Source organism: Aedes albopictus, chromosome 1 (assembly GCF_035046485.1).
Source record: "Aedes albopictus strain Foshan chromosome 1, AalbF5, whole genome shotgun sequence".
NCBI lineage: Eukaryota > Metazoa > Arthropoda > Insecta > Diptera > Culicidae > Aedes > Aedes albopictus.
This window is the reverse complement of record NC_085136.1, coordinates 311,624,719-311,687,489: the sequence shown is the minus strand read 5'-3', so window position 1 is coordinate 311,687,489 and position 62,771 is coordinate 311,624,719. Positions and strand designations below refer to the sequence as shown.

Below are 62,771 nucleotides of genomic sequence, written 5' to 3'. Positions count from 1 at the left end.
CAAGCTATGAACACAGTAACAACTACTGTGAACTAAAAGGCATGCTCTGCCGTTCTACGCCCTCCAACTAGAATACGATTCCAGGATGACTGATGGACCCAAACCAATAAATGAAACCTCGTCATTCTGTGATCGGAAGGAGTTATCCATCTGTATAACTGGGCTCTGTCATGTTATGTGTTGTGCTGCGTCAATTTGTGATGTTCCTAATTTGTGCATTTGTAAGGTTCTATGTGTATCGTGAAGTGTTAATACCGTTTACCCCCGTTGGTTTGAACGAGGTGGCTCATTTTTACTTTGAACTTCTAGTAAGCAACGAAAAACACACTAATGGTAACCCTTTTTGATGTTTTGTTTTGTCAAAAACATAAAATTGTAAAAAAAAAACTCCATTATGCCTGTTGGCGCATGAGCCTCAAATAAATGATTAAGTAAATGATTAAGTAAAAAAGTACCTGTTCTCAACAGACAGATTCGGTAGCTTATCCGCTTCCACCCCATAACCCGCATCATCTGCTTTCCGATCACTACGAAGCCAACTCCACGATCTGCCTCATCGCCGCCGCTGTAGTAGCGTCTGTTCACCAAGGAGATGCGGCTCAAACAGCGTCTGTTCCGGCATCCAGCGGTTGAGTATGAAATGCTCCTGCACCGGAAGCTATACCTACGAAGCTGGCAGCCCCACCACGGTGGATAGGGGACCTTAGGCCAACAACCTACTGTTTCCGAAACCCAAAAAAAAAACCGTTACTGAAACCGAAAATGAAAGATTACGAACTGATTCAACGGCAACGACCAGGGATGGCATTCACCATTTGCAAAGAGTTACATTCACTTGCTACTATCTCAGTTCATAAGCATGCTATCGAAAAACAATGTATTGATGACTTTTACCTTGCAGTTTTATCTGAGAGTTTGCCGAATATCATAAGAGTCGCATACGCATGCTTTACTCGTGAGCGAGCTGTGAAAGCAACTCTCCACGCCGTGAATGTAATTTACATACATTGTTTTTTGATAGCATGCTTATGAACTGAGATAGTAGCAAGTGAATGTAACGCTTTGCAAATGGTGAATGCCATCCCTGGCAACGACTTTTAGCGCGAAACAATGGACAAGAATTGGGTTCTTTAGGGGTATCCAGATTATTGCATAATCGGAATCTCCGCTCAAAAATTAGTCGAAATCCAAAATTTCATCATTTTAGCTGCCCGGGAACTATTTTTAAAATGCATTTAAAGTTTGTATGGGGAAATTTTTTTGTTCGGGGTGAACTGTCACTTTATCGATTGAACTGTCATTCTATCCACGAAAATTAAAACTAGTTTGTTTATTTCACCATCAAAACAAAGGAATCGGAACGCAATAAAATCACGTTATACTCAGAAAAATGAGCTCTTTCGATTAGGCTAAAGAAAAAGGCAATATTTAATTCACTAAACAACCCAATTGGAACTTGGAATGTATTAACCCTAGCCCAGCAGGGTAAACTGGCACAACTAGCCAATGAGGTATGCCGTACGAAGCTTGAGATCCTAGGACTGGGCGAAGTCCGAAGGTTCATTAACTTTGGAGAACACAGATTGACGTCGGGTCTAATTCTGCTATACTCTGGCCTACGAGGTGAACGCGCTTGTCGTCACCGTGGAGTTGGTTTCCTGCTCAGCGCTCACGCCAAGATTCAGAACACGGGTACGAAACCTTACCATGATCCAATGTTACGCGCCAACCGATGCTGCCGAATTGCAAGATAAAGATAACTTTTACAGTCAACTGTATGCTGTCGTTGACAAGATTCCGAAAGGTGATATCAAGATCTTCATGGGCGACTTCAACGCGAAGGTTTGTCCGATAACTCGGACTATGAGCACGTCATGGGACGCCATTGCACTATGGGGCGGCTCCATACAAACAGGTGGCCAACATATTTTCGCGTCAATTTCATAATGTCTGGCTCCTATTTGTAGGGTTTATGCCTGAAAATATGAAAAACATGTTGAACAGGTTGTTTCAACACGACAGTTTCAAACAGCATGAAATTACAAGGGCATTGCATACGTTTAGGCGATTAAGGATTTCTGTTCCTACTTACAAAATGGTATTCCAATTCGTAAAAACACGCTTCGCTAAGAGATCCAAGACCAAATTTAGACTGCACTATGATTCATCTACCGAGAAAAGCAGCCATGACGACCAAATGATTCTTCAGAGGTATTCAATGGCCAATAGGGTGATTTTATATAGCAATATCTCAATCATCGCCGACAACTTGAATGGAATTGCAGAATAGCAGCTAGTAGCAGCCAAATTTGATTTCAATGTCTCTCAGAGGTCCTAAACAAAGACATAATAGTAGTCCCGAAACGAAACTTTGCGAAACTTTTTTTGTATAGAACGGTTTGTATGGAGAAAATTTGATTTTTTTAATGTGGTATCATTTAATAGTTTTACAATCCACATTTCTACGTCTGATATATCATTCGAAAGGTTTATAAGCAAGCTTTTAGAAACTACTTTAAAAGTATGACATTTTTTATTTTAGCCAACGATATGTAAAGTTGAACATTTCATTCGTTTTATCAAAAATCGGCAATGGTCTCCTTCTGCTACCAATATCTCGATAAGTATGAGGAGTAGCAAACTAATATTCTAGGGTTTACTGGTCCAAGTGGTCTACTTTCAACTACCGAAGGTAAATCTCCAATTGAATAAAGTCAATTTTCGATTTTTGGCCACCTGAATCCCCTTAGAGCATTGGTCTCGAAGAAATGAGCGAAAATGGAGAGCTATATGCCGAGTTTTGTGGCAACAATGACATGGTGATTGGGGAATCGCTCTTTCCTCATCGACCAGTGCACCAAGTCACATAGGTTTTCCGTGATGGCGTCACGGAAAATCAAACCGACCACATCTGCATCAGCCGAAAATGGAGACGGAGCTTTCTTGATGTGCGGAATAAACGTAGCGTAGACATTGCGACCGACCATCATCTCCTAATCGGCGAGATCCGACTGCGCATTGCCAGCATCAAGCGACAGGAGGAGAAAATCGGGCGCCGGTTCAACACACGCCGACTGTAAGACGCTGCGGTGAAAAGATTCTTCATTCCTCGTCAAGAAGCTAGATAACCATGCTGCGAATATCCCAGAAGGTGGAAGCGTAGAAGATCAATGGAGCGCCATCAAGAACGCCTTCATCGCCACCGGCGAGAATAGTTTGGGTGAGCTACGCACCCGAAGAAAGCAGTGGATCACAGATGATACCTGGAGCACAGACAAACAGACGTAACACTTCGAACATTTTTCGATTCAAATCATAGTCACGAAAACATATTCGCCCAATGCTAAAAGGCCTATGTTTGGCCGACCACCAACTAGGTGGCGGTAGTGAGCAAACGTCAAACTCGAACAAAAACGATGCGAGCGCCACGGTTGGGCAGTTGGCCAACTATCAAATTTTGAAAAAGACCGTTAAATCGGTGTACGATGTGAATTATCAGAGTGTTACGTCTGTTTGTCTGTGCCTGGAGGAAGATAGAGGAGCGAAGGAACGCCAAAGCCGAGATAGAGCGAGCGAAAACACGAGGAGCCAAGGCTGTAGCCGGTTCACGAGAAGGAATTGAAACGCTCATGTAGACGGGACAAAAGAGCGTGGGCGGACCAGTTGAAACGCTGGTTCGAGCAGTTTGAAAACCTTTTTCAAGTGTCGGCCACGCCTACAAAACCTCAGCATGATCCGCCATGGGTTCGACGTATTACCCGTATCAACATCGAAGCTGCATCAGTGCAGGAGATAGAAACAGCCATCCGTAGCATGAAATCGAACAGAGCCCCAGGCATCGGTCGCATATCAGCTGAGATGCTCAAAGCTGACCCTGTAGTATCCGCACAACTACTGCATCAATTATTCTGCAACATATGGGAAACCGCGACTTCTTCGTCTTAGTGAAGGTATACAAGAAGGGTGACCTGACTGTATGCGATAATTGGCGAGGCATCATATTACTGTGTATCGTTCTCAAAGTCCTCTGCAAAGTGATCCTAAACCGGATATAGGAGAAGATTGACGCAACTCTCCAACGGCAGCAAGTAGGATTCCGTGCCACGCTCCGTATCATTCTGGAGCAAATCAATGAATTCCAAGAGTCTCTCTTAACCTGGTGTTCATTGATCACGAAAAAGATTTGGATCGTCTCAATCACGGAAACATGTGGGAAGCCCTCAGGCGCAAGGGTCTCCCTGAGAAAATGATCGGCTTCATTGAAGCACAGTACAGGGCATTTTCGTGCAGAGTAGGTACTGCACAATGGTGTTTTGTCCGATCCCATCCGGGTCGTTGCTGGAGTGAGGCAAGCATGTATACTATCACCGCTACTGTTACTCATCGCAATCGACGAGATCCTGGTAGGTGCGATTAACCGTGAACCAAATCGTGGGTTGCTGTGGCAGTCCATTACCACGGAGCACCTAAATGACTTCGAATAGGCTGATAACGTTGCTCTCCTAGCTCAACGGCCCTCTGATATGCAGAACAAGCTCGATGATCTTGCCAATCGCTCTTCAGCGGCAGGTCTTGCGGCAGGTCTTACCATCAAATTCAATAAGATCAAATCGTTAGATGTAAACACGGTCAACCCTTCCAGCTTTACGGTAGCTGGGCAATCAGTGGAGAATGTTGAAAGCTTCCAATATCTTGGTAGCCAAATGGCGGCTGATTGCGGAACCAAGATCGACATAGCTGCACGGATCAAGAAGGCGAGAACTGCTTTTGCGAGTTTAAGAAATGTATGGAAAAACAACCAGATCAGTCGACGCACCAAAATCCTAATTTTCAACTCGAACGTGAAATCTGTACTGCTATACGCCAGTGAAACCTGGTGTGTATCAGTGGAAAACGGCTGCACTGCCTATGATCGCATAATTGTCCCATATGTATAGGAAATCCAGTCCTCATCAATAGATGCCTGCGGTATATAATTCGTGCATGGTGGCCTCACAATTGGATCTCTAACGTGGAGCTCCATCGTCGATGTCATCAAAAGCCGATATCGACAGAAATTCGGGAGCGAAAGTGGAGGTGGGTCGGCCACATTCTACGCAGGGGCGGAAACGAAATCTGCAAGCAAACGATAGACTGGAACCCAGCAGGACATCGCAGCAGAGGCAGACTCAGAGGCTCATGGCGGCGCAGCCTCAACAACGAAATCAAGCAAGTCGACAGAAATTTGACCTGACCACAGGTCAAGGCGATGGCTGGCAATCGCCCAGGATGGGAATTTTTCAATTCGGCCCTCTGCACCACCGTGGGTGCCCAGGACTGAAAGTAGTAAGGTACCTCGGGGCAAGTGAGAATCGGGGGCAAGTGAGACCTATAGCTAGTATTTTTTTATTCTTTATTTTTAAGACTAACATTCTTCCTGGAAAATATAGGTATCACACCTACGGATACTTTGGATACAAAAAATGTTATTGTTTCAACCATAAAGATACCATATACGTTATTGTTGTTCATATGTAATTTTCAATTCACTAGGTAAGATTGACGTGCTCTACTACATTCGTCGTTTAAAAATAGATTTGTTATTCTACAAATACTTTTTTGGTTTCAGGATAGTATTTGGAGTTCATGCAAAAACCTGTATTTTATTTTTATTTATTACCTTTAGTTTACTGCTCTCACTTGCCCCAGTATTTCGCTATCTGGGGCAAGTGGGACCTATGAGAATAAACAAAGACAATTTTATGGGTTCATCTCGCCTTTTCCAACCTAAGATGAAATTAGCACGAAAGTCAATAAAAATTGACGCGTTAAGTAATCTACTGTTGAATTATACTGTATTACCTCTATTTAGATGATGAAATTCTTGTTAAAAATGGTTAAACCTTGGGTAAAACAAAGAAAAAATCAAAAGCTAGTATTTTTTATGTTTTTTTTAATATCTTCCATTTTTTCACTTAATGCTGCATAATGCATTCTTCTGTGAATTCGGGAACCGTCCATAACAAATTAAAATAGGGAAATGGCCTTTTCAAAATTCATGATTAAAAAAAAAACATTATTTAATGATCGTAAGATTATGTAAGGGAGAAGATATTTCTGAAAATCTCGAAACTCCAGATTTATTATTGGTGAGAATCATTAACTATATAATATAGAGACCAAGTTTCAAAATCTTTTGTCTCTTCACTTTACGGCGCTTTTTGTATAAAAAAATCAATTTATTTTGCATGAGCTGCTAGAGTTGATTCAATTTCCCCCAGCGATTTGTTATGTGTTACGTAATTTATGCATGATACCATAAACCTCTTCTTATTTTAATCTCTAAACATAGTCATTCATATAAGAGATTTATGATTTATATTACCTTATTTGTTGCAACTTATATTAAGCCCTTTGAACAAAAACTCTGAATAGGTCCCACTTGCCCCGTGAAACGCAGTAAATGAAGATCTGCTACACTTTTCATTATATGCACAATATATGGAATGTAAAAAATTTGAAACAGTTTTAATGCACGTTAATAAGTACAAATATACCAACACCGTCTTTTGGGTCCATTGGAATTATTAAAGAATTTGTGTTCTGAAACTTTTGGCATGACAAAACCAAATTAGCGTTTTTTTGGGTCCCACTTGCCCCGGGGTACCTTAAGTAGTAGTAACTTATTACTGCTACTTGGGCCAGCGTATTGTGGATTCATTCAAAACTCTCTCGTTCCTAGATTCGACAATCCAATCATTGTCTCTATAGAGATAAGTGACATTTCAACACACGAGCACTAGCGCAAATTTTTCCTCAAGGCTATTCAGATTGCATATGCAAATATTACCCAATCGAATTGGGTAAAACGGGTAAATAATGATAAAACTAACGTCCGGGATAAGAGTGCAAATATTTTCCTCGCAGTTTCACAACTACATCTACAAAAAAGGCACGCATACATTTGAACCTGATTACCACTATATCGTTTCCGTTGAATCATTCCGTTTGACATTTATCGGAAGTCCGGCCTTTCCAGTAAGCTTATTTTCCTTCAGCTTCTTGATTGTTTCTTCACGTGGCAGCTACACTATAGTTTATTCTGTAAGCAAGTTACTTTTACGTTTATTGCTCATGACGGAAGATGGCGCTGTTTTTCTCCGTACGTCATTGACAGTTTCGTAAAATTTCCGCATACCATTCTGTTCCATATCGCTATGCACTTCAGAAATGACACTATCCATAGGGGTAGGCGGGGCATTATGGACACCCGGGGCAGAATGGACACCCTCAATATTTTGAAATATGCGAACTTTTTTGAACTTTTAATGAATGGAGAATATAGTCCATTTGTCTAAAACGTAGTTTCAGGAAATAAACATTCGAAATTAAAATTATACTTGATTTTACACGAAAAAGTTGCGTCCTCCGTTTTTTGTGCATGGAAATTATAATTTTTACACCATCTAAAATAGGATTTAGTGATTAATTTATTGCAGGTCGATTAAAACCTGATATTTCTAGAACACATGCAAGTAGTTTTGCTGTATCTACATGCTAAACATGTTCATATTTTCTTCTTTATTATATCAAAAATCATGTTTGGAAATATCTTCTGCTGCCGGGGCAAAATGGACACTCACCTTTTTCAAAGAAGCGGCAAGGGAAAAATATAACCTAAATCACAAACCAACCAAATTCTCCGATTTCAGTATATTTTAGGTTAAATGTTCACTATAGTAGTCATAGGGTGAAACAAATTGGTCAAAAAACGACAGAAGTGGAAAATAGTTGTGTTGGCGCATCGCATCAACGGCGTCACCCTGGCACCCTAAGCAGCATCATCGGCGCAGCGGTGTGCATTCAATTTGGATAGTTTTGCTTGCCCTTTATTTTACTGCTAGCAGCAAGCAGCCCAGCGGCTATTGTAACACTCGCACTGGGCTGCGTGGTGCTAGCCCGTCAGCGCATCGCACATTGTGGTGATACGCATTCACATATTGTCCGTACTATCGCTGCCGCCTATAAAAGCGGCAGCGTGATCAATGTATGTTAGTTGTAAGCAATAGAACCACCACAGAGCAGGAGCACTGCCTCTCTGTGGTGCGCAATAAAACGTGAGATTGTAGTTCGAAGTCATTCGTCTTCTCCTTATCCTCCGGGAGGAAAATACACAACGTGGGGTCTAGTCAACCGCTGGACGAAACATTGGTGCCGTGACCAGGATGAAGGACACCCCGGAGGATTATCGGACGAACAACGGATTACTCTCGACGCCACCCGACAACTCACTATGGGCCAAACTGTCGCCCACTGGATCCTAGCATCCACTCGTTTGGACCGTAGCGTCCACCCGCCGGACCGTAGCGTCCCCTTGCCGGACCATTGTCGTCCACCCGTCGGACCCCGAGTGTCCACCTGCAGGCCGCGAGCGTATCATCGCCCTGCCAAATCATCGATCGTCGGACCCCTGCGTCCACTGTAGGTCGCGAGCGTATCATCGCCCTACCGAATCCACCGTCGGACCACGCGCGTCCATCCATGGGACCCAGCGTCCAACTGCAGGCCGCGAGCGCACCATCGCCCTGCCGAATTGTCATCCGTCGGACCCCGAGCGTCCACCCTTTGGGACCCCAGCGTCCACTGCAGGCCGCGAGCGTACCATCGCCGCCTGTCGAATCATCCACGTCGGACTTCGAGAGTCCTCCTGCAGGTCGCGAGCGCATCATCGCCCTGCCGAATCGTTCACCGTCGGACCCCCAGCGTCCACCTGAAGGATCACAGCATCCGCCCGTAGGACCCGCAGCGTCCATCACCCGGCCGAAGCGCCATCCACGGACCGCAGCGTCATCAATGAACCAAAGCACCAAACCGTAAGCAATCATCTCGACCAGCGTTGAAGCAAATCATCCATTGCCGAGACAGCCAACCGTCCATCCATCCCGTGATAAAGTGAAAAATTGAAGTCAATCAAATGCAAACCGAACCAACCCAACCGTCGTCGTCACAAACCAAACAGCAGTGCGAAGTGAATCAATCCCATCCCATCATCCCGTTCGAGTGCAAACGTTCCAGCTGATTATCGAACCGACCGAAATAGGCGAACGAATACGAGAAGCAAAAAACTACCTGGCCGACTGCGCACATCGTCATCGAAGAGCGAATCATCTTCGATCACAGCCGGACCTACATCGGACAGCGAGCCAGAGCAGCGAGCGCACCATCGCAACCCGATCGCAACCAGCCGAATCAGCCCGTCCGGATCGTACCTACAGCGCCAGATGAAACGTCGTCGTCAGCCTGCCCGGCGTTAAAGCTAATTTGAAAACGTGCGTTTTCGGGCGGGAGTATGTTGGCGCATCGCATCAACGGCGTCACCCTGGCACCCTAAGCAGCATCATCGGCGCAGCGGTGTGCATTCAATTTGGATAGTTTTGCTTGCCCTTTATTTTACTGCTAGCAGCAAGCAGCCCAGCGGCTATTGTAACACTCGCACTGGGCTGCGTGGTGCTAGCCCGTCAGCGCATCGCACATTGTGGTGATACGCATTCACATATTGTCCGTACTATCGCTGCCGCCTATAAAAGCGGCAGCGTGATCAATGTATGTTAGTTGTAAGCAATAGAACCACCACAGAGCAGGAGCACTGCCTCTCTGTGGTGCGCAATAAAACGTGAGATTGTAGTTCGAAGTCATTCGTCTTCTCCTTATCCTCCGGGAGGAAAATACACAACGTGGGGTCTAGTCAACCGCTGGACGAAACAAGTTGTTCTAGGCACAGCTGTACATGCCGACAAAAACGAAGCTTTATCCAAAACAGCCTGAATTTAAATTAACTGAACAAAAATGAACTACTTCGGCGTATTATTCATCCATAATAGTTGTTTTGTAATGAAATGGCTTTATAGGTGTAAATAATGTACGAAATTCGTAAAAGTCTCATGGTGTCCATATTGCCCCATGGGGGTGCCCATTCTGCCCCGTATGCTTGAAGACGGTCATGAAAAACTAACATTTTTCAAAACATTTTTTGAAGTGGAAAATAATTTTTCTTCGTGAGCATTCTTATGCAATAGATGCTAAATAGACTTTAAAAGGATACACATGTATCAAAAAACTAAACTTTTTTGACATCTTGCCAGGTAAAGTTGGCAAAAACCTTAGGGTGTCCATATTGCCCCGCCTACCCCTACTGCTGCTTCTAAGTGCAATTAATTCTTTCGCATGTTTAATAAATCCCTCGATTTGAATAAACTTGTAAAAGATCTTTTCGATCACATGGTCGGCAGATGGTCGCTTGCATTAGAGTTGGGCACCGCACAACACGCAATCCCAAAGACATTAATGCGGATCACACCCGTAATGCAATCCACATTCAGCCATACGATCAACACGATCTTGTACGAGTTGTTTCTTATCTAATGAGTGATTAAACCAATCAACACTTGCCAGTGACTGAAAGTAGAAAAACACCGAGTATGTGTCAAATGTTATTTATGATGATAAACTTACCTTACCTTACCGGTCAGACTAAGGTCTGAGTGACCTCTGCTGTACATAGGAGTCGTCTCCATTCTACTCGGTCCATGGTTGTGCTTCTGTATCTTCTTGTACCGGACAGATGGCTCGAGAACCATTTTAGTCGTGTTACTATCCGACATCCTAATGGCGTGACCCGCCCACCGTAGCCTCCCGATTTTTGCGGTGTGGACGATGGTTGGTTCTCTCAGTAGCTGAGGCAGTTCGTAGTTCATTCGCCTTCTCCAATTCCCGCCTTCCATTTGCTCTCCGCCGTAGATGGTACGCAGCAACTTCCGTTCCAAAACTCCAAGGGCGCGTTGGTCCTCTGCACGTGGAGGCCATGCTTCATGCCCATAGAGGACTATCGGTCTAATCAGTGTTTTGTAGATAGTTAACTTCGTGTGACGGCGATCTTTGTTCGATCGTAGAGTTCTGCGGAGTACAATGCTCGATTTCCTGCCACAATGCGTCTCTGCTGGTGTCTTTGTCGGCGGTCACCAGTGAGTTCAAGTACACGAATTCTTCAACTGCCTCGATTTCATCACCGTCGATAGAAATTCGGGTTGGCAGGCGCGGTGGTTCTTCCCTGGAGCCCTTTGCCATCATGTACTTTGTCTTCGACACAGTAATGATGCTCAATGATAAACTACTGAAAGAAATGATCAAACCAACCAAAACATGTGATTCGCAAGAGACTGCCACCACCCACAAATTAGAACGCATTTTTTTTTACTTTTTCATGTTTTATTCACTCATTCAAGACATAAAAACCGTCGCTGAGAAGTGTCCTCTTCTAGTTTGTCCTACACGGATTTCTTTTCTCATTACCATCGGCTTGATTGTTACTTTATTTCTCTAACATCGATTTCCATCACACGCTACCCTTAAGGTGTTGTTGTATATGATTGTAACGTCTAGCAAGTTAAAACGAAGGAATGTGAGTGTCCAAATGATGTTTTACATAAAAATAGAAGTATCCGACCTAATCAAAAGATGTTTTTTACTGCTTCCTGAGACATATTCTGGGGGGATCATTTAATATTTTCTACTTTACCTCTTTAAATCAGTCCTACTAAAGAATCATTCAATCCAATCGGCACTATCAACTAATGAACCCTTTTTTCGACAATCAACGAACTTTTAAAACCTAATTGAAATGATATCCTATGTTTTAATGCGCTAACTCGTTCTGTTTCTCTTATCTAGCGGTTGATCAGTTTTTGATGACATGAAGAACAAACGCCCAGTGATTTATCGCGGCATCCTAAAGAAAAATGTTCTATTCGATGTTTTCCTCTATTTCCGCCTCCGGTTTTCTTACAGTTCGTCGTGCTCATGCTCTCGGTTGGCATCGTCGACGGAGCAGGCGGCCGGTGTTTGGACGCGGTACTCGTACTCGCACCGGTTCGGCTCGGTGACGGAGGTAATCCTGGTGTCCAGGCCGCACTCCAGGTGGACTATGGCCGACCGAGCCGGCCCGTTCCAGCAGGTGGCCCCGTTGCCGTACCGCATCACGGTGTGGTCCGGGGTGGCCCACTTGTCCCAGGTGCCCAATCTGTAAGTAGAAGATTCCATTAAGTTTTGATTGCGGATAAGGTCCCGTAAGTTGCATTGCCATACCTTGTTTCTGCGCCGCCGTTCTTCGGCTGTTGAATGGCCTTGTCGAAGAGGCACAGCTTGTAGACATACTCGCGATCCTCGTAGTTGATGCACTCGCCATTCAGCGGAGCAAATTCCTCGTCCTTCCCAAAGTCCTTGTTTAGCAGATCTTCAATCTTGCGCATTTCTTGGTCAATCTCACGAACATGCCGATCGGCTTCGTTATGTTGGTTTCTGGCCTCGTTAGCCTTTCGGATGAGCTCTTGAGTTTCCGGATCGTAGTCCTGCTTCGGTTCCTCGGCCGTGTCGACCTGCCCTTCGCCGACCTCTTGCTCATCCAGACCTTCGTCTTCCTCTTCCTCCTCGTCGTGATCAGCGGCCTCTTCTTCCTCGGGATAAGGTTGAGTCGGTTCGCTTCCGTCCAGGTCGTATCCGTCATGTTCATTCTGCAACTCGGCTTCTTCCGTTTCGTACTGTCCTGTTTCACGTTCTTCCTTGTCCAACTCATCGTCATCGCTCGGTGGTTTGAACAGTCCCGAATCCAGCATCAGGAACGGTTTGATCTTTGGCCAGCACAGTGTGACGAACGTTTCGAAATCGACCTGTTCGTGCTCGTCCAGGAAATAGCGAGCTTCATCCTCGGCGACCGCTCCGTCCCGGTTCCGGTCGAACACGATGCGGGTCTGCAATTCCTTGACTTCCAGCATTCCGTTCTGGTTGGAATCGTACTTGCGGAACGTTTCCTCCGCTTCCTCGCGGTTGCTAATTGCTTCCGCTTCCTGTTTGGATTTGCGGGCTTCCTCCTCGCGGTCGCGATATACCTGGCATAAGATGGGAAAATAAGCGCTTTTAGAATGGATTGAGCATTTCAACCTCTGCTCAATAGTGTTCGAAGCGATCTGAAACCAATTTTGATCCAAAGGCAAGATAGCTGTCGACGAAGAACTCCAGCTTTTAAAGGCAAACACGCGGAACTTTTCGATGAATGGTTGGGTCTCTGCTACAAAAGAAAAGTGGAGCTTTTCCTGAAACCCGACGCTAAATCTGTATTCTGTCCAAAACATTTGGTTCCCTTCAGATGATTTCGAAGGGTTCGACAAGACATGATTGACGACGAATAAATAAACAATGTTTTGCGGTGAGGACAACTACAATACTGTGGTTGAAGACGAAGTCGAGGATGTACGAAGATCTAACCAATCGAAGATTGATGTGCCATTTCAGCAAGACGAACTCTGTACGTATAAGGAAGCTATGCGCAGTCAGGAAAGTCGAGAGTGGAAAGGAAGCGATGGACGAAGTGTTTGCATCCCTCCAAGAGAAATCTACATGGGATATCGTGGAGAATTCCACGAATCGGAAGCCAATCGGTTGCAAACAGATCTTCAAGGAGAGGCTCGACGACAAGCTCGACGAGTCAGGATCAAGTAAACCGTTACAAGGCGCGACTCGTATCACAGGGTTATAGTCAGGCAGAATTCAATCTTCTGGAGAAATAAGCGTCAGCAAGAAGAACGAGATCGTGAAGCGATGGAAGAGCTGTACCGCGTTATGGACACACGGTAGTGCCACAAGCTGACATGTGCCTAGATCAGGCAATCACGGGAATCTTCTCATTACCAGCATTACGATGGGCACCTCAATGGCGACGCTGCGCTGCATGCATCGAACACGGAGAAACAAAAGTACCCAAAAGTGAGTTCAATCCACCCAACTTCGAGGTTGCGTGCGGGAAGCCAATTTTGAGTTGATGGAGTTGATGTTGAGGTAGGTAGTTTGCATTTAGGCGTATTCGGCCAAAGTACCTAAAGTGGAAGTTTTTTTACTCAATCGTCAGTTAAATTTACTCAACTTTCGGTTCTATGTCACTTACTCAATTTTGGCTTCCCGCATGGAACTCTCAAAGTTGGGTTGTTTTGCTATTCACTCTTTGACAACAACAAAGAGAGCGTATGAAAGAGGATGCAAAAAAGAACTCAAAAGTGAGTTTAAAAATACTCAAATTTGGGTTTTCTTGTTTTTCAGTGAAGGTGGCGTGGTAAAAGGTCTAGGAGTACGTGAGCAGGATCAAAGACCCTACCTCCAAGAGATTGAGGAGGAGGTTGGCCTGTTGAAAAACAACAAATCCGCTGGAGTAGATCAACTACCAAGCGAGTTACTAAAACACGGCACAAATTTCCCAAATGGAGGAGAACGTGCCTCTGGAGCCGACCTACTGATACTAAAACACGATGGAGAAGCAGTGGTAAGAGCACTACACTGGGTCATCACCAAGATTTGGGAGGAGGAAGTATTACCGGAGGAATGAATGAAAGGTATCGTGTGTCCCATCTACAAAAAGGGCGTTGGATTTCGGGAACTATCGCGCGATCACACTACTGAGCGCTGCCTACAAGATACTCTCTCAAATTTTATGCAGCCGTCTATCATCGATTGCAAGAGAGTTCGTGGGGCAATATCAGGCTGGATTTATGGCTGACCGCGCTACAACGGACTAGATGTTCGCCATCCGCCAGGTGTTGCAGAAATGCCGCGGAGACAACGTGCCCACACATCACTTGTTCATCGATTTCAAATCGGCGTATGATACAATCGATCGGAAACAGCTATGGCAGATTATGCACGAATACAGATTTCCGGATAAACTGATACGATTGATCAAGGCGACGATGGTTCGAGTGATGTACATGGTTCGAGTACTCAGTGCGGGGACAGTGCTTCAGAGAAAATGTTGGAAATGATGCCGACCTAGGATGCCGACCACCCCAGCTCAATAAAGGAAGAATAAAACAGTGTTTATGGACGACATTCAGTCGAAGAAAACAAATCGATAAATCTATACATAGTTCGCAACAAGGCTCGGCAGCAACATTGACGGCGAGTAAAACAGGGACGATCCGAAAACCCAGCACGGCTACAAAGAGCCTCGCAAGGATCGACAAAACCAACCTACAAACTATATTGGAAGTGGCTCTCCTCGAGCCACTAGACTTCGAGAAGGAGTTTCACGGCCACCCAATCGACGTTGGAAAGATCATAGCACAGGATAGTTTCACCAGGCAAAAGGACGTCATCAAAATAGGTCGATTGCGTTTCAAAATCATTCTAGAGCGGAAGGAGCACTACCCACAACTGGAGAAGATGCGGTTCGAGAAGCATAACCTCCGGTTGTTTGCACCGAAGTCGGTGTCCCAAACCACCTGCTTCGTGCGACGTATCCCCAAGGAGTACGACGAGGAAGAGATTCAGAGGAACCTGGCAACAAGTGTGCCGATCCTCAAAGTGGAAAGGATCATGAAACGGAGTCAACAAGGAACGGAAGAGCTGGTGCCAATAAGGAATGTTAAGGTGGTCGTCAAAGGGTGGAAAGGTTCCCGAATCGTTCCGGATGTACGACTGTCCGGTTAGAACAGAGCTCTACGTGTTCCCGGTGAAGCAGTGTCAGATATGCTGGAGATTCGGGCACAGTCAGAAGCTCTGCCGAAAGAAAAGCAGATATCCGTCTTGCGCCGAAGAATACCCCCTGTACGAAGAACAACAAGTTTGCCAACTGTGGAGGAGTCCATAAAGCAAGCGACAAAGTCTACAAGGAAAGAGTAAGAAGGGAGAAAATACTTAAAACAATGAAGACGGATCAGGTGACCTACGCCGAGGCAGAGTCCCAATCTCCATGGCTGAGCAACAGATTCGACATCCTGGATATCGAGCAAGAAAGAGGAGGTAAAACAACAGGATCGTCAAGTCGAGGCAGTCTACAAGTCAGGACAAAACGGACGACCCCACGTGACAGGAATCAGGAACAATTGAGCGACTGACTCCTCAACGATTGGGATAAGGAAGAGCAGGTACGAGATACGCGAGGATACGTTGTCATCATCGTAGAGACGATTATTGAAAGGTTGTGGCAGGACCTGATCAAGCAGCTGAGGTTGAAGACCTGGCTTAAATCGCTGACCGAACTGAGGGACGAAATAGCAAGGCGGATGCAAGGAGAAGCGACAGGGCTGGAGACAGACCAACTGATAGTGTACATCTTCAGGAGAATCAACGAAATGATCGAATACAACCCAAGGCTTCAACAGGAGGAACAAAGAATAGTCCAAGAGAATCAAAATGGCCAGTAAAATAGCAATCATCCAACACCACATCTAAAACCGAAGACCATCCGAAACAAAAGAAGAACTGTGCACACACATGACACAACTTAAGAATGCCGGAATTCTCCATCCTGGAAACCATAAAAGAGCGAAGCTGGCCGGATCACCGTCATTTCAGCGTATTTGCCAGCCAACATCAGTAATCAAGCGACAGAAGACATCAACAAACTTTTCCATTGGCTAGAGCAGTGATCCTCAGGCCCATTTTTTCAATTGCTCGTATAGTAACACCTGAGTCGATTTGTGAAACATTCAATACGTTATTCTTGATTATTTCCGGAGTAGAACAGCTTCCATAAGAAACATTGCAATGAATTCTACGGCAACATAGAGAACTGCACATCACGTGCGGCCCGCGGGCCGCACTTTGGTGACCGCGGGGCTAGAGCATCTGGAAGGTAAAATCATTGTCGGAGCAGACCTGAACGCCCATCATAACACCTGGAGCCCGGATTTCCCCGAATGTTTCAGAGGAAAACTGGTGAATCAGATCACCATGGATTCCAAATTGATGCTTCTTAACGACGCGTTCTCCACAATGTGCCTAGTCCCAGGAAACCATCCGTCAGCGATCGATCTCATTACCCAAGTGAGACGGAATAGCCAGGAAAGCAAAGTGGGAAGTATTAGACGAGGAGTTTGGGAGATGAAATCCCTAGATTAAAAAAAAAAACTATGAAACGCGTTAATCAACACAAGGTACCTAATAGAAGATCTTAATGGAATGAGACTACAATACATCTACAATCCGGAAAAAATGCAGGAGATCTTCGAAGAAACATTAGTAAAGGAAAGGCATCCTACATAGTGAAGAACAAAAAATGAAATTTCCTAAAAAGATAATGGACTAAAGAACTCTCTTTGATGTACAAATAAAAAAGAGAGGCCATTAGAACGTTCAATCGCAATCGTTCGGAAAACAACTTTACTTGGAGCTACAGAAGAAAAGGGCGATTCACGGTGTGTTGAAACAGGATTATTATCGCACTTTCATGAACCTAAAATATTTTTGCGTTATAAGTTAGCCCTAGCTGTATATATTAAGATTCTGGAGGTTAAAAAATCTTTCATCGGGGAAAATTAAAATAAATTCGATTTTAGTAGTTTATTACTTCTCTCATATGATTATGATATTACGCAAATCTCATGAACCTAAACTCCGCTAGAAAAAAGTCCCCTTTCTAATAATAAATTTGAAACCATTTAGAGAGAAACGAATGCAAAGTCTTTCTACGAGTTTAAATTTATTTGGCGTTCGTTTAATGTGTCCAGCCCACTACAGTCTGCCGAAAGTCACAAATCATAAAAGTCTACATTCCTTCCATATGTCTGGTACATAGATATTTGTAATGGAGGAAAACAAATACTTCCCATTAGTGCGACTCATACATATGAAGAAACACCATACACCTGTGACTCGTACCATTTGCAGCACATACTCTTCATATGCTAATTTGCCTGAAATAGCGGGTATTAGTTGCACATACTTTACATGCCAAACCATGTAACGATACACATAAACGGCGATCACACGGTCACGAAAGATGATTCGATTGCAAAATCATTAAACAAATATGGGAACTTAATCACGCGTATTTTTTAACATTCATGTTAACTGTAAATTAAGTTGTTTTGAGCTAGTTTTGCAGTAATACTTATAGCTCTTCGAATATAATAAAAACTTTTATGTATATTGTGCTCTGATTTTTGCAGGGCTCGATGTTTTACTAACAGGTGAAAATTTATCCTATGAATACTTTTGTTCGCACGTTGGACACATAGGGCCGATTTCTTCACCCTGACTTAAGCGTTAAACCAGGTTTAACTATATAAGCATTTTTTTATGTTTTATGGGTAAGCCTGATTTACCGGTTAATCCGAGGTGAAGAAATCAGCCCTTAGAGAATAGCTTTTAATTATTCTTTTGGCGCACTCCCTTGATACACGTACTTTAAGGTAAGCATATGTATTTTTTTTAATTGTGAAATCAATCAATGTTCGTTTGAAACAGTTTTAGATATGATGATGATGAACCTGGACATGTTAGCGAAATACATGTACGTAAAAAGAATATCGGATTGAGTACGAGACTCTGAAGATTACCTAACCATTGAGGTCGAAATACGTATCTGTCAAAGAATGCAAAATAGTAGTGCAATTAAAAGGAACAGTCCTTAACTCTATTTTTGTTTACTTAGTTTTAGATATTTTCATTGTTGTTTATGCTGAGAACAAATTTAACTAAATTTACAGATAAAATAAAAATTGAAAATGTAGAACAAGATTAAGTAGACATCAATGCTCTGGAAATGTCATAAAATATATAAAAAACAACAACAAACAGTAATGTGCAAAGTGAGGTAAGATTGACGGAATTTGAGGTTTCAATAAAACTTTTTAAGAACTTTTCTTAGTTATTTTATGCTTCAAATAGATATAACACATAGAAGATCGTTGGAAGGTATCGAGTGTACGGGTGACTTTATAATTCAATTCTAATGGATAGTTTCCACTTTGTAAGTACAGTGCAGTGGCTCTTTAGTTTTTTTGCTAGTCGTTTTAATCACTATTCCTTTTTATTTCGTTTTTATCACGCTCTGCAAGGACAAGTGACATTTCTCCCCATACTAAATCTGTTGTCAAACTCACTTTGCAAAAAAGAAGGAATTTTACGAGGAAAAACTATTATTTCATGCAGTCATAACATTGAAACCATTAAAATGCATGAAGTTTTATCAAGAACAAAGTGTCTTATAAAATAAAACTACAGATTACCCAGACGAACTATAAGATGTCATTCACATTGACATATATTAAGCATGCGTTTCATCAAGTAAGGTAAATTCTTAATAGAAACTTGTGATGTTTTGAAAAAGATTTCAATACCATTTTTTTTTTTTTTTTGCTAGGTTTCTAGCTGCACTCTGAATAGAGTTGAAACCTCTACACTAGACCCGAAGATAGAAAAGAGTACGTAATCTTCCAGAAGCAGTTTGCCAGCCGTACGCGGAAAATGATATCCATTAAGACACTGTTGCAACTGACTCAGAAAGATACGGTAGAAGATTGGAAAGTTTTCAATTGGTCAGTCAGTCAGGATTTGTCTATGTAGTGTTATGGTCACACGGTTTGTGTTTGTCTCCTTGTTTGATTTTGTGGTATGGTTAAATATGTTTTTTGTGCTCGTTAAGTCAGCTGTCGCATGTTTGTTTGTTTTTTCATCGAATCAATCGAACCCTGTTTGTTAAAATATAGTCGATCCTGTGTCAAATTGTTTTCTTGATTTCGCTAATCGTTTTCTATTTGTGTTCATCTCTTGTGTCCTTAAATTGTCATCGGTCCAAAATCCACAGAAACATGTAACTGAACTTCTGAACATCTAAGAGATAATCAAAAATACGCCAAGTTGGTCAGTTGATAGCAATAAAATTTTAAAATAATAAAGATTTCATGCAAACTTTCATCCCGCTACAAATACTATTAAAAATATTCAAATTCGTTTAATTGTCCTATCGGTCCTACCTAGATGAACCATGTCATTTTCTCAAGCGTAGCCTAGAAATGTCAACCTACCCGAGCAAAGTCTGATAGCAAATTAAAAACTAATTTTGATGTTGTGATATTGAAAATTTTTATAACTCAGGGTGTTATCGATTTGGTCGTTTTAACGGTTATGTTCGGTCGGAAAAAACTCAAAATCGGTGGACTGTATTTCGGGACTTCCAGGGTACGGTTCTAGACGGGCGGATAATCGGGATTCGGGATAGATCGCGGTCGGAATAATCGTAAGTCGAAAACTTTCACATCAAACTTAACTTTATTAGAAAAACTTGTCAAAACGCGTCGCGTTGTTGCCTCGTCGGCTGGTGGCGTGACTCTGATCGTCTGATCTTCTCTGGCGTTCGCGCTAAAAACTCTCTCTCTCTTCCCTCACGGTCGACGCGTCGTCCTTTCGCTGCGTTTCTCCTTTTCCTTCGCGTTACCTTTCGCAAACGCACATCGTTGCGTTCGGTATTGGGCGCTTTGCTACATTGGGCGCTTTCCGTATGGAACATCATCCCCCGGGTTGAAGCATCCGGGTTCAACATTCTTGTCCGGATCAGGTTGACGTTGGTTCTCCTCAATTGGCAGAATTGACAGCTTTCCTATGGACCGTGTGAAAGTCTTGCCCTCGCTGAAAACCTCCACGACCCGGACCAGATCGTCGTGGCCAGGGTGGACGGCAGTGATGCGGCCCAGCTTCCACTGCAATGGAGGGCGGTTCTTGTCCTTGAGCAAGACGATCATTCCTGGTCGAACGTTGGCAGAAGTGTTTCAGTTTTTCTTCCTGGGTTGCAGACTGCTTAAATAATCGCGGGACCAGGCCCTCCAAAACTGCTCTCGCAGCAGTTGAAGATGCTGCCAGCGACTTAGCCGGCCAACGTTGAGGTCCTGATATGACGGTTCGGGTACTGCAGTCATTGGGCGGCCAATCAAAAAATGGGCCGGCGTAATTACTTCGGGATCAGCTGGGTCTCCAGAAATTGCGAAAAGTGGCCTCGAGTTGAGAACGGCCTCGATTTCGCAAAGTATTGTGGCCATTTCTTCAAAATTTAACGTTTTATTACCTACCACTCGTTTCAGGTGTGTCTTGGTGCACTTCACAGCAGCCTCCCATAGGCCGCCGAACTCGGGCGAATCTGGCGGAATGAAGTGCCACTCAATTTCCTTTGCGTGGCAGTACTGCAAGATTTTGTCGACGTCCGGTTGGTTGCGAAACATCTCGTACAGCTTGTGGAGCTCGTTGTTGGTGCCGTGAAAGTTCGTCGCATTGTCAGAGTGCATCTCCGACACTATTCCCCTACGGCTCACGAAGCGTTGGAGTGCCGCAAGAAAAGCGTCGGACGTCTGGTCGGTCACTAATTCCAAATGTATGGCTTTCGTGGCCATGCACACGAAAACCGCTATGTACGCTTTGATGACCTTGGCTCTGTGGGTCCCCTGCTTCACCAGAATCGGACCAGCATAGTCCACACCAGTGATGCTAAAGGCGGGGGACGGTGTAACACGTTGTCTTGGCAGATCTCCCATGAGTTGCGTGATGTCGGTTGGATTTGCGCGAAAGCATTTCAAGCACGATCGAGTTACCTGTCGTATTGTAGAGCGGGCGCGTAGCAACCAGAAACGTCGTCTGATTGCAGAGAGTAGTCCAGCAGGTCCAACGTGAAGAAGCTCTTGGTGCATTTCCCGGATCAAGCAAAGTGTCACCGGGCTCGCGTTCGGCAGGATCAATTGGTGCTTCGATTCGTTGGGCAGTTTGGAGTGCTTGAGTCGACCCCCGACCCTTAGCACGCCATCGTCGGTGAGAATCGGGTTGAGATTCCCAATTCGTTTGCAAGGCGTCTTGGTTTTTACTCGCTGGATCTCGTCTCCAAGTTCGACGTGCTGAATCACTTTTACAAGGACGATCGTCGAACGTCGAAGTTCTACCACGGAGAAATGTCGATTGATGATGCGATCAGCTTTCGGAGTTCGGATGTTGTTCCAGAACCGCAATACCCATGCGATTATTCGTTGAAGGCGACGGAAAGAACTGCAGGTCTTGAATATTTCCAGCGGCTCTTCAATGAGCGCCGGCATAGCTGCTACGTTGACCTTCAATTCCGGTAGATCGTCGTCGGAAACCACTTTCGGCACATCGGGACCGGCGACCGGTGCACAGTGATGCGGCTCCATACAAAAGGTGGCGAAAAGTCTTAACATGAATTATATACCTTCACAGCTTACCAAACTTTGTTATTTATTAGAATTAGTTATCAAGAAGACATTTTGACATCCCATGAGTCACATTGGCCACTTTTAGGACTATTCCGGAATCCTGGTTCCCCCGGGGAACAGGACAATTTTTGGATATTTTTAGAACCCATCTTGCGACACGCCATTTTTCATGATTTTGAAAAATAGGTCCAGTAGAAGTCATTTCCGGACTTTTGGGTGAGATTGGCCACTTTCAGGACCGTTCCGGAATCATGATTCCCTTGGGGAAGAGGACAATATTTTGATGTTTTTAAAACCCATCTTGCGACACACCATTTTTCATGATTTTGCAAACACGTTCCATTAGAAGTCATTTCCGGAATTTTGAGTTAGATTGGCCACCCGGAATCCTGGTTCCCTCGGGGAAGAGGACATTTTTTGGATGTTTTCAAACTCCATCTTGCGACACACTATTCTTCATGAATTTTAAAAATATGTACATTAGTAGTCATTTCAGCACCTTTTCTAAATGGCCATCTAGAAAACATGACTCCACTCAAAAGTCAAACGAATGAACATGTGCAAGTATACGGAACCGTCTGAGATTATTTTTTTAAATCGCGGCTTTATAAAACAATTGTTAATATTTGTGTTATATTGAGCAAAATCTAAGCTTGATTATTAAAAATTATTGAAATACAAATCAGTTGGTGTGTTATAATTTAGTTCTTCAAATTGCTCAATATGTCCTTACAACAATAGCATTTAAATTAGTTATACATTTCGTTTCATCAGTTATTATGATCAAAATTTTAATTTTTCTTTTTGACTTATCCTAATAAAAAAAAACAGAAAAAAATAAGAATAATATTTATTTGATATCCATGGGTGAACCGATTGCTAACGACGATGATAACTATAAAGAAGCTTGTTCAATATACGACAAAAAATTTAATTACAAAAGGTTGTAGGGCAAAAGGTAAATGGACAAAGGGTAGAAAGGCAAAAGGTACTACATTGTAATTCGAAACAGTAACCATATTACTTGAAAGGTAGCCTATGGATTAAAGATAGAAGATTTGATTGGAATATTGCCATTTAAATTCTAACCATTACTATGACAACGAATGTCGTAGAACAGGCTATGAATTAAAGAAGGATAAATCTCTAGCTGATATATCAACAAACAAAACGAAATCAGATATAGTAGTAATAATGTGGAGGAATTGCTCATCTTAAAATAATCTCTGGGAAAATATAGCTTGACAGAATGACGAATTTCTCAAGATTAAAAATATAAGAAACAAATGTATTATTCGTAAGTACGCTAATTATTTTCTAGCATTACTAGAAAGAATATTATTCAAAAGAATATAGAATACTATTTAAAAAAAGTTTTTGTAATTACGCCAATAACTGTAAAAACAAGTAACTCGAGAGAACAGCCATCGTTCAAAAGAGGTATAAGTTCTTCAAAACACTTATACCAGGTAAACACCAACTATTATAATAAGCCCAGATTAGGTTCGATTTCGATCAGAAAAAAAATGTCGACTTCCTGGATATAGTGCGGTATTATGCCTATTATGCAAAATACAAATACAATACAATGGAAAGCAAAAGAAACCCTGCATTTAATAATTATGGAAGCGCTAAAAGAACTCTAAGTTGAAGAGATGCAGGTCAAGTTGCAGTGAGAACATAAAACAGGAAAAAAGATGGTCGCATCGGCATTGTATCTCTTCTTTATGTTGTCAATTCAACATTCGTCCTTCTGTCCTTTCAACCTTCTGTACTATTTTTTTTTTGTTTCGGCCTTTTGTCCATTCGACCTTTCATCCATTCGACCTTTTGTCCATTCGATCTTTTGTCCTTTTTTTGTCCATTCGACCTTTAGTCCATTCGTCCTTCTATCCTTTCGATCCTAGTTATTTCATTTATTTCGATCTTTCGACCTTTTGACCTTCGACCTTCGACCTTTTGATTTTTGACCTTTTGTCTTACAACCCCCTGAGAGCATATTTTTTTTATTCTTTCGACCCTTTGTCCATTCGTCCATTTGTCATTTTGTCCATTCGACCTTTTGTTCATTCGACCTTCTGTCCATTCGACCTTCTGTCCATAGACTTTCGACCTTTTGTCTTTAGACGTTCTGTACTTCGAACTTTTCTGCTATAGCCCATCCGTTCAGGCACAACCCGAAGAACATTCATAAAACATCACACGAAAGAGCTGTTACACGCTATGTTTTGACGTTACTACATACATGTTTCTTGCCACAAGTTCCCTGGAGCACCCCGAAACGTCCGAAAATTTTCTAGCATAGCTTCCGCTATCGATGATCTGTTTCAGCCAGCAGAATACCCTATAGTGTAAACATATTTTTTAACTTTACTTAAAACCAGGTTTCCTATAGACCTAAATTGTTGAAGATGCTGTAAGTGTTATAGTCAACATGATATGCTTTGTAGTCGATTCCCGGTGATCATTGTACCACAAATATTTTTTTTACTTCAACATCGAGTTCTAAACCAAATTTTCAATCGAATGATATATAAAATGGTGTTGTTTGGTTAAAATGTCATTGGGCTGTAAGGGTTTGATTTTCCGCGTTTATATATGACCCTAGTGTATTATTTATAATTTTTTTGTTCAGCTCGTACCGTTTATACTTTATCGAAAATGTTGATGCCATTTTATGTTACCCCAGAATAATAAGTCTCCGTGCATAAATAAATAAAGTATGCCTATTTTATATTTGAATTTGGGTCATATTGACCCTAGTATACTAATAGAGACAACAACTGAACGCTGCCTTCATTCGAACTGCATGTACGGCTCCGTTAAACTCTAGGACGTGCGAGCTTGGACGGCTCAAGTGAATAACACAAAAATGCAATGAAATCGTTTTAGCATCGCCAATCTCAGCTACAAAAGAAAAAAAAGAACCCATTTTACAGATGCTTTTATCCTGACTACAATGATATGCATACCAAGTCCAGGCACGAACGATATTATTTTGTACTAAATATTGTATCATACTCTATGTTCAAGGGACTTAAAACATATGTTGCGCAAGATTGCGCAAGATGACCCATTGATTTTCTGAAAGACGACGTGAAAATCTTCAAAATAAGCATAGCGTGAAATGTGTCCAACTGCGTCCCCATATTTGAAAACTTAGTTGATTTTTTTTTCGTTTCCCCATACATTTTACAAAGAAACTAAAAATGCAACACTTTTCAACACATACTTTGTAATGCTGTGAAAAAATCAATTTCGGTCCAATCTTATTGAAACTTTGGTAATAAGCTCTCGAAACATATAGAAATAGTACAAAAATAGTACAGGACCCATATCTGAAAGTTGATTTTTTGACTTTTCGCCGCCCTCGCATCACTGTGCGGTGAGTTGATATACTCGCCACCAGTCCAAAACAGTTCGCTGATGGTTAGCTCGCATGGCATAAGCCCACGAGATACGATGTCTGCCGGGTTGTGGTGAGAGCGAACGTATTTCCATGTGTACCCCTCCGAGTTGGTTTGGATCTCGTTGATGCGGTTGCAGACGAATGTTTGTAGCTGGTAGGGGTGCTTCTTCAGCCACGAGAGAACGATTTCGCTGTCGGAGTACAACACTACGTGTCGGATCGGAATGGTGAGGGCTGGTAGTACCTTGCACACCAGCCGGACGAGCAAGAGTGCGGCGCACAATTCCTTGCGCGGAATCGTGAGTGGATGAAGCGGGGCCACTTTGGTCTTGCTTATCAGCAACCGTGACTTGATGGTTCCATCTTCCAGTGTGCTTTGGATGTACACACATGCTCCATACGCCACATTGGATGCATCTGCGAATCCATGTAGCTCGTAGTAGACTGCACCATGGAACGTGACTTGGCGGGGGATTTTGATTTGCAGCAGGTTTGGTAGCGCATCACTGAGTTCGTTCCATTCCATTTGGGTTCGTTCATCCACAGGTTCGTCCCAATCCAGTTTGCATTGCCACAAGCGTTGCACCAGTAGCTTTGCCAGCAGAATGGATGGGGCAAACAGTCCTAATGGGTCGAAGTGTTTGGCTACCTCCGAATAGATGATCCTCTTTGTAGCGGGTTGTTGGGCTTGTTCTGCTGTCGATTTGGAGCACTCAGCAATCAAAAGCTCATCGGTGGCCGGCTCCCACAGCAGGCCGAGAACTTTGATCACTTCGTTGACATGGCGATCTGCAAGCGGTTTCAGCGATTCTCGTTCGTCGTCTGGGATGAGTTCCAGGAGCTGAGGTGAGTTGGAGCACCATTTGTGAATTGGAAACCCACCACGGGCCAGCATCTCCTTCAGCTGGCGCTGCGCTTCGATGGCTTCGTCGATTGTAGCAGTCCCTGAGAGCACGTCGTCAACGTAACAATCGAATTTGATTATTTGCGCTGCTACAGGGAATTCTTCAGCTTCGTCGTTGGCAAGTTGCGTTAGGCTTCGGGTTGCTTGGAAGGGTGCTGAAGCCGTACCGTACGTAACGGTTAGCAACTCCAGGATTTTCAGTGGTTCGGTCGGATGCTCCCTCCAAAAGATGCGCTGCTTGTGTGTGTCCTCGGGATGGACAACTATCTGACGGTACATTTTCTTTATGTCCGCCGTGAAAACGTATCGATGTTGACGGAATCGAATCATGATTGAAAGGATGTCGCTTTGGACTACTGGACCCACCAGTAGCGCTTCGTTGAGGGACGGGTTCGTCGGAGCGGATTTAGCGCTAGCGTCGAAGACGACGCGACACTTCGTTAACGAGCTGCCTGGGCGTAGTACCGCGTGATGCGGCAAATAGTATGGCTTCAGATTCGGGTTGTCGTTGGCCACATCCACTTCTCGGCAATGGCCGAGCTGCTGGTACTCTCGCATGAAGTCCAGATATTGCGTTTTCAGTTCGGGATTGCGCTGCAGCCGATTCTCTAGCATGAAAAAGCGTTTCAATGCCAGGTTTCGGCAGCTGTCCATCTGGTCGGCATTCGCTTTGAACGGCAATCGGACGACGAATCGTCCGGTTTCGTCTCTCGAGTGAGTAGACGAAAAATGATCTTCGCATTGCTGCTCCTCGGGCGAAAGGGTGGCTGCATTGGGAACCTCTTCGACTTCCCAGAACCGTCGGATCATCCCTTCAACGGAATCGAGAGATGCAACATGGGAGTACTGCACCGCTCCATCGTTTCTTGTTGGCTGGTACGCGCCGGTAACCAACCATCCCAAGTGCGAGTTACGTAGTTCGGGCAAACCGTCGTCGAGTGTGATGTGCCCTGGCTTCATTAGCGCGAAGAACAACTCCGCGCCAATCAGCATGTCAACTTTGTCGGTTCGGAAGAACGACGGGTCGGCCAGCTGAATGCCGTCTGGGAGCAGCCAACTTGTAACATCGATGTCGGTCGTCGGGATCGCTCCAGTGACTTTGGGGGTCACCAGGCATTCCAGTGTGGCATGGAAATCGCTGCATCGGGATTGGAAGTGCACTTCAACCTTGTCTCGTGCTAGACTTCGGACATTGTTGATGCCAGAAATCGGAACATTAGCACGCTTCTTCTCCATGCCGAGAGTGTTCGCCATATTCTCGGTGATGAAATTCGCTTGTGACCCACTATCGAGAAGGACTCGACACTGCTGGGTTTGGTTGTTTCGATCGGTGACCAGGACCACCGCTGTCAGCAGTAGCACTGTTTTCGGAGCGTCGGCGTTGTCCAGATGGCAGGCGGTCGTAACGGTTTCTGGTGGTGGGACTGCCTGGGGGGCTGGCACTGTAGACGATTGTCCCTGGCCAGGCTCGTCGTGTTTCGGTTCAGTGGCCACGGTGGCGGTCTTGGATTCTTGCTTCGGGTTCGATTCGTCGTCGTGTAGTTGTGTGTGGTGTCGCTTGTGACACTTTTGGCAGGTCTTCGGTGAAGGGCAGGCGTTGGAACGGTGTCCCTTTCGGAGGCAGTTGAAACAGATGTTCGCCGAACGAACCTTCTCGAACTTTTCAGCACTGGTTAGCGTGCTGAGTTTGTTGCACTGATAGTTTCGGTGTGGAGCATCACAGAAATTGCATTTCTCGTTGGACACTTCGGAGCTCGTCGTCGCCGGATGTGATCGTTGACTGGTAACCTTCGGCGCTGAACTCTGTTGCTTCGGAATTTGCTTCGTTGCTGTCTGCGAATATGCAGCTTCGCATCTCTCCAGCACTTGACACTGTGCCTTCAGGAAGGCTATCGTGGACGCGTATTGCGGTAACTCACCTGGCTTCAGGGTTTGTTCCCATTGCTTGCGTGTCGATTTGTCAAGCGCTGCAGTCAGCAGGTAGACGACCATCAGTTCGGACACTCCGGATACTTGCTGCTTCAAGTACGCTAGACTCTCGACGTGGTTGATGCACTCATCGATGAGGGATCGCAGCTCTCGGTGGGATTCGGACGTCATTCTCTTTAGCGACAGCAGACCGCGGATATGCGTTTCCACGATCACTCGTTTGTTTTCGTAGCGTTCGGTTAGCAGGGTCCAGGCTTGGGCGTAGTTGCCGTCGTTTATCGTCTTGGCATCCAGTACTCCCGCGGCTGCTCCTACCAGTGCCTTATCAAGGTGGTAGAGCTTGATCGCATCCGAGTCGCGGGACTGGGCCATGACGTCCTGAAACATCGCCTTAAACTTCGGCCACTTGGTGTACTCACCGTCGAAAGTCGGGATCGGTGCTTTTAATGGCTGCTGGTGGACGACAACTTGCGCTGGTGGGGCCACCTGGATGACGGGTGTCCGCAAGATACGAGCTTCGACTGCGGCGGATGTGTGTTGGAAATAGTTTTCGAAGCGGATGCACTCATTCTCCTGCGCATTCACCTCGTCGTCCGGGATTATCGCTATAATTTCGCTGTGGTACTTCGAATACTCGTCGTACGCTGAGTGTAGCTTCGCTGCGTACACTTTCAAGTGTGACGGATCGATCGGAGCCTGAACGTTCACGTCCTCGTAGATTCGGAGCACCTTATTCATCACCTGATCTCTTTGGCGTACGAACGATTTCAGTTTCGCTGCAGTTTTCGGGTCGGATATGGCGGATGTCAGATTGGCAACCTTTTGCTTGGTGCCAACCACAGTGTTTCCTCCGGACGCTCCCTCAGTCGTCTCGTCGAAACCCAAGAACTCGTTCTCCGCCATCTTCCTTTTCGATTCTTTTTCTTTTTAGCACTGTTCTGCCGCAGCAGGAATCTTCTTTTTCGCACTGTTCTGCCGTAGCAGGAATTTGGATTTCGCACTGTTCTGCTTCAGCAGGAATCTTCTTCACACTGTTCTGCCGCAGCCGGAATCGGTTTTCGCTCTGTACTGCCGCAGCAGGAATTACTTTTTACACTGTTCTGCCGCAGCAGGAATCGTCGTCGTCGTTCTGCCGCAGCAGTGATTTTTCGCACTTGTTTGCCGCAGCAGGAATCTTCGTCGTCGGTATGCACTGCCGCAGCAGTAAATTTCGCTTTCTTCGCAGCTAGGACCACTTTATCGCGTTCGGTTTTCGAAACGACGCGCACCCGGAAGTCCAATCCGGTTCGTATTGGACCATATGTTCGGTCGGAAAAAACTCAAAATCGGTGGACTGTATTTCGGGACTTCCAGGGTACGGTTCTAGACGGGCGGATAATCGGGATTCGGGATAGATCGCGGTCGGAATAATCGTAAGTCGAAAACTTTCACATCAAACTTAACTTTATTAGAAAAACTTGTCAAAACGCGTCGCGTTGTTGCCTCGTCGGCTGGTGGCGTGACTCTGATCGTCTGATCTTCTCTGGCGTTCGCGCTAAAAACTCTCTCTCTCTTCCCTCACGGTCGACGCGTCGTCCTTTCGCTGCGTTTCTCCTTTTCCTTCGCGTTACCTTTCGCAAACGCACATCGTTGCGTTCGGTATTGGGCGCTTTGCTACATTGGGCGCTTTCCGTATGGAACAGGTTAAAACATCAAAAATGAGAGCAGGAAAATGTTCCTGTGACAGCAAATTGAAAACCATTCCTGCTATCGATGATAGCAAATTGATAACTGTTTTTGTTATCAGAGCAAAAAAATTGAAAAATCGTCTATAGTCATACGCAAGTAACGTTGTTCAGTTAATATAAAGCAGTCAGTTTTTGTCCACAGTGTCACGTCGAACGCATTGACGTCAACAATGCGTTTAAGTGTTCGCACGTTAGCTTTGAATCTATCAGCACAATTAAGTGCTACAAATCTCCTTCCCACTATTGATTCTTCGGTCGATTTTAATTGCTTTATTTAAAGAAAATATAACCAACTAACATATTAAAAATTCGAAAAAGCGACTATGGCATTAATAAATTACTATGTGATAAAAATCAACCGAGAAACGTGGGAAATAGAGCCCAAACAACATTTTGAAGTCAGATGGCTGTAAAAGGTTCCAAAACCTGTCACAAATCCTATAATACTTTTATTAGGATTTGTAACGATCATCAAAACCTTCTCAAATCCAACCGACTTGTAACTATTGCTTGGGAATAGACTCTACTGAGCCCCGGCGGTTCCTCCTGTTTATCGAGCATGTCTGATGCATATGATCAGCCATACTCCATCTGCAGCAGCCGGTTCGTGATGAACCGTTGGAGGCGCATTAAAGTGTTAAAAAGGTGATATGTTTCACTAAAGAACACTACATTACAATAATCAAAAAGAAACTCCTTCACTTTAATACCGTCAACCCCTGCGAACTTGGCCAGGGAAAAAAGATTTCAATACCATTTGTATAATTATCCTTGACCAAATGATTGTTTGATTTAAAAAAATGTTATGACATTCAAATTGTTTATCATGACTAGTTAATATCACGTTAACCCGCTGTTTCATCTTACTCTACCTTTTAAGTGTAGAATTAGCTATAAGTTAAAAAGCTCGTTAATAAAAAAAAATCTCACTCCACCCGTTTCAACTTGCCCCGGGGCACCTTATTTCAAACCGAATGTTGAATAATCATTTTTGAATGCATTTACATAATATGACAATGCCAATCTAATGTATTTTGTGTGAACTTTTTGTTATTTGAGACTCAACAGCCCACTTAACCCCAAGGATGGGAACACTCACTTTCAAAGAGTTACACTCACTTGCTGTTTTCTCGGCTCAGAAGCGTGCTGTCAAGAAACGCTGTATTGACGACTTCTGCCTTGTGGTTTTGTCTAAAAGTTTGCCGAATAGAGTAAGGGTCGCACACGCATACCGAAGTCGTGAGGGAGCTGCGTAGACAACTCTCCACGAGGTGAATGTAAATTACACTCACCTCGTGGAGAGTCGCTTTCACAGCTCTGTCACGAATTTGATATGCGTGTGCGACCCTCACTCTATTCGGCAAACTTTTAGACAAAACCACAAGGCAAAAGTCGTCCATACATCGTTTCTTGATTGCATGCTTCTGAGCTGAGAAAATAGCAAGTGAGTGTAAATCTTTGCAAGTGAGTGTTCCCATCCCTGCTTAACCCTAAAGGTATCAATTTATAAGTAACAAGGAGATAAGTCTTTGAAAATTTTAAGATTTTGTATGGACGAAAGTCCTCAACAGATCAGAAGCAAAACTTTTACAATTGATTCACGCACACTCAGTATAGTCGACTCATACTTTTTGGCAAATATATATATGGATGAGGTATGACATGCAAAGTATGTGCAATTAATATCCGCCATTTCAGGCAAATTAGCACATGAAGGGTATGTGTTGCAAATGGAGGATGGTGTTTCCTTCCAATGTATGAGTCGCCCAAATGGGAAGTATTTAGTACCTCCATTACAAATATCTATTTGCCAGACAAATGGAAGGAATGTAGACTTTTATGATTTATGACTTTCGGCAGACTGTTGTGGGCTGGACACGTGAAACGAACGCCAAACAAATTTATACTCGTTGTAAAGACTTTTGCATTCGTTTCTCTCTAAATGGATTCAAATTTATTATTAGAAAGGGGACTTTTTCTAGCGGAGTTTAGGTTCATGAGATTTGCGTAATACCATATAATATGAGAAAAGTGGTAAACTACAAAAATCGAATTTATTTTAATTTTCCCCGATGAAAGATTTTTTAACCTCCAGAATCTTAATATATACAACTAAGGCTAACTTGTAACGAAAAAATATTTTAGGTTCATGAAAGTGCGATAATAATCCTATTTCAACACACCGTGCGATTGTGAAGAAGGAGCCCAGGAGGACCAAGAGAGCCTACGTGAAGGAGTTGTCGGAGAATAGGTATAGACGAAAGACCCTTTGTACTCAAGGCCTTAGGCGACAATTTTTTCCAACATTGTGCTCAGGCTGTCCAAAATACATGAATTAACCTACGCCTATTTGGTCTGCGACATACAGACTTCTTCAGTGTCCCGTTTCCCCAAACATACCTTCAGAGCAGCACTTTCCAGTGCTTCCGCATCATCCTTGATGGTGGCTTTCTCCTTTCGCAGTGCTTCGGCTTCCGCCTTGGATTTCTCCAGCTCCGCAAAGCGCACCCGTTGTTCATCCTTCAGCGTCTTGCCCCTCTGGCTCATCTCCGTCCGCAGCTGGTTGCCCATCTTGGCCATCTCGGATCGCTGCTTTTCCCGCAGCCGGTCCTCCTTGCCCAGTTCGCTGCAGGTGTTCACGCAACTGGCCCTCGAAGCATACTCATCCGAGGCGTCACAGCAGTCACATATTCCATCGTTCACCCGGTTGCTTGGCAGATTCAACGGTTTGTACCCGGCATTGGTGCAGTGGAACATTCCATTCGGGCAGGCAGCCGTCCCCGGTTCGTCGCTACCGTCCTCGCAGTCACAGTAGTCGTCGTTGACCTGTTCCCACTGGATCGTCTTGCGGCCATCCAAGCACACAAACTTACCGCCATTGTCAACCGGATAGAGACTGGCCCGCGATATGGATACCCCCCGCGGACGGGGCAGCTCCGTCAACACCACGATCCCCAGACTGCACACCGACAGGACCAGCAGCAGCCAGCCACTTTCTCTACCCCGGGCGGACCACATTCCTGCTACGCGCACTGTTGCTACTCAACCAACCCGGCACTTTCTGTTACAATTTTCGCAAAATTGACACCTTTCTACACCAGAAAACTTAAATCCTAATCCAGGCGCGATAAAAACTTCGTGGACAATGATAAAAATGAATGATCTGGACAAAAGTGATTCGTGTGCGGATGGGTTGCGTTTGCGTAAAAGGGAAACAGGCGAAGAGAGCCGGCGGCGGGGGGCTTTTCTTCGTTCGGGCCGGCTGAAAACAGTCCAGTTGTCAAACTCCACGACAGCAGGCGCAGTGTGAAAGAGGGTTTAGTCGGCCCGAGTTCAAAACGGGGACTGGTGAAAACCGATGGGCAGGCAGCGGAAAAGTTTGTAAACAAAACGCGCAAAAGCTCCGCGGTGTGTGAAGGTCATCGTTTGTTGTGAATCATGTTTTTTCGTGAAAAGTTTTAAAATCAATCATTTCGCAGTATTTTAGTACCAGGGTAAGCATGAATCTTTTATTTTTTAAGGCAATCAATGAACATAGTTCGGCTTTTGCCATTTACTAATTTTATGTTAAACTTGGGCAGATTTTTGACCGCGCACAAAATCTGGAATATACTATGATTAGGGCCGATCTCACAAATCCGGAGTAGTTCGCAAATAGGGCGTACAGGTATGTTCCGTTTTTGTCACTACAGCGGCCGTTCGCTCGTTGCAACATGTTTACATTGCAACGAGCGAATGCCATTCGCTAATAGGCTCCTAAAGTCCTATCGGGATTCTTGTTTTAAATCACAAATTATGGTTCAAGAGTACATATTTACTCAATTTTTGACGTTTTTATTAACCGTAGTTGAAAATATATAATTTTTATTTTTTTAGCCTTTTGTCTCGTCCCTAGCTTATAACACATACTTTGAGTGATTCTTTTTCACCGTGTATGTCAGATAGGAACATTTTTGAAATCCCAGTGCGAAAAATGTCGAGCTCAGTCACACAAGGTTGACCTCAAACGTCAAAGTAGAACTATTTACCATTTAACTTATTTCGAATTTTCTCATTATTCCTTTGTTTTTCAAGTTCGAGTAAAGTACAATTCCGATAAGAATACCATGCTTGATCGTGTTATTCAATATAAGCGAGATTTCGTCTTTAATTTTAGGACCCTATTGCAACGTCACTTTGACACTAAAGTGCATAAAAATGCACCGACAGCATAACTGACAGCACGATATTGACACTTGATTGCTTTTTAATTGCAAAAACTTGTCAAATTTTGCAATGAGTGGACTTGCAACTAAAAAGCGTTGCAATTAGCGGGTTTGCAACGAGCGAACGGCCGCTGTATCCGTTATTATCACTATCCATTTTTGTCACTATCAGATTTCGTCAACATTTCATTCCGTTTTTGTCAACACTAAAGTTTTTGTCAAATTTGTTGCCACAAAAACGAGTTATTTATAGTTTAACATTAATCTTGAGGCAAGCATTCATGAGTGAATTTGAAGCAACCACCAATGATGACATAGAAGACGTATACGCTACAATAGCTTTGAACACCAAATTCAGCTGTAGATAGTTAAGGTGAAACGGGACGCCGTGTTATTTTTCCTATCTTGCCTCTCTTTCTAACAATTTGCCTCGCGATTTTGAAGATGGTAATCTCGAGTTCTATCGCACTGAAGCTGCTGAAAACCAATCAGCATATGCACTGCAAGTGAGCATGCACAATGATATATATATATATATAGGTTTTTGTTGCAAAATATGAAGTAGAATCTGAGATTACCATCTTAGTAGCCACAGAGCAATGGCGGGTATTTTCTCGACCGTCCCGTCCGCCCTTAATTCATGCTTTCTCTCGCGCATAATTTTACTTCTTATATGAACAATTACTGTAGCTCTACGTACCAACTGGAACTTGGCCTGCCTCTTCAAGTGTTATTTGAGAACTTAAATAGTTCGAGGTTTTGCCCGTCATTGCCTACATTTTTACACTAGAATCTTTTTTACAAGACTTTTTTTAAGTGCAATAAATTCCACGCGGTTTTTTAAATACACGATTTTCTTGAAAATACGCGATGTGCTGAACTCTTCTCTTCTGGTCACTATTTCTTTTAGACGGGGCTCAAATTTCAACCAGAGATCTCTTTTGTCATTCTTGATACTCTGTCCAAATTTTCCCGTCTGAAACTGCTATATTCACTAGATAAACTGGAGATTCCTATAGAATTTTATCCGGGATTTGATCTTTCGATTGCTCTAAAAATGCAATCTTGGTTTCCTTCAGTAGTTTCTACTAGCGATTCTACCTTGTATTCCTCCAGATTTTTTAATGGATTTCTTCTGAGATATCGTTAGGAAACAATTCAGAAGTTTCTTTAGGTGAATTAGGAGTTAAGTCTTCCAGAAATAAGTTTCTAGGAACTTGAAAAACGATCTGGGGATTTCTCCAGCAAATACTGAAGGGGTCCCAGAAGAATCTAAGGAATCCCAAAAAATCCTAAAGAAATCCCATCAATTCTGAACTTATACTGAATTCCTAGAAGGAATTTCTCCAGGTTTCCCAGTAGGAAATTCTGGATGATTCTCAGTTTTAACTCCCCGGAGATTTCTACACAGAACATCAGGTGGACTCCCTGGAGAACTTTCTGGAGAGTTTGAGGAAAGAATTCCTGGAAGATTGCTAGACTAAACTACTGGGATATTCCCAGGAAACGCAGTAAGACGTCGGGGAGAATTATTATTATGTTATCTTTTTTAACGAGATTGTCAGCCCAAGGCTTGTTCATCTACTAATCATGGGGAAATAACAAAGATGAAAGATAGAATCCTCTTGGAAGTATTCATAATGAAAGTTCGAGTAGGTGTATAGGTGTTTCTACTGCGCATAAATACCAAAATAAAGTCCTGTAGGAATCCTTATAAGAAATTTTTGGATGAAGGACATTCCAGTGAAAAATATCGTAAGAAACTCTTTAAAGAATCCAAGAAAGAACTTCTGATGAAATTCTAGAAAAAATGTTGAAGGAATCCCAGAAATAAATTTTGGAGGAACCCCAGAATGAACCTCTGGAGAAATATCAGAAAAATGTTCTGGGGTGATTTCAAAAAGTAATCTTGGAAGAATTCCGGCAGGAAATTCTGAAGAAACGGAGATACTTCTATATTCCAAAAGTAAAATCTTGGTGAATCTCCAAAGCAACTGGAGTTGGATTAATTTCAACAGGATGTCTAGGTTAAATCCCAAAATGTTTTTCTTAGCCCACCTTGTGCATTAGGGCCATTCTAGACCCAAACTGTACACTACGTCAGCGAGCTGCTCCCATCATAATGCATAAGTAAGGTTAATAAATTCCATTTCCTGTTGGAATATTTGAAGGGATCCCCAAAGAAACTCCAGGAGAAATTAAAAAAAAAAAGACATCTAGGTTGATCCGACAAGGAATTTCTGAAGAAATCATAAGGGACAACACATTTTTTCTCTAAAATGTTTTATCGAATTCTAAAAGATAAACAAGCGGCATGGTACAAGGTAACCTAGAAGAATTCTGGAGGAACTTCTTGTGGAATCCAATATTCTGGAGAAGTTACAAGTGCTTGCTTAGAAAAATTCCTGGAGATTTTCCTAAAAGTATCCTAAACGAAACTTTTATAGGAATCGGTGAAGATGATACTCGTGGAGAAATGCCTTCCGGAAGGAAGTAAACATGTCTTTTTTTGTAAGGATATCGAAATTATGTTCCTGGAGATTAATAATTCCTGGAAGAGCGGACCTGGTGTGATGGTTAGATCACTTGACTATCACGCCGAGGACCTGGGATCGAATCCCACTCCCGACAAACTCGCAAAATGTGAGTTCTTCCTTCGGAAGGGAAGTAAAGCGTGGGTCCCGAGATGAACTAGCCCAGGGCTAAAAATCTGGTTAATACAGATAAAAAAAAATAATTCCTGGAAGTATGTCATATTTTAAAACGTCGATCCGGGTACTGGAACTGTAATATGCGTCATTCTTGCGTTCAACGAAAATAAATTTCACAAAATGTGGTCACAAATGTGGTGAAAACCTCTTGTCGGCGTCACAGTCAGAAAACTGTAATTTGAACTGATTGCAGATGTGCTAAATTTAATGTCTGTAACAATTAAATTTCATAACAGCATATTTTTACTTTTGGAATGTGTTCTACAGTAAAACTTCCAATTCATATTAAAATCTTGCAAAATATTTTATCAAAGAAAATTATTCCGTTTTTATCACTATTCCGTTTTTGTCAACTGAAAATCGCGGACCGTGTTGATAAAAACGGAACATACCTGTATTCGAACTAACAATTAAATACAGAAAAACGATTTTTTTTGTTCTTTTAACGGCTTCCAGACGACATCAATATAAATATTTATTGATTGATGCAAATATTGAGGAAAATCAGAAAAGTTTGATATTGTGTTTCAATATTTTCCCTCAGTTCGATCACGTTTTAGCAAAAAGCAATCGAAGCGAAGCATGTTTTGTACTTGTTATCGTCGTTTGTTTCGATCGGCATTATAGAAAATTTTCAACTTTTTGTGTGGATCAGGCGAACACTCAGCGAAAAAACTAACGAAGTTCATCAAAATACCTTGTGAATTTTTGCTGTAAGGTATTCTTATGGATGTCATAAGAATACCTCATGAAAATTGATCGTGCTTGTTATGACAAATTTCATAAGATACAGTTATGAAAAATGCAAAAAGTTCTTAAAATGATGCAGACTGGATTCGATCCATGGACGTCGGGATCACTATAGAGCTTATAAGCTCTGGGACGATTTTGCGTCATAAAGCGACCTTATGAAATTCATTTAATCATGGATAACCCTAATAAAAAATTCCAATACAATCGCCATAAACTACCATTGAATAATGATAATATTGGCTGTTCAACAACAAATTATATTGTGTTCGTATTTTCCTGCTGAAAATGCTGTATTGGAACTACAATACGTGCACAATAAAATCAATGGCATTAGAGATTCCAATAATGAAAACACCATAAATTGAATGGTAGTTGACTTGAATTTACTCCAGAAAATATGGATTTTTTTATGGTAAAGATACATAACAACCCCCATTTTTTATTGTAAAAGTGACATTTACAATACACGCTATGGTGGAAAACAATAAGGTCTGTTGTTACTCTATCGTTTTAAACAATTGAAATAATGGTAAATACCATAACAATAACATTCTGTTTTCAATACATTCTGTTTTATCTCTATGATCTTTTTTATCAGGGAATTTAAGGACCGTTTCATAATTTTGGTCTTATGGAAATCTTAAGTTTATTTGGCTGAGTGAAGGATCAGGATCTGTCTCAATTAGGTTATTAAAAATAGGACCGTCGCGTTGCAAGGAATTCGCGACGATCGTGCAAATGTTCAATCTATGAAAGAACAATGTTCACACATCCAACAACAAAGGAAACAGCGCGTAAACAAACCGTTTAGTTCAAACACCACCCCAAAATGCGCACCTACTGCTAAATTACTGTAGCGGCGACTACAAGCAATGTATTTATGCTGAAACCGGTGTGAACATTTTTTGGTGGACAATCTTGTTTGCCTGTGCGTCGTATAGACGAGTGCACCGATGAACTGAATTCATTGCGGTCCGAGAATTTTGACACTACAGCGGGGTCGTTCCCAATCAGAATTGTTCAATTCTGATTCGAAATCTTTCACTTCTGATTGGAACCGACCCCGCTCTAGTGTCAAAATTCTCGGACCGCGATGAATTCAGTTCATCGGTGCACTCGTCTATAGACGAGTGCACCGATGAACTGAATTCATCGCGATCCAAGAATTTTGACACTACAGCGGGGTCGTTCCCAATCAGAATTGTTCAATTCTGATTGGAAATCTTTCACTTCTGATTGGAAGCGACCCCGCTCTAATGTCAAAATTCTCGGACCGCGATGAATTCAGTTCATCGATGCACTCGTCTATTAGGCGCAAGATCGTCAATATTTAGTACATCGGAATGAACTCGGGAATGAATTACATCGGGCGGGTTGCATTTTATTTTTTGCTGTGCAGTGATAATTTCTCATGCAAGGCAACCTGGAGGAATATGGCTGGCTAACGAGCATGACGTCATGATTTCAACCTTTCAGGACGCGCGCCTGTTGGATCCTAAAACTACTTTTTCCAACGTCCTGAAGGGTTAATAGCGACAATGAATTGGTGACGCCATATTCGCTAGGTACACTCTAAATTCACAGTAAAATACTCTAAATTGATATTGCTCTGCGAGTATCTGGTATCTATAGTGTCTATAACATAAACGTTTTATGGTCCATGGGTTTAAAGAGCCATAGGCAAAGTTTTATTTTTTGCCAGGTTTTCTGTCAATAATGTACAAAATTAATTTTTGAAAATCATTCAATTTCACTAAGAGTTTCACGTATGTTATAATTCATAGATTATTAACATTTGTTCTAGATATCGCTGCGTCTCGGTAACCAAAAGAATGCAATGGAAACTTTACCAGTAGAGGTATTATCCCCACAATCTAAATCACTATTTATTTTTTATTTAATGCTGTAGTTATTTGTTCAATCTGTGCGTTTTGTCCAAAGTTCTATCAATGCGTTACTTTAAAAAGCTCGTCGGAACAAAATAGTAAAATAACAACATATTTTCAGATATTGGAGAAAATATTCAAAAACCTCCGCTACAGTGACCTAAAACAAGCATCTGCCGTTTGCCATCTGTGGTACGATGTCTACCAGCGGTCGTCGTTTATGTCCAAAATGGTGGTACATTTCAAAAAAGAACTAACTCTGGATACGATCGACCTTTTCCTTCGCAGTGAGTGCCTCTATCAAAACGTATGCTTCACGTCCATTCCGTTCTACGACGTTGCCAAATCGAAGCGAAGCATATGTCGGAAGGACATGATCTACGAAGATAATCGTTTCGTCGAAAAAATACGACAGTTTCTAGTTAAATTGGCGGACTCTGTGCAGATGCTTTCATTCTGTAAATGTCACCTGAAAAGAGGCAGACTGATTGAGTTTTTGGAAATCATTCCTGAACTCAAAGGATTGGAATTTGAAGAATGCATATTTGCCGGTGATGATTCGAACCATACACTATCGTTACCAAAGCTGAAGAAATTTAATTTTAAGTATCCGGAAGATGAGATTCAACGTTTCGAGTCTAGGCATGTCTACAGTAATCTGGTCAACAACCTGTGCAACCTTACCAAATTAAAGGTTCAGCTGTACGTGAATGAAATGTTTGGTGATCCGGATAGTGACCTGTGGGAGCAAGTCAAAGCAGTTACTCGATTGGTTAAATTGCACAAGAAAAGTATGAAGTCGTTTAAGGTGGACAGTTTTAATGATCCTGCCCTGAAAAAGATTGTATTTGATGATGACGAACTTCAACTAGAAAAAGTCGTTTTTGGCGAACTGAAACTAAGAAAAGACGACCAGGTATTTTACAATTTCATAGAGAAGCAAAAGAAAATCAAAAAACTAGAAATATCTATCGAATCAAATATAGACGCTAATAATGATCAGTATTTGAAAGCCATCTGCGATCAACTACAGCAGTTGGAGCAGTTTTACTATGACATGTCTCGCAATTCCGACAGTGGGTTGGAGAATTTACAAAAGCTAAAGAAACTGAAAAATCTAGTGCTGACGAAAAATAGGAATGCCATAGGACTGACGGAGCACTGTTTCGATCACATATACATGCCTAATCTAAAGTCTTTGGGCATATACTACAAAGAACTTCAGTTACCAGCAGTTCGGCAAATACCTATCAGCTTTCCACATCTCAAGGCCCTTAATCTGAGCGAATGTGGGAAGGCTGTAACAGATGAAACGGTTCAGCTCATATTCCAAACGCTTCCGGAACATGAAAGCCTCGATCTCAGCAAATGCAAGCAAGTTACAGAACGGGCTTTCCTGGGCACGACCAAGATAAGTAACTTGAACAAACTGAAAGATTTGGTTTTGGAAAAATGTGATGGTGTTACGGATTTGTCCCTGGCAGCTTTCGACAACCCAGCATTGAAGAGCATCAGTGTTGCCATGTGTACAAGAATCACCAACGTAGGCTGGGAAGCGTTATGCCGCCAATGTCCGAATATCACCTGGTTGAATGCTTCGCACTGTAGAAACTTTGACGACCAATCAGCAAACATAGTAGCGACCATGCTTGGCGAGCTGGAAGTTTTGAACCTGTTCAAAAACTGTTCGGTTACGAACGAAGCGGTGTACAGTCTGGTGGAGAATTGTCGGTATTTGGAGGTAGGGTCAATTATTGACGTGAAATAATGATATAAACATTAATTTGTACTTTTGCTTCAGGATCTTTGTTTCACAAAGTGCAGAGGTGTAAACATGAAGAAATCTGAGTATTTTGATGACAAGATGAACCGAGTCAACAAAGGGTGTTTAATAAATAGAAAGAAAACTTCATCGTAAATCGCTTTTTTGATTGAATGGTTCAGAATCGGAAAGAAAGCCCGAAAGTTCGTCGTCCAATATTATGACTCAGTTTTGTGTTCAAAAGAAATCGCTCGAGAAACTCCTTGAACAATCTGGGTTTTTAAATTTTGAAAAATGTATTGTTTTTTCGTTTTTATACGAAAGAGCATATTTTTCTGAGCCACTATGATTTTTTTCAGATTTTTAGAACTTAATTGTGATACCTAAAATTAATTTCAGATATTTTTTGAAATCACCTTTTGACAGCTGGGCAACTGCTTGACAGCTCCGTCCAGTACAAAATGGGACGAGGGGTGATTCGACAAATCGCTCCCATACAATTAACTTCAAATTGATTTTAAATAGGTTCCCGGGCTCCAAAATTCATGAAAATTTAAATTTTGGCTCAGTTTGGCATGTAGGTTTAGAATATGAGATTATCTCAACACCGCTAAAGAAGCCAATTCCTAGCAGAAACTTTCTAACGGTGACTGCCATTTGTACTATTAAATATCTCTTCGCAAATGAGTCGTGCGATCGAAGAAAAACGGTATCATGATTCATTCAAGGAAGTTCCCATGCATCAAGAAACAGTTCTTTAGAAAAGAAGAAAAATCTCGTTATCAGTTTTAAAAAATGAATCATACTTACTTGATGGGCTACAACTCGTAGCGGTGACTCTACGCCGAATGAAGTATCTGGCCTCGGTCCCGGGGCCAATCGCTTCCAGTCTCCCTGAACGTTTAGAGTTCTTAGGTTCTCCTCCACTGCAAAAAGCCAACGTGTGCGCGGCCTTCCACGAAGCCGACGACCACTTCATGGTTCTCTGCTGAATATAGTTTTAGCTTGTCGTTCCTCCGTGTCCAGCCCATCGTAGGCTGCCGTGTTGTATTCGCTTCACTATATCCACAGAGAACAGACATCCAGGCTAGAACAAATTTCATTTGGAAAGTTGTGTAAGGATTTGAATCTTTACTTGAGTAAGGTTGCAAACCAATACACGATGACAACACTAACGCCACCGAACACCATATTGCCACAGTCAGTGGTGAATTGAAACATTTCAAGTGGTGAATTAAATTAGTATGGGAAATTATTGACGATATTGCGCCAAATACGACGCACAGGCAAACAAATTTGTCCCACCACAAAATATGCACACCGGTTTCAGCATACATTGGTTGATGTCGCCGCTACAGTTTTCCAGTAACGGAGCGTTATTTTGGGGTGGTGTTTCGACTAATCGGTTTGTTTATGCACTTTTTCCTTTGTTGTTGGATGTGTGAACATTGTGCTTTCAAAGATTGAACATTTGCACGATCGTCGCGAAATCCTTGCAAAGCTCAATAACCGATTGCAGCGCTTGTTGCAGCGCCACGCTATTGCCACTTGTGTTGCCGATTTCAAATGGCCGTTAAATACCTTACACAGTTTCTGAACTGGACTTGGATGTCTGTTCTCTGTGCTATATCCATCTCTTTATATACCTGGTACAATTCGTAGTTCATGCGACGCCGTCAGATGCCGTCCTCCAGATTACCGCCGAGTATTGTTCGCAGCACTTTACGTTCGAAGACTCCAAAAGCTCTCCGATCAACTTGAATCATCAAAAATGAATCATACACGGTCAGAAAATTCACTCATTTTGGAGCTAAAGTGGGACAACTCAAAATTGAGTAAATTTTTTTTCCAGCGATAGCGCTGGCCAAAGTGCGAAAATCTCATCAGTTTAAGCCGTATAATATTCTTGATGAGGCGAAGAATATTATACGGCTTAAACCAGTTGGATTTTTGCACTTGGGCCAGCGCTATCGCTGGAAATGCAATTTACTCATTTTTTGAGCTGTTCCAGTTTAGCTCAGTTTTGTGTGAATCTTACTCATTTTAGAGTAACTTTTTCTTAGCGTGTACTCTGTGACCAATAAGAGTCTAATGAAGGTGTGGAAGAGACACTTCGTGTGCGTGAGATCCGTGTTTGGTGCAAACCATGTCACTCCCATAAGAACGCGTGTCAAATAGTGACGTCACTATTTGTGTTTACATTTTTCTTTGCTTACTAATACATAGCCATCTCTTCTTCTTCCCCACCTGTAATATTCTCAATTTAGTTGAAAATCGGAGTTTTCGACTAGCGAACTTGGATTTTTCTCCAAATCCGTGCGTCGGACCTAACTTCGGAAGTGGTGCGCTGTATAGTAAACCTGGTCCGCTATACAGCGCACTACTTCCGAAGTTAGGTCCGACGCACGGATTTGGAGAAAAATACAACTTCGCTAGTCGAAAATTCCGGGTTTCAGCTGCACGGAGAATATACTCTCATTGCTCTGTGACTATACACGGAGAGACGAAACTACCCAAAAGTGAGTTCTTTCCACCCAACTTCGGGGTTGCGTGCGTCAAGCCAATTTTGAGTTGATGGAAACGATGTTTTTGTTGGGTTGTTCCCGCTTGCTTCCATGTGAAAAAAAATACCTAATTTTAAGTTTTTTCCACCCAACCGAAATTTTGACTAGATTGTATTCACTCAAATTTGAGTACTGTGCTAGAAACTCAGTTTTGGCTTGACGCACGGAACTGCAAAAGTTGGGCTGTTTCTCTCTTCACTCTCTGACAACAACAGAAAGAGCGCATGAAAAGGGAGATGAAAAAGAACTCAAAATTGAGTTTAAAAGTACCTAATTTTGAGTTTTTCAGTTTCTCCGTGTAGAGATAAGTGACATTTCAACACACGAACACTATAGCGCAAATTTTTCCTCACACAAAAGTGCACGCCGATTGAAAGGCTATTCAGATTGCATATGCAAATATTACCCAATCGAATTGGGTAAAACGGGTAAATAATGATAAAACTAACGTCCGGGGCAAGAGTGCAAATATTTTCCTCGCAGTTTCACAACTACATCTACTAAAAAGGCACGCGTACATTTGAACGTGATTACCTATGGATTACTGCACGAATATATACTGGCCTGCTTACTCTCACGCGAAATTTGACGTTTGAGCGGTGTCGGCACCGCTCAAACGTCAAATTTTCAGTGAGAGTAAGCCGGCCAGCATAAATTCGTGCAGTGGACCATTTTGAATATAGAGTACACGCAGTTAAAGTCAGATATAATTTGTATTATTTTTGTAATTTGTAATTTGTTTTATAGTAAACGATAACATTTTAGTTGCTACTTTACATATATGTATATCATTAGTATTCTTTTCTTAATGCTTCTTCTGTTGTAATGTCCATGAATTCGATTAATTTCAATTGGGTTTTTAAATTAAGAATAATATATTGATTTTTTGATTTTATTCGAAAGAACACCTTTTTTTAAGCCAGTATGATTTTTTTCAGATTTTTAAAACTTTATTTTGATACCTAAATTCAATTACAAAAAGATTTTTTGAAATCACCTTTTGACAGCTGGGCAACTGCTTGACAGCTCCGCCCAGTACGAAATGCGACGAGGGGTGATTCGACAAATCGCTCCCATATAAACTTTAAATCGATTTTTAAATAGGTTCCCGGGCACCAAAATTCATGAAAATTTGGATTTCGGCTCAGTTTGGCATGTAGATTGTGAATATGGAATTATCTCAACACCACTAAAGAAGCCAATTGGTTTGCCAAAGTTGGCTGAAACTTCCACTTGAACTTCCATCAACTTTCTTAAGCTCTGCAATCACTTGTATGATGAAATCGGGCTACTGCTGTCTTGTACCAGCAACTCATTTTTGTAAACAAATCTTGCAAGTGTGTGTGTGTGTGTTCACCGTGTTCACGGACACCGGGTCGTGAGTTCTCATGATTCATCATCGTCATCGTGCTGTGAGCCCGCCGCCGTCCGTCAGCAACGTCGGAGCTTTTATGTAGCTGTCAGTCAGCTTTGCGAAATCACCAAAAATCGCGGACAATCTTCTCCGCGGTGTTCCTCCTGCCCTGGGGTTTTTGTGTGGCTTCCTCCTATTACCGGTTCCATTTCGCAATCGTCTCGAGTGTGGTGAAACGTAAGCTATAAGAAATTCCTTGCCTGCCCGCCCTTCAAACAGCTGAGCAATGCCCGGAATGCTGGAGAAATCGGCTGCGGAAGCTGATAAACATCTGAGCGATATTACGGCCATCGTTTGCTTCCAGGATCACGTATTCACTTCCGGCGGAGACGGGAAGGTGAAGGTGAGTGGATTTTGGGTGTTATCCGGGGCTGGAAGATACGATACAGGGCGTTTATCAACGGTTCAAGGAAGGAAGATTTTGCTATCTCGTTTGCGTTTTTCGTCTTCATAACAAGCGAGAACGTTTCCAAAAATAGATTGAAAAATATTTGGATCCGCGAGAATCGAGGGTGACGTTTTTGCTGTCGCGGCTGCCGATAAATTGCGTCCATCAACGCTGTTACGGTTTTAGCAATGTTGCATGATTATGGGATCTATCGTAAATAGAGTGTTTAGTTTACAAAATCTGAAACATTCCAACGTGTAATCAATTAACGAGATTAGATTTCCGATTTTGGAGCATTCTTCTACTGGAATTTTACTCCAGGATCGTAGCATTCAATCACCCATTAAACACCATCCCCGACGAGACTGGCGCTTGAGCCTTGCTATTTAGCACTGTATTTAGAGGAAATGCCAATGCAGAACCTGTAGTTTCCGGCAATGTAAGCCAGGTTCCCTGTGTTAGCGGGTTGATGGCAGGTCTTGCGAACCAGCCGTAAAAAGACCAGCACCGACGGAAGGGACTTGCAACGAAAGGGGACTTGCGATTGAAAGCTCGGTAGGTGGATTTGCAGATCTCTCAACTTCATCGGGAGCATCCGCATACTGGCCGATATACTGAAGCACCGCGGGTTCGGAATCGTAGCCCTGAAGGAGGTGTGTTGGACAGGATCTTTGGTGCGAACCTTTAGAGGTAATCTACCAGAGTTGCGGCAACCCACGTGAGCTTGGAACAGCTTTTATCGTGATGGGCGACATGCAGAGGCGCGTGATCGCCTGGTGGCCGATCGACGAAAGAATGTGTAGGTTGAGGCCCAAGACCCGATTCTTCAATATCAGCATAAGGCGCTGTCCATAAACTACGTAGACTCATTTTGGACCATCTCAGACCCCCCCCTCCCCCTTCCCCTCCGTAGACTTTTGTTCGTACAAAATTTTCGAAATTTGTATGGAGCGTAGACTTTGGCCAGACAGACAGCAGTGGAAAAAGCAGATGCGCCTCTTTCGGAAGAAAAAGCGCCGCCTGAAAGAAGCGGATTGCGAAGAAATGTAACTGATGTGCCGTTCCCAAGAAACACGGAAGTTCTACCAGAAGCTCAACGCATCCCGCAACGGCTTCGTGCCGCGAGCCGGAATGCGCAGGGATAAGGATGGAGGCCTCTTGACAGACAAACGTGAGGTGATCGAAAGGTGGAAGCAGCACTCCGATCAGCACCTGAATGGCGTGGAGAACGTAGGCACGGGAGACCACGACAACGGAAGACACGACGATACCAGTGCAGCGGAGGACGGAAATGAACCAACTCCCACGCTGAATTTAAGGATGCCATTCATCAGTTCAAAACCAACAAAGCAGTTGGTAAGGATGGTATCGCAGCTGAACTCATTAAGATGGGCCCAGAAAAGTTCGCCACCTGTTTGCACTGGTTGATAGTCAGGATTTGAAAAACCGAACTGCTACCGGAAGAGTGGAAGGAAGGGGTAATCTGCCCCATTCACAAGAAAGGCGACTATTTGGAATGTTAGAACTTCAGGGCGATCACTATTTTGAATGCTGGCTCATCTTCCGTCATCTGTCATCTAACATGAATGAGTTCATGGGAAGTTATCAAGCCGGCTTCATCAACGGCCGGGGGACAACGGACCAGATTTTCACCGTACGGCAAATCCTCCACAAATGTGAATACCAGGTCCCAACGCATCACCTGTTTATCGACTTCAAAGCAGCATACGACAGTATCGACCGCGCAGAGCTATGGAGAATCATGAACGAAAATGGATTTCCTGGGAAGCTGACTAGACCGATTAAAGCAACGATGGATGGTGTGTGAAGCTGCGCAAGGGTTTTGTGTGAACTATCCAGTTCATTCGAATCTCGCCGGGGACTGTGACAATGTGATGGACTCTCATGCCTACTCTCCAACGTTACTCTGGAAGGTGTGATGCGGCAAGCCGGGGAAAGATTTTCACAAAATCCGGTCAATTTGTGTGCTTTGTGGACGACATGGACATTATCGCCAGAATACTTGGAACGGTGGCAGAGCTGTACACCCAACTGAAACGCGAAGCAGCAAAGATCAGACTGGTGGTGAATATCTCAAAAACGCTGGTAGGCGGAACCGAACACGGCCGGATCCGTCTGGGTTGTAATGTTACGATAGACAGCGATACCTTCGGTGGTGGAGGAATTCGTCTACCTCCGCATCTTTACTAACGGCTGACAACAACGTGAGTCGTAAAATTTGAAGGAGCATCATCGGCGGAAGTGGGGTCTACTAGAGGCGCTAGAAGAAGCTGCGGACTAAAAAGATTCACCCAACCACCAAATGCCCCATGTACAAAACGCTAATAAGACCGGTGGTCCTCTACGGACACGAGACATGGACCATGCTCGAGGAGAACCTGCAAGCACTCGAAGTTTTAGAGCACCGCTTGCTAAGGACGATCTTCGGCGGTGTGCAAGAGAACGGTGTGTGGCGGAGCAGGATGAACCATGAGCTCGTTGCACTCTACGGCGAACTCAGCCTCCAGAAGGTGGCCAAAGCTGGAAGGATACAATGGACAGGGCATGTTGCAAGAATTCCAAACAACAACCCTGCAAAGTTGGTCCCAGATCCGGTTGACAAAATAAGGCGTGGAGCGCAGGGAGCACGATGGGCGGATCAGGTGGAGCGAGCATCGGGAGTGACCGAGGATGGAGAACGGCAGCCACGAACCGTGTAGTATGGATAAATATATTGGGCTTGAGGTTTCAGTGGAATGAAATGCTGAGTTTGTTTAATTAACGAAAGAAACGGAACTTTATTAAACTACGTCTGTACACTTCGAATTCAGTTTTACTTTTGACAAAATGGCGCTCCATGCGCAATGATGCTGCTGTCACTAAAGACCCTCGAGAAAGAGGATGCAGCATAAAGAGGCCACCTAAAAAGAGGTGTAGCGTGGCATGCTCGTTGTATATATCAACACTCCTCCTCAACGAACATTGCCAGTCTACGATGATAATCCCATCATACGTGCTAGTTTCTGCAGCTTGATTGAACCCACCGGTTTAGTGAGCACATCAGCCACCATATCCTCCGTTGGGCAGTACTGCAACTCCATGCTTCCGTCCTCACATAACTGCTTCACGAAATGCTGCTTCACTTCGATGTGCTTGGAGCGACGGCTTTTCCGATCCGACTTGACAAATTGGATGCAGCTCTGATTGTCCTCCATCACCGTGACTGGACCTTCGACCTGCTCTCCCATGTCAGCCAACAAGCTCCGCAGCCAGATTAGCTCCTGACTAGCTTCGCTCAACGCCACGTACTCCGATTCCATCGAAGACAATGTGACGCAACTTTGCCTCCGACTGACCCACGATACTGCTCCTCCGGCGTAGTTGAAGACAAATCCGGTCGTAGACTTCCTCGTACCCGCGTCGCCGGCCCAATCGGCATCTGAATAGCCGACCAGCTGTCCACCTGCGTCGCCGTATGACAGTTTCCACTCCTTCGTTGCCTTCAGGTAGCGAACAACACGTTTTGCCGCCACCCAATCCGCCTCGGTAGGCGAACTCACTTTCCGGCCTAGTATCGCCACACTTGCTGCTACATCCGGCCTGGCACAGACGGAAATGTAGAGCAGCGCTCCAACGAGACTCCTGTATTCGTTGTCATCCGAAAGTTTCGGACTTTTATCCTCCGAACTGGCGAAACCTTCTTCCATTGGCGTCTTTGCTTTCTTCGCTTCGCGGAGACCGAATCTATCCGCAACCCGGTCGATGTAACCTCCCACTGAAACACTGTACTTTCGGTCTTTACACTCAATCTTTAGCCCAAGAAAGTCACTAGGCTCCCCAAGATTTGTCACTTCAAAGTAATGCTTCAACTGTTCATACACCGAGTCAATTTGAGCTTCGTCTTCACAGCCAATCATAATGTCGTCCACGTATACCAACAGATACACACGCTTCCCACTAACCACTTTGGTGTAAAGGCACGGGTCGGTAGCACTTTGTTCAAATCCCATTCCCACAAGCACACTATGCAGTCGCTGATTCCAGCACCGCGCAGACTGTTTGAGACCATAAATGCTTTTCTTCAATCGACACACCATGCCCTCCCTGCCCTTCACTGCGAATCCAGGCGGCTGCCTCATGAAGATTTCCTCGTTCAAATCACCGTACAAGTATGCCGTTTTCACGTCGAAGTGCTTCAACGCCATTCTCCGCTTGCTTGCCACGGCTAACAGCACCCGCAGGGTAGTGTGGCTAGTCACCGGTGCGAATACCTCGTCGTAATCGACACCGTACTTCTGAGAGTATCCCTGAGCCACTAGACGTGCCTTGTATTTGGTGATCTCGCCGGCCGCATTCCGCTTCAGCTTATACACCCAGCGACAACCAACTATCTTTCGTCCTTCAGGTGGATCGACGAGCTCCCACGTTCCGTTCTGCTGGTGAGATTTCAGCTCATCCACCATCGCCGCTTTCCACAAATCCTGCTTTTCACAGGTGACCGCTTCCTTCAACGTCTTCGGCTCAACTTCGTCCGGATCCAGCGATCCCGCAGCAAACAACTCTTCGATCAATCGTCGTGGTGGAACTCCCTTCGTAGACCGACTCGAGCGACGCGCTATCTCATCCAATGGGAACCCATGGAACGATCCGTCCCCGTCGGAAATACTTTCGAACGAGTCGTTGTGACCCCTGGCTTCTTCAAACAGCTCTTCGTCTTCTTCAGCCGGATCCGGCTGGCGCCGCCGCTCATCTTCAGATGGCCACGTCACCGGTACTTCCAGTACTCCTCCTGTTTCCAGATCCTGTTGCTGAACAGCTTCCGCCGTAACGCATTGCTCCAGAAATTTGGCGTCCCTACTGATCGTAATCATATTCGTTCCTGGGTTCAAGAAACGATACGCCTTCCGACCGTCAGCGTAGCCAACGAACACCAACTTCTCAGCTTTGTGGTCCAGCTTGCGTCGCTTTTCATTCGGAATGTGCACGTACGCTTCCGAACCGAAGACTCGCAAATGTCCGTACGATGGTTTCTTCCCGTGCCACAGCTCGTACGGTGTCTTGGTCACGACGGACGATGGCAGACGATTCTGCAAGTAATTTGCAGTGCAAATCGCCTCGCCCCAGTACCGCTTCTGTAACTTCGACTCCGCTAGCATACACCGAAGCATCTCGACAAGATAACGATTCTTCCGTTCCGCGACGCCGTTCTGCTGCGGTGAGTATGGCGCCGTCACTTCGTGCACAATACCGCGCTCCGCGAAATACTTCCGTAACGTGTTACTCATATATTCGCCACCGCCGTCCGAACGAATCTTCTTTGGAAAATGTCCGAACTGATTCTTCACCAGACTACAAAATTCCCGAATCCGCTCTTCAACGTCCGATTTCCGCCGCAACAGATACACGACACTGTACCGCGAATAATCGTCCACGAGCACTATATAGAACCGGTTACCACTGGGTGTTTCTTCTTCCATCGGACCACCCAAGTCTGTGTGCACTAAATCTCCCACCGCGCTAGATTTACTGTCCGATACTTTTGGGAACGATTCACGAACCATTTTCCCCTTACAACACGGACCGCACACCGATTGCACTTCGCAAGGATCGATTTTCAATCCATGTCCAAGATTGTCCCGCACTATTTTGTCCACTGCCTGCACATCACGATGTCCGAGACGCCGATGCCACAGATGCTTACACAAGGCGGAATGCTTCGGATTCACAAGAAATGCCTTTTCCGGAGCCTGCTTCAAGTGGTATAATCCTCCTTTTCGTTGACCAACTAGCACTGATTCTTCTCCTTTCAGGATATAGCACTCCTTTTCTTCGAACAGAACCCGAAATCCCAAATCCGTGATTCTACTCACCGACAGCAAGTTGCCAGCAAGGGACGGTACGTGCAAAACATTGTCGAGCCGCACTTTCGTTTTCGCACCATCCCCGTTGAACGAGACGAGCTTACTTGTACCGCTTCCAGACGATTTGATGGATTTTCCATCCGCCAGACAAACCGTCGTCGCTTTTGATCCATCCACACTTTCCAATAACGACACGTCACTGGTCATGTGAGCCGTTGCCCCCGAATCCAGGAACCAGAAACTCGATCCGTCGGTTCTTCCCGCTGCCAGACACACTTCGAAATTGGATTCCGATTTGACGGCCACGTTTGCCTTCGCGCGATCGGACTTCTCCTTCTCACGCATGTCCTGGGCAAACTTTTTGCAATCACGCCGAATATGACCCGTCTTCTTGCAGTAATGGCACAAACGTTCGTTTTTCGCTTTCGGTTTGTCTGCACTTTTCCACTTGGTGGAACTCACCAACGCTTTATTGTCCCCGCGACACTCACTTTCGACGCGACGTCGACCCTCATCAAGCAGCTTACCTTTAACAAAGTCCACTGTAAGATCTGCATCCGGGCGACTTTCAAGTGCAACAATTAATCCATCGTACGACCGCGGCAGACTCGACAACATTAACGCGACGAACCAGTTGTCTTTCACTTCTTCGCCGAGTGCAGTCAGGCGAAGCCGCAATGCCGTCATCTGCTTCAGATGCTCGGCCATGCTGCCATCCTCTGCCATACGCATGGTAATCAGCTGACGCACCACGTGAATGATGCTTGAGAGAGATGAGCGCTCGTGGTAGTCCTTCAGCGCATCCCACATCTCTTTCGCCGTCTCCTTCGTCATGACATGAATCAGCTGCGTGTCCTCCAATGCCAGACCAATTAACGCCTGCGCCTTCTCGTCGTCCGAGATCCAGGCCGCATCCGCGGTTGTCGGTTTCGGATCGGTGACCACTTTCAGCAGCTTCTCCTTCGTCAGGAGCAAACGCATTTTAAACTTCCACACCGCGTAATTCCCGTCGTTTAACTTTTCGACCGTCGCTTTTGTGTCCGCCATCTTGTTTTTCACAAGCACTCCCGACGACACTCGACACGAAACAAAACGATTTTACTGGTGCTTCCGCGCTACAAATGTCCACAAAACTCACGCACTTCCAGCGCTAACTGGGCCAATAACCTATTGGGCTTGAGGTTTCAGTGGAATGAAATGCTGAGTTTGTTTAATTAACGAAAGAAACGGAACTTTATTAAACTACGTCTGTACACTTCGAATTCAGTTTTACTTTTGACAAAATGGCGCTCCATGCGCAATGATGCTGCTGTCACTAAAGACCCTCGAGAAAGAGGATGCAGCATAAAGAGGCCACCTAAAAAGAGGTGTAGCGTGGCATGCTCGTTGTATATATCAACAAAATATTGTTGACTCAGTTTTATCTTGAATTTGATGTAATACCTACTAAATAAACGAATAAACGTCGACGCTGATGTTTCTCAATCAGTGAGCGGAGCAAGTTCTGTGCATCCGGATCACCCGACCCAGAGATGCTTGTTGTCTGGCTTGATAAGTTTTTGGCTCGATGCTCTCACTGAAAACCGAAAACTATTTCTTGTCATTCCATCATTTTTGCACTCGTAAATTGCCATTAAACGTGTTTACGGACTTCTAAAACAGTATGTTGCATTGTCTTGCAGATATGGACCAAAGAGCTGACTTTGTCGAAAGAAATTGCCGTTCACGATGGATGGATTTATGCGATGGCCGCTGATTCTCGCGGTCGGATATACACCAGCAGTAGCGATGGTACGATCCGCTGCCTGCCAAACCCGCTCCAATCGGACGAAGTTAAAGAGCTGCTCAAATGCGGCGATGACATCGAGTCGTTGTTTGTGGACACCAAAGACAACCTGTACAGTGGCGACGATAAGGGCATTGTGACCATGTGGGTCGACCACCGGATGAAGTTCAAGTTCAACCTGGTGGAAGAGGTACGGTCGCTGGTCATCCAGAACAATATCATCTACTCGATCCGGGAAAACGATCTGACCGTTACGGAGGTGCTGGAAGGATCAGCCAACGGTCGGTACATGACCAAGGCGAGCATTCCCGGCCGGTGCCCGGTGACACTGTGTGGTAGCTGCACGAACGGAGTCAGTAGCAATGCAGCCATCGTGACTCGCGATGGCCATGGAATAGTCTTCATAAAAAATAACGCCAAAGAACAGTATCGGGTACTGTGGACCAAAGAGGTGAGATATTTTATACATACATAATGCTCTTCATTCTAATCTCAAACAAACTCCATCGAACAGAAAGCCCACGACATGATCATCAACTGCCTGCTGGGGACGAACGATCACCTCTACTCGGCCGGTTACGACGGGTACGTCAAGAAGTGGTCCTGCTCGGAAAAGGAGCCGGAGCTGCTGGCCGAAGTGAACCTCGGAGCCGGTTGTCTGAACGCCCTCCAGCAACTGGCAGCGGATAATTCCACAGTGTACGTCGGAGGTAGCGATGGAATTTTGAAACTGGTGAAATTTTCCTAATGAATCGAGATACCTAGAGGTAAGTAGAAGCGATAGGCAACTAGGTGGGAAAATCGAAGAAGTGTAAAGTGCCATCCAACCAAAAACTATTAGGTGCACTAAGGATGTTATGTCCTTTGGGAAGCGATCTTGCCGGAAATTTTTACGAGAATGAGTTACGGTCGTTACGGCAGTGGTTGAACCACACTGTTGGAAGACGTCTCTGATCAATATTGGGTTTTCGTTAGTTTTTTTTTGTTAGTTTAGAATCGTACACCAAAGTCAACATTTGTTTTCTATAATTTTATTTTTGGTAGGTACATCGGTGCCTCTATCGAGTTAGTATTTCATAAAAAAGAAGGGAAATTAAATCTCGAAATGTATAAGTGATTTAGGTCTAATTGCTGAGACAGAACAGAAAAGAAATTCTTTTTCGAAAAAACATGGTGATAAGCATGACAAATTCATTGCCCTTTTCCGGCTATACCAGTCGGCGGCTAGTATGTTGAAATAGACGTAAAAACTTGAAGTATTTGAAGGCAATGAACGATTAGTAAACTAAAACGTTTGCAGCTATAAAACGTTGCACAGTATTTAAACAAACGTTTATAATGCAAATCATCATCGCTAAAACTAAACTGAATCATTTTTCGTACTATAATCTATTAATTTCCGCAATAAGTCCCTGGCCATGTTCGCAGGGTTGACGCCTTGACGGTTTTAAATTAAAAGTGTTTTATTTTGATTATTCTAATGTAGTGTTCTTTAGTGAAACATATCATTTTTTAACACTTAAATGCGCTTCCAACGGTTCATCACAAACCGGCTGCTGCAGAGGGGCCGTTCATAAACCACGTAGACTTTTTGGGGGGAGGGGGGGGGTCTGGCCAAAGTCTACGCTCCATACAAATTTAAAATTTTATGTATGGACAAAAGTCTACGAGGGGGGAGGGGGGGGGGGTCTGAGATTGCCAAATTTTGGTCTACGTGGTTTATGAACAGCCCCAGATGGAGTATGGCTGTTCATATGTTTTGACATATCAGGCCAAACATTTCTATAGGTCCTAAGTGCAGATGAGAGGCTCTCTTTAAATCTCCTCTCTTTTGATTATAACGTGCTTGTATTTATAGATTTTCATTTACTTTTTGCGTCGAAAGGTAGATTAAACAATCCTTTTCCGATCTACACATCACAAATTGTCAAAATGTCCACTGCGACATCGTAATAGTCGAACCTCCATGAGTCGATGTTCCTTGACTCGATATCGACTCAGGGAGGTAAATTTTTCCATACTGAAAAATGGTTTCTGGGTTACTATGATGGTCCCTCCAAAAAGCTTCCCTAAGGATTTTTGTTCCACTATAGTCGAGTATACTCGATATTTCCTTGAGTCGATGGTCCCTTCAATATGGACTCATGGAGGTTTTACTGTAATTTAAAGAGAATCGGAACAAAGAGAGCCTCTCTTTTGCAGATTGGATCTTTAGATAGGGTATAGCGCCACTTGGGCGGTGGCTTCTATATTCGTCTGTTTTCCACTATAACTCAGTTAATTTTGAACCAATTGAATTGAAATGTTGTACACGGGTAGATACTGTACCTATCTCACCACATTCCAAAAGTTGTGTCAATAATTGGTTCAAATTATTGGTTCAAATTTGACTGAGTTATAGTGGAAAACAGACGAATATAGAAGCCACCGCCCAAGTGGCGCGATTCCCTATGTTTGTCAACTTTTTTTGTTCAAGTCAAACGAAATCATGTCACTTGCCCCGTCTGAACACGCGATTCATGTGAGTTGAATTCAAGTCATCTACCTATGTCAACTGATCTGAATTCAGTTTGTTTACGCACCGCACGAGTTGAACAATGTAAACACTTGCTTCAATTGAGATGCATTCAAGAGCATGAAAGTGGACACCCAAGTCATTTGCTCAGTCTAAACACGCCATTCCATTGGATTGAACATGTTTGAGAAGTTTGCAACTCACATGCTCGTTTCAATTGAACAGTCTAAACCAGGCATATCGAAGATTGTGGAGCAGCAGCTTGGTTAACCTCAAGAACGACAACGTACTGGTGGAAAAACAATCTCCGTCAAGTGTGCATGCTGTAAGGTACAACAACAAGAAGACTTCCAAGCCAAGAAGCACCACCCGGATAAAAACTAACCATAGGGTGTATGGTGAAAACCATTCCTGCACCATACAGTGTACCAGCTACAATAAAGTGTATTGTAATGAAATGGTTCGCTATACTATACATTTACATTGGATTTTTATGTAACAATATATTATACTGTTTTTCTTACGTTTGAACCATTCACTTTTCCGTAACATTATTTTTCCGTGAATTTTTAATTATTTCTGGTGTTCGATTTGAATAGATCGTATGTTTGCTGTGATTCCTATGCAGATTCGACCTATTCAAATCGAACACCAGATTTATTCAGTTTAAGATTTTTTCCGTGCTTTGTTTTGTTGATGTTTGTGACTTTTTTGATGCAAAGGAAAGGAAAGAAAAAAAAAGTGAATAAGTTGAAACATCAATTTAACCTTTTGGAATCGATTTTTTCACCGCTGTTGACGCAATCTCGCTGGTGTCGAACACGTTTGTTATGCTCGGTTTCATCGCCGGGGTCATATATGACCCCTCCGGCTCCAAAGGGTTAATGCCAATAACATGTTTAAATCAGTGGTAAACCAGATGTCCTAAGAACTGCAGGTCCAAGCAGCGGTACAAGAGATATGGCGGGCTCGAGGGCGGGCTAGGTGTGTAGAGTGCGATGAGAGAAATACTAATGCAATGTAGGCCAACCCGGAAAGATGCAGGTCAGATTACCGTAAATCAGTAGATGAGTTCAACACTTCAACACTATTCTTTCTGTAATTGCATTTAGGGGAGTTTTCTCCTCTTCTCTCATGTGAACTTGCCTTCGACCAAAATCGAATCAAATGCGGTTGACAAACTTTATCTTTGACGTAGAGCCATCTTTAACATATGGACAGGACTGAACACTGAAATGACTTTTAATATAGGTTCATCTGCGGGTTCGCTTTTTAACCTAACTTATATTTGAATCGAACTTGACAGTTATCTCATGAGTTGTTATGTATTTCAAACTTTAGTCAAACTGGTGCCTCAATATTGCAATAACGGTTAAGTACGCTGTAATGATACTTATGTACCTCGTCACCCACTTCATGCAACTACATTAGTGGTCTAATAACACTTAGCGCGCTCGGCATAGTTCCATCATGCCGCTCAAAGTGTTGCCACAAATAATGCTTAGTTTGCGAAACCCGGTTATCTGGCTGGTGGGGAATGGGAGCCTAAGCTTCAACTGTTAATGCAATCAGAGACTACTCAGACTTAGACGTGGGCGATCATATATATGAAGGGTTATCCAAAACGCTCTGGGAATTCCCAAAGCGCATTCTAATAAATCTAATAAGCCTAAGATGCCATTAACAGGAGGAAAAAGGCAAGATAATATAACAATATATGGTTTATGTAATGTAAAACAATTCAACTTAACAAAAGAGAACCATTCCAAAACCATTGAATTAAATGTATAACCAGTAGTGAAATTACAATTAAAAACAATTTATTTACGGTACATTTTATTGTTTGAAACCATTCATGTACCATACAATGTACGGTATATTTAAACCCACGTATCAGTATTTTGAACAATTCATTAACAATAAAATGTATGGTTTTGCAAAAAAATATATATGGAGAAAAATATTTTTTTATATTGTTACGATACTTAACAACCTGTATAATATATTGTAAAAATCTTATTTACAATTCACGGTATGGTATCCAACATTACATCTTATTGTTTTTGTATTTTTTTTTTACAGTGGTGTCTATTGTAAAAATATGGTTCTAAATAGTGCTGTTACAATATAACGTTCGGTTTTTCTACTGTATTTTTTATTCGGGCAACCATCGGCTGCGGGAAGTAGCAGTGGTGCGGATTATAGATAGTAGAGTAAACATAGATCCGTGATGATGAATCCGTTGTATCCAAACGAACTGTCAAAATCTGTATCCAAACGAGCATGACGTCATGATTCCAACAACACCAATGGAGCGCATGACGTCATATTCAACCGTCGCACTCTTGAAAAATACTATTCACACGCTTGAAACATTTCACTCAGCGATGTCCGCGGATCTATGTTTACTCTACTATTTATCTATAGTGCGGATCAGCCTCGTTCTCCATGCTGGTCGTGTGGAGGCATGCATTTTTCCAAGGACTGCCAATTTCGTGAACATGCGTGTCGTGATTACGGGAAGAAAAGACATAAGGAGAAGTATTGCGCTTGCTTCGCCGCGAGGCCGACAGCCGACAAGGTTAAGAAACCTGCGCGGAATCAAAAGTCAACGAACGTCGTCTCCGTGAACGCCGTCAGCGGTGAAAGAAAGTATGCAGAGGTGCGTATCAACAACGTTCGCGTCCGCCTCCCAATTGATTCAGCGTCGGACATCGGCATTATCACCGACGCCAGTGTAAGCAAATTGGAAAACCGGAAGCATCTCCACCGTCGTGCCAAGCAGTGACAGGTATCAGGTATCAGAAGGCCGGCTCCAGAGGCACGTTATCCTCCATTTGGGACATTTGTGCCATCGCCAAAATAACAGCCTATTTCATCATCTACCTGAGGGAAAAGGAAGGAAAAAGGAATTGGATGGGGATAGGGACAGGTAGGGAAATAGGAAAAATACCCTGGAAGAGGGTACTAACGCACAAGCGTACCACAATGGGTTCAAACAGCGCCCTGCAAAGGGCACTGTAATAACGCATAAAGCGAAAGAGAGCCTATAGCTCTTTACCACAGCGGGTTAAGAACAACAGAATATCCTGAAGATTCAGGTTTCTGAAGTCAGTTTCACTTAATAAGTGTCTACCGAATACTCGGAAACGCAGTTGCGCGAAAACTGGACAGTTACATATCAAATGATACGAAGTTCCATATTCGGATTCACAGCTATCACAGGCAAATGAATCAGCTTGCTGAATATTCGCCATGTGATAGCTGAGTCGGCAGTGGCCAGTCAATGCTTTGACCAGCATGCTGCAATTCTGCTTAGACAGATTAGTTAGATACTTCGCCACCCGTAGAGATGGCTCAGCACTGTACAATTTGGTTTGACGACATGACTCCAAACTATTCCAATATTGTCTGTGTTGAGTGACAGCCCAGGTGTGAATCTGAAGCTTAATCCAACACTTCGATATCGGAATAGCTGGCTCAGGGCCAATGAAGTCATGTGATGCTCCTGAGCGAGCTAACTCATCAGCCAATTCATTTCCAGCGATGGAAGAATGACCAGGTACCCATAGAAGATGAACAGCGTTTGCTGAATTCAGCTCCTCGATTTGAGTTCGACAAGCGATAACTATCTTCGACCTGGAGTTGGCCGAAGCAAGTGATTTAATAGCAGCCTGGCTATCTGAACAGAAGTATATTACTTTGCCCATTACGTGCTGCTGAAGTGCTGATTGCACTCCGCACATAAGAGCAAAGATTTCGGCCTGAAAAACGGTGCAGTGTCTACCAAGTGAGTAAGACTGATACAGCCTTAGCTCACGAGAATAAACACCAGCACCTGCTCGACCTTCGAGAAGGGAGCCATCAGTGTAACATACGATGCCGTCTGAAATACTTCTTTCCAAATATCCAGATGTCCACTCTTCCCGGGAAGGGAATTTCGTGGAAAATGTCCTATACGGAAAATTACAAGCAATTGTAAGATCACTTGGAGCAAGAACAATTTTGTCCCAAATTCACCAAAAGTGAAAACAACGAGGTGTGTGTTGATGTGCGGTTCATAGGAGTTTCCTCTAGTAGACCGAGTACCCGTAGACGGTAAGTGCAAGAAAGTGCTTCTTGTTTGAGATGAATGTGTAGTGGGGCAACGTCAAAGAGAACTTCGAGCGCTGCCGTGGGAGTTGAAGAGAACGCTCCAGACATCGCCATTAAGCACATCCTTTGGAGATGGCCTAATTTTGATTGGACCGTTCTCACTTCGCCCTTTTGCCACCACACAAGACATCCATAAGCCAATATTGGCCGAACCACAGTTGTGTAAATCCATTTGATATACTTGGGTTTTAGACCCCAAGTTGTACCAAAAGTACGCCGGCTTTGCCCGAAGGCCATACAAGCTTTCTTGATTCTGAACTCAATGTGAGGTGTCCAGGAAAGCTTGGAATCAAGAATGACTCCAATGCTGCCGTCCTAGGCATAATTGTCCCATGTTATATGGAAATCCCATATAACATGGGACAACTATGCGTAGAACGGCAGAATGTACTTTACCTGTTCAGTCACATCGATTTCAGAATCAAAGAGACGCAAAGGTCGAACGCCATTACGGTTTCGCCTTTCCGTGAAAAGAACAATACAGTAACAAATTTTGAAAACGACGTATAATCAATGCTACACCATTGATTATACGTCGTTTTCAAAATTTGTTACTGAATAGATGTTTTACTCGGATTAACCGAAAGACCATATTGGCGACACCAACCCTCAACTACCTGAAGGGCGTTTTGCATCAGGTCGAAAAGGGTGCTGATGCACATACCAACTAACAATGTTAGGTAGTCGTCGGCAAAACCATAAGTAGGAAAACCGCTATTATTGAGTTGCCTCAATAGCGTATCTGCTACGAGATTCCGCATCGAAAGGCACGTTGTAAAAGGCACCCTCGATATCTAAGAAAACACCTAAACAAGATTGCTTTTGAGCGAATGCTTTCTCGATATCGTAAACAACCTTGTGTAAAAGAGTCACAGTGGACTTACCAGATTGGTAGGCATGTTGGTTCACATGAAGAGGCACGTTGGCCAGATGAACATCACGGATGTGATGATCCACAATGCGTTCTAAGCATTTCAGAAGAAAAGAGGTCAAACTGATAGGTCTGAAACTCTTTGCTTCTTCATACGACGCACGACCCACTTTCGGAATAAACTTTACAGTAATATCCCTCCAGGATTTGGGAATATACCCTGTAGCAAAACTGCAAACAAGTAGTTTTTTCAAAACATGTTTGAAATAATCAAATCCCTTCTGAAGCAAAATAGGATAAATCCCATCTGCCCCAGAAGATTTGAAAGGAGCAAAGCTATTAAGAGCCCACTCAATCGATTCTATAGTTACAATACTCCAAGCCGAAGCTAAAGAATCATAACTACAAGAAAAGACATCAGGATCATCCGAAGATGTAATATCCACACATCCAGGGAAGTGTGTGCTGAATAAGCATTCCAGAACTTCCTCATTAGAGGAAGTCAGATCGCCATTTGGCAAACGAAGTTCGTTCACCCGGAAATCCTTAGATTTCGCAAGGATTTTGTTTAACCGACTGACTTCACTCAAGCTGGAAACATTTGTACAAAGGTTTTTCCAGCCGGATCGTTCAGCAGACCGAAGAGCTTTCTGGTAGGCCTTGCGAGCCGACCTGAAAGCCTCCGATCCAGCCGAACGTCGTCTGTTCCAACTCTTTCTGCATTGTTTCCTGAGCTTCGCCAGATCGCAGTTCCACCAAGGGATTCCTCTTGTGGTCTTCACAGACCGCAGAGGGCAGGCTTCTTCAAAAGCTTCCATGATGAAGGCCGTTGTAGTATCAACGGCATCATCTAAATCACTTGGAGTGTCAATTGATGGTGAGTATCCATGAAATTTGGCTGCAACCAGATCGGTAAAGAGATCCCAGTTCCCTGCCCTTCGGTTCAGAAAGGGGTATGGGCGCGTTCTGCCAACTTGGTCGAGGCAGATTTCATGTGAGAACAAGTTGCATACGGACATTCAAAAGTGCCTGAACGAAAGATGCTGCTTGTGAGGATCACTTGAAGATCGGATGGAAGATCATTCTTTTTTTTTAGAATATTCGCGTTCGTCTATTTGTTGCTCTTCGTGTTCGTATATTTTAGGTTTCATCTTCAACTGAGTTTCATGAACGCTGCTAGTCAGCAGGGATGATCTTCGCATCTGCATTCGTTGAACCATTCTGAATGGCCGTCGTGAAAATATCACCAAAAGCGCTACTAACATTTCTTTTATATTTTCATGTATCTGAGTATCATGAGTGATAGCAGTAAGCAGGGATAGCAGTGAAAAATGGAAGTAATGCAGTACGACGGTGGTGCGATGCTGGTTAAAAATATCGCTGGAGATGAGCATTGTTTGTACTCACTGAGTACTACTCAGCCATGTCTAAGACGTGCTCCGAAGTCTCAGGAAAGGAAGCATGCATAAAGCACTAATCTACAAAATCCCGGGAGAAAGTTGAAAGACCTTATTTCACGTGGAAATCCAGCGGTAGACAAGAGGTAGATATGGACGGATGTTTGTTGGAATTGGAAGGACATTGGTAATGACAGCCGAGTTTAAGAAAGCGACGAAGCGATCGTAGCAGGAGATGGTGAAGTTCGATTACGAAGACGATTTGCTAGAAACCGCAGGCAGCAAATGACATAGGCTTATCGTATTTCGATGGAGATGGCGATGAGGACGAAGCAGCATTCCAAGAACATAACCAAAATTTAATCACACTACCTACCACAAAAAACAACACGATCGAACGAAAATAGGAAAGAGCAACCCAGCAAAACCAGTATGTATGATCAAAACGCTTACCCCAAACAAGCGACCCAAAGGTAAATTACGTTGACCATTTAACTAACAACACATTCTCTTACAGCTCA

General features: G+C 43.5%; 3 protein-coding genes across 5 annotated transcripts; 2 read left to right on the top strand and 1 right to left on the bottom strand.

Annotated features, from left to right (window-relative positions):
• Positions 1–11,222: 11,222 nt before the first annotated feature.
• On the bottom strand, positions 11,223–33,175 carry LOC109402406 (glucosidase 2 subunit beta). The gene is made up of 3 exons (XM_019675080.3): positions 32,383–33,175; positions 12,121–12,920; positions 11,223–12,055 (listed from the first exon to the last, which is right to left on the bottom strand). The coding sequence occupies exons 1-3, from the start codon at positions 32,998–33,000 to the stop codon at positions 11,818–11,820; spliced, it is 1,656 nt and encodes a 551-aa protein (XP_019530625.3). The 5' UTR covers positions 33,001–33,175; the 3' UTR covers positions 11,223–11,817.
• A 132-nt stretch (positions 33,176–33,307) lies between these two features.
• On the top strand, positions 33,308–41,456 carry LOC115268752 (uncharacterized). Of its 3 annotated transcripts, XM_062847147.1 has the most exons (5): positions 33,308–33,476; positions 33,564–33,649; positions 39,456–39,509; positions 39,659–41,278; positions 41,339–41,456. In XM_062847147.1, exons 3-5 carry the CDS (start codon positions 39,489–39,491, stop codon positions 41,453–41,455), a joined length of 1,758 nt encoding a protein of 585 aa, XP_062703131.1. In that variant the 5' UTR covers positions 33,308–33,476; positions 33,564–33,649; positions 39,456–39,488; the 3' UTR covers position 41,456. The 3 variants fall into 3 exon arrangements, with proteins under 3 accessions (XP_062703131.1, XP_062703132.1, XP_062703133.1); XM_062847148.1 differs by lacking the exon at positions 33,564–33,649; XM_062847149.1 differs by lacking the exons at positions 33,564–33,649; positions 39,456–39,509.
• Positions 41,457–45,308: 3,852 nt separating this feature from the next.
• Positions 45,309–54,429, top strand: LOC115260814 (uncharacterized). The gene is made up of 3 exons (XM_029862135.2): positions 45,309–45,620; positions 53,209–53,763; positions 53,827–54,429. The coding sequence occupies exons 1-3, from the start codon at positions 45,504–45,506 to the stop codon at positions 54,058–54,060; spliced, it is 906 nt and encodes a 301-aa protein (XP_029717995.2). The 5' UTR covers positions 45,309–45,503; the 3' UTR covers positions 54,061–54,429.
• The last annotated feature ends 8,342 nt before the right edge of the window (positions 54,430–62,771 follow it).

What these genes read in the sequence shown, in the direction of transcription:
- LOC109402406 (XM_019675080.3), bottom strand. Translation starts at nt 33,000, where the DNA reads ATGTGGTCCGCCCGGGGTAGAGAAAGTGGCTGGCTGCTGCTGGTCCTG. An exon ending in TGGAAAGTGCTGCTCTGAAG is followed by an intron (nt 12,921 to 32,382) that starts GTATGTTTGGGG and finishes ATCTTATGCCAG; the next exon opens with GTATATCGCGACCGCGAGGA. An exon ending in AACGGCGGCGCAGAAACAAG is followed by an intron (nt 12,056 to 12,120) that starts GTATGGCAATGC and finishes TTCTACTTACAG; the next exon opens with ATTGGGCACCTGGGACAAGT.
- LOC115268752 (XM_062847148.1), top strand. Translation starts at nt 39,489, where the DNA reads ATGGAAACTTTACCAGTAGAG. An exon ending in TGGAAACTTTACCAGTAGAG is followed by an intron (nt 39,510 to 39,658) that starts GTATTATCCCCA and finishes ACATATTTTCAG; the next exon opens with ATATTGGAGAAAATATTCAA. An exon ending in AGAATTGTCGGTATTTGGAG is followed by an intron (nt 41,279 to 41,338) that starts GTAGGGTCAATT and finishes CTTTTGCTTCAG; the next exon opens with GATCTTTGTTTCACAAAGTG.
- LOC115260814 (XM_029862135.2), top strand. Translation starts at nt 45,504, where the DNA reads ATGCCCGGAATGCTGGAGAAATCGGCTGCGGAAGCTGATAAACATCTG. An exon ending in GCGGAGACGGGAAGGTGAAG is followed by an intron (nt 45,621 to 53,208) that starts GTGAGTGGATTT and finishes ATTGTCTTGCAG; the next exon opens with ATATGGACCAAAGAGCTGAC. An exon ending in GGGTACTGTGGACCAAAGAG is followed by an intron (nt 53,764 to 53,826) that starts GTGAGATATTTT and finishes TCCATCGAACAG; the next exon opens with AAAGCCCACGACATGATCAT.